The sequence below is a fragment of the Ictidomys tridecemlineatus genome, chromosome 4, assembly GCF_052094955.1.
Source record: "Ictidomys tridecemlineatus isolate mIctTri1 chromosome 4, mIctTri1.hap1, whole genome shotgun sequence".
NCBI classification, from domain to species: Eukaryota; Metazoa; Chordata; class Mammalia; order Rodentia; family Sciuridae; genus Ictidomys; species Ictidomys tridecemlineatus.
The window spans coordinates 30,634,260-30,686,076 of NC_135480.1; the positions used below are offsets into that span (position 1 = coordinate 30,634,260).

Sequence of the window (51,817 nt, forward strand, 5' to 3'; positions counted from 1 at the left end):
ATTAGCAGGTTGCAGTGCCTCGTGGAGGGCTGCCCGCTCCAGAGTGACTGATACTGTTCTCAAGATCTCGAGGAGGCCCAGGGAGCAGGAGGATGGAAGTGCTCATTCTTATTATAAAATCCCCTGAGAACAGCAGGCTGTTTAAAGGATCAGTGTGTGGGCCATTTTTCTTCTGAGGAACTTGCCTTACAGTCTCATGCTGCATATTTCCCAGTCATAATAGTTTGGAGAAAAATATTGCTAAATGGCTGCATAAACAATTTTAATTGGCCTGGGCTCCCAAAATGTGCTATTTTTGTTCTGCTGCCAAGCTTGCTTTTTTTACTAGCTAATTATGCCCAACATTTAACTTTCGGCAAAAAAACAGGAAATAGGGCATTCATTACTCGAGTGACAACTTTTCAACAAGCCCACATTTCAACATCCATTGTGTAATTTCCTCTCCCTAGCTTACAGTTAGTTGTTCCATCAGGCCTTTGGAAACAAACAGCTCCTTCAGTGGGGGCTGGTAGGAGCTTTGTTCAGTTCCAAATGCCTGCCTATCTCCACCCCAGGCAGAGGGACTGACTCCCCTGGGCCACCAGTGTTCACAGGGTGGGTCTCCTACCTTGTTTATTTCTTTGCAGAAATTCCCCAACTAGGATTTCTGCTGACCTCACTTTGCTGCCAGATTGGGCTTCACCATCAGGAGCTGGGCTGTGCCTCTTGTTTAGGCAGCACCCCAAGGCTCCTGCGAATTTAGGTAACTTGCAGAGGGACACCCGTTTGTCCCCTGAGGATCAGAAAAGACAGTCACCCCCAATGTGTTAGGCATTTACTCTTAGAAAGTGTTGTAAAGCCATGTCTATTGTATGATTCACTTTTAATTTATTATATTTCAAAATGTATTGCAAAGTATATCCCATATGCATGAAAAGCACATGGGTCATTAAATATACAGCTCAATGAGTTATGAAGCAAACACTGGGTGATTCCCGTCTAGGTCAAGAATAGATTATCAGCAGCTTCCCAGAAGGCCCCCTCATGCCTACCCAATCACTCCTTCACCCAGCTCCACCAAAATAAGTTCTGTGCTGAGTTCTAATACTATGGTTTCATTTTAGGTATTTAAACTTTATATAAATGGAACTACATAATAATGTGAGTATATATATATATATATTTAATGTGGGTCTTCTTTTGTTCTACTTTGTCTTGTTGCTTGCTTGAAGTTGCACCTCACCCACTGTCATTACTACAGAGAGTTCTCCACATGAATGTAACTCAGGTTAGCAATATTATTATAAAGGGCAACATGGGTGGTTTCCAACTTGTGGCCATTATGAATGATGCTACTCTGAGTCTTCCTCTGTGTGTGTCTGTTAGTGCCATCACACACACATTTATGCTGAGTATCAACCAGGCGCAGGCTGCTGGGTTATACGTCGCTGGTGTATGTGTTTGGTTTATAACTCAAACCAAAATATTCTCAAAGTGGTATACATAAGTGGCCATTGCTCTACTTCCTCACCAACACTTTCTACGGTTCATCTTTTTAATTTCAGCAGGTGCTGAGTGTTATCTCAGTGTGGTTTTTATTGGCTTGTCCTGGATAGTTAATGAGAATGAGCACTTATTCGTGAGTGGATTTAGAATAAGATGAAGACCGAAGTTGAAAAGTAGTTGAAATCAGGAAAATGATACTTCGATGGGAGAGGAGATAGCCTAAGCTTTTATTCCTGACATTCTGGTATTGATCAACAAGGAGTTATTGAACCCTCGTGGCACACTTACAATTGTGCTGGGTAGTGTGGAAGAATCAAAAAAGCTCACCACCATATACACAATTAGTATCTTGCTTATTTAAGCTATAAATCATCCACATCCATCCACATCATTAAGTACCCTACAATCTTACCCCCCCCTTTTTTTTGATGGTTCTAGGGATCCAACCCAGGGCCTCAGGAAAGCTAGGCAAGTGGGGCTGGGGATGTGGCTCAAGCGGTAGTGCGCTCGCCTGGCATGCGTGCAGCCCGGGTTCGATCCTCAGCACCACATGCAAACAAAGATGTTGTGTCCGCCAAGAATTAAAAAATAAATATTAAAAATCTCTCTCTCTCTCTCTCTCTCTCTCTCTCTCTCTCTCTCTCTCTCCTTAAAAAAATATTTTTTTTTAAAAAAAGAAAGCTAGGAAAGTGTTTAACTATCCAGTGTAACTGTTGACTGTAGATGAAACCCCTAGCTAAGCCACAGATCCATGAGAAAAATGTTAATTGTTACATGTCACCAATGCTTTGTGGTTGTCTTACAGTATGATTGTGGCTAGATGATGCATACTGTGGTGGCTATGTTAATGGATGCCATACTAACCATTAGGTCATGAAATGTTGGGTGGACTTGGGCATAAGTTGGCCTCAGCACAGCAAAATGTCAAGCTGCCACTTAGGAAAGTTTCTGTTTTCTGAAGCATGTAAGATCTATGCTCCCAGAGTATATGGGGACACAATTTCATTTAAACAGCAGCCTTGTACCACTGGACCACTCAGGAATAGTGTGATGCCATCACCTTTACTGAATGAAGTTTAAAGGGATTGGGAGAAATAAAGTTTCATTTTGGTCACTCTGTGTCATGTTATTCATGTACTGATTATACTGGTTGGGTTGGATTTCCATCCTTTACAACCCAAAGAGTCTGGGTTCCATGGGTAGGAGCATGGAATCCCACCATTGACCCATTAAAGAACATGGTCTTTCTACAACTGGCATGAGACTGAGAAGACACATTAGGGACAGGCTGGTTCTTCTCTATGTCATCCTCCTCATTGCCTGGAGAGGACCTTCTCCCAGAGCTGGCCCATGCGTAGACCAAAGGAGGCAATGTCTCTCTGCAACAAGCCTGCTTTTCATCTTTAGATTCCTACTGGCATTTCTGCTACCCCCTGCTGTATACATCCACTAAACATGCTTCGTGTGCTTGACCCTTTTCTTATTCTTTTATGCCTTTCTATTTCACTTATATATCGCCATGTAACTAATTACTCCCAACTTAGAAGCATAAAAGAGCCACCTTTTTTTCTTCTGTTTGTGTACTCTACAGGCCAGGTATTTGGAGAGGACACGGCAGGATGGCTTATCATTTCTCTTGAATGTCTGGGGCTTCAACTGGGAAGATTTGAATGGCAGGGACTGGCATCATCTGGGAGCTTCTTCATTCTCATGTGCCTGGTACCTGGACTGGGTTAGGCTCAATCAGGACTGTTGACAGGATGTTCACAGTCCAGTGGCCTGAGGATAGTTAGACTTTTTTTTTTTTCTTGGTGGCTCAGTGCTTCAAGAATGGATGATCTAGCATTCTTCACAGAATTGGAAAACATACTTCTTAAATTCATTTGGAAGAATAAGAGACCTAGAATAACCAGAGCAATATTAAGCAAGAAAAGAAAAGCTGGAGGCATCACAACACCTAATCTGAAATTATAGTATAGAGCTATAATAATAAAAACAGCATGGTTTCGGCATCAAAATAGACATGAAGACCAATGGAACAGAATAGAAGACACAGAGACAAATCCACGTACTTATAGCTATCTGATATTTGAGAAGGGTACCAAAAATGTATTGTGGTGAAAAGGCAGCCTTTTAAACAAATGCTGCTGGGAGACTGGATAGCTATATGTAGAAAAGTAGAACCAGACCCCCATCTCTCACTCTGCACAAAACTCAAATTGGAATGGATCAAAGACTTAGGAATTAGACCAGAAACTTGACAACTGCTAGAAGAAAACATAGGGTTAACATTCCACTACATAGGTGCTAAGATGGACTGCCTAACAAGACCCACAAAGCTCAAGAAATAAAATCAAGAATCAATTAGTGGGATGCCATCAAATTAAAATGCTTCTGCCCAGCAAAGGAAATGATTAAGAGCATGAAGAGAGAGCCTGAACGGGAGAAAATATAGACCAGCTACTCCTTTGATAGGTGATTAAAATCCAGAATATACAAATAACTAAAAAAAAAAAAAAAGTAACACCAAAACCCAAATAACCCAACCATTAAATAGGCAAAAGAACTAAACAGAAACTTCTCAAAAGAAAAAAAAAAAGATAATGGCCAATAAAGATATGAAAAAATGTTCAACATCTCTACCAATTAAGGAGATACAAATCAAAACTATACTAAGATTTCATCTCGCTCGAGTCAGAATGACAACGATCAAGAATACAAACAATAATAAATGCTGGTGAGGTTGTGGGGGGAAAGGTACACTTGTACATTGTTGGTGGGAATGCAGACCAGTGCAACCACTCTAGAAAGCAGTATGGAGATTCCTCAGAAAACTAGGGATGGAACCACCATATGACCCAGCTATCCACTCCTTGATATTTTCCCCAAAGATCTAATATCAGCATACTACAGTGATACTGCCATTTCAGTGTTCATAGGAGCACAATTCACAATAGCCAAGTTAAGGAATTAATTAATTAAACTCAATAGATGAATGGATTTAAAAATTGTGGTATATTATATATACAATGATGTTGTACCCCATCATAAAAAAGAATGGAATTTTGGCATTTGCAGGTAAATGGATGAAAAATGGAGAATATCATACTAAAAGAAATAAGCCAAATACAGAAACTCAAAGGTTGAATGTTTTCTTTCAGATGTGGAAGCTAGAGTAAAATACAGGAAAGGGGGAGGGAAGGATAGGATAACATAAAGATAAAGGGAAGATCAGTAGTGTGGAAGGAGATTGAGAGACAAGAGTGGAGGGATGGGTTAGGGGAGGCAATGCAGAATGAATTCTTTAAAAAATAAAGTTATGAGTCTGGTGAGGTGGTGCACACCATAATCCCAGCGACTTGGGAGGCGGAGGCAGGAGGATCACAAGTTCAAAGCCAGCCTCAGCAATGTAGAGAGGCCCTAAGCAACTTAGCGAGATCCTGTCTCAAAAAAAAAAAAAATCTTGTTACGTGCATTATAAATATACAACAGGGAACTTAGAGCTGGGGTTGTGGCTCAGTGGTAGAGCACTTGCCTCACACGTGGGGGGCACTAGGTTCAATTCTCAGCACCATATATAAATAAATAAATAAAATAAAGGTCCATCAACAACTAAAAATTTAAAAAATATATAACAGGGAACTTCACCTTTATACATAGGTAGAAAGAACCAACCAAATATAAATTAATAAGCGAGCAAAAGGAGGTCTAGTAGAATAGATGAGGAGATGGGAGGGAAATGGGGGGGGAGGAGGAGTGGGAAAAAGGAGGGGTCATAAACTAAAATTGAATTTCAAGCATGTATGAGTTTTTCAGGATGAATCCAACTACTATGTAAAAAAATAAAACTTAATTAAAAAAAAGAATGGATGATCTAGAAATACAAGGTGAGTTCTGTAATCTTTCATGACTCTTTTTTGGAGTATACATTCACCTCCCCCATACTCTAAGAGAAGCACAGGTTGCCCAGATGCCCAGATTCAAAGGGAGGGGATATATCATTCCTCTCTCTCTCTCTCTCTCTCTCTCTCTCTCTCTCTCTCTCTCTCCTCTCTCTCTCTTTCCCTCCTCTCTCCCTCCCTCCCTCCCTCCCTTCCTTCCTTTCTTCTTTTTTTCCTGATACTGGGGATGGAACGCAGGGGTTCTTTACCAGTGAACTACATCCCCATCCCTTTGTGTTTTTATTTTGAGACAAGGTTTTGCTAAGTTGCCCAGGCTTGCCGGATCCTCCTGTTTCAGTCTCCCAAGTCGCTGGGATTACAGGTGTGCACTACGGAGCCCAGCCTTAGACCTCATTTCTTGATGGGACAATTATTAAAGAATTTGCAGCTGCTTTAAAACTGCCATGCATTACATTTATCTTGCAGTTTTCCTAATTGCTAAGACTATTTCCTTTGTGTAAGAATCTTTCCAATGGAAAAACAATAAATAATTCAAGATAACTTAGGGGCAAAAATAAATAAATAAAAGACAGACAATTATAAGGACACAATATTATCTGACAAAGCACTCCAAAAATGTCACTGTAGTCCTATTTTCTGCTCAGTGCTGGTGGGTGCTAAGGAGTTGGTAAGGCAAATTCACCCTTGCTGTTGTATTAGCACACCTGGGCAGTGATACCAGAGATCTGAAGCTTCCAGGGAGGGGCTGGGACACTATGGTAAGCCTGTCACTGAGCGTAAGCCACAAGTATAGGCTGGTTGTGTCTCCCCAGGATGAAGGCTAGAAGATGGGGATCTAGGGAAGGCAGCTTGCAGCTGTACCCTCCATAGCTGAACATGTGGGAATTTATGCTAGGTCTTAGATATGTCTTCCTCTCTCTGACCTTCAGGTTGATCCTTGCTGTCCCTAGCCTGGCAGACTCAGACTTCAGTGACCCTCTCAAGTGTGCCCCGCACTGTGGCAGTGAACAAGACATTCAAGATCCTGATGACATCTCCCCCGCCCCCCCCCCCCAACCTGGGACCCAGCAGCCCGGATTCTGCCAGCTACATTCTGAGTGACTTTGGACATGTATGCAGTTCTCTCTGGGACTCAGTTTCTCCATCAGTCAAATCAGGGCTTCAACCTTGAAGGACCCTTCAGAACACACAGAAGACAGATGATTCTGGCACACCAGGCTCTCCTAAAATTTCAATCCTCAACCTCAAGTTTATTTTCTGTCTTTTGCCTTACCGCTGGCTGGCTTACTCGCGCTGTAATTTATTTAACTGAGCCATGCTGAGCAGTTTGGAACTGAGTTTGCATGAATCACTGTCCATAAAATCAAGTTAAGTGGATTTCATTCCACTCAGCGCACCTGTGTATATATGTGAGGCGAAGAAGCTGGATTTTCTTGGCTCTTCCAGACCACTGTTAGAATTGCTTCTGTACTGATATAGCATTCACCCTGTATTTATAGTCCATTGTTATAACAGCTTCCTTCAGAGAACTGAAAGTAAAGTGTTGGAAGCAATTTCTCCTACAGATCATTTTATATAGCTGTCCTGTTTCCCTATCTAGCTGCAAAAACTGACATTGATTTCCTCTATTTTATCAGAGTTGGCAAATATCAGATTCAACTCCATTCAGTCATTCCACAGATTTTTATTGCATGTTACGTGAAGTCAGACTGAGCTAGGGACAGGGGTGAAGGTTAATGGGGAGTGTCATAGTATTCAAAGACCCTAGAAATGGTGTGAGGTGTTAAGTAACAACGCAGGGGTTAAACAATGCGAGAGAAATGTTGCTAGGCAGAAAATGGAATATTCGGATGTGTTGAGTGAAGGGAGAAGTCAAGCAAGGTGTGCGATCTGGAGAGGATTATGGAGAGTTTGGGAAGGATGTTGAGCGCGAGAGGGTGATTTCTGTTTGGACCACTGCCATTGCCTCCCCCCTTCCCATCCCCTTCTGACAATCTGCACAAAAATCATTTCAGTTCACCATTTTTGTAAAAGGATAGGATGGGGAGCGGGGGAAGTGAGTGGAGATGAGCATTTATGGGAAGAAATGCCCGAAGGGTCTGCTCTGGTGCTTGTGAAAATATATTTGGGAGCCAGTGTGAAGGATTATAAAGGGATTTATTTCATTTTGTAACATAGCCAAAAGCACAGACAGGCTATGACTAAAATGGTGGTTCAGGGGACTGGCTATTTGTATCTTTGTGCTTATTTTCTATCTTGATAGAAAATGTGCAATCTTTACTCTGCCACGGAATAAATATTTCACAGTTTCCGGACTGACTTCGAGTGGTTTTGCAAATTCTATTCCATTTATCCATCTGGGTCTCTGAAAGACATACTGGGTGTGGAGAAAGGGTGTTTTGGGGCCTCTCCCCGCTAAGGACACGACATTTATAGTCCCATCATTCTTTTGAGAAAATCAATTACTTTCAAGAACTAAGTTTTGAGTGTACCTGTGTTAAGGTTTGGATGTGAGGTGTCCCCCCAAGAGCTCACATGTAAGACAATACAAGAAAGTTCAGAGGAGAAATGATCGGGTTGTAAGAGTCTTAACCCAATTAGTGAATAATCCTCTGATTGGGATTAACTGAGTGGTAATTGAAGTGGTAGGGTGTGGTGGAGGAGGCCCTGGGAATTGGGGCGTGGTTTTAGGTATTTGTTTGTATCTGGCACTTGGAGTCTCTCTCTCTCTCTCTCTCTCTCTCTCTCTCTCTCTCTCTCTCTCTCTCTCTCTCTCTCTGCTTTCTGATCACCATGTGAGCTGTTCCTCTGCTACACTCTTCCACCATGATGCTCAGACTCACATGGAGCCCCAGTGAATGGTGCTGGACTTCTATGCACTGAGACCTCTGAAACTGTGAGTCCCCAATAAACTTTTGGTCCTCTAATATTGTCTGGTCAGGTCTTTCATTGCAGCAGCGGAAAAAAACTAATTAAAACAAACTATTCAGGATAAAAAAATGTGGCATATATACACAATGGAATTTTACTCAGCAATAAAAGAGAATAAAATCGTGGCATTTGCAGGTAAACAGATGGCATTGGAGAGGATAATGCTAAGTGAAGTTAGCCAATCCCCCCCCCCCAAACAAATGCCCAATGTTTTCTCTAATATAAGGAAGATGACTCATAGTGGAGTAGGGAGGGGGAGCATGGGAGGAATAGATTAATTCTAGATAGGGAAGAGGGGTGGGAGGGGAAGGAAGGGGGCAGGGGATTAGCAAGAATGGTGGAATGTGAGGGACATCATTATCCAAAGTACATGTATGAAGACACGAATTGGGTGTCAACATACTTTTTATACAGAGATATGAAGAATTGTGGTATATCTGTGTAATAAGAATTGTAATGCTTCCACTATTATTTTTTTTTTTTAAAAAATCAATAAAAAAGAAACCTACTCATATCCACAATTCAAGAAAAATTTGATTTGCTTCATGGATTCTGTTGGTTGTGTTATTTTGGGATGGAGATGTCCATGTATCTCCAGGAACCATGAGGGAAGTTTGAATGCCCCAGTGGCACTTCAGGCTGGATAGACTCTACCAAGAAACCCTGGAAGTTCCACTTCTGTCCTGGAAGAAGAATGTAATTCTAATGGGCAGTGCTGTCCAATGGAAGTATAACGGAAGTGCAGAAATTTCTAGTAGCCACATAAAAAGTAAAAAGGGGGGATTTATTTAAATAATATATTTATTTGACTCACTACTTCTGAAATATTTTTATTTCAACCTATAATCAATATAAATCATGATTAGTGAGCCACTTTTACATGCTTTTTTTTTTTCATACTGGGTCTTCAAAGTCTGGCATCTGCTTTACACCCTAGCAAATTTCTGTTTAGACTAGCCATATATGAAGTGCTCAATAGCCACACGGGACTGATGACCACTGTATTAGATGACAAGGTCTAGAGTTCTCTATCAGTCCTGCCTCTTGAACTTGGAGCCTTGGAAGGTATCTTGTTTTCACCTTCATTGGCTATGAAGAACCCAATCTTTAGATCTGGCTACAGAGAGCTCTCTATTTAGCCCTCCAACTATATAATTGTCTCCATTACTCTCAGAGATGGTATCTGGTAAATTTACAGGGCTTCAGGTGTATATATATATATATATATATACCACATTTACACCTGTCCATGTCTCATGTGCTGGTCCTTTCTGTACTTCCTTTACCCTTTCAAAACTTACTTTTCCAGGACTCCCTTCCCCTCAGGGCCTTACCCTTAGGGTTTAAGTAATAATGATGATGATGATGATAATAATAAATAATAGCTATTAGACAAAATATACTTCTTAATAAAACATAGCCATTATGCAGCTATTTCTCATCCCCCTTCCTCCCCCTGTCCCTGCTAATCACTCATCTGCCTTGTGTCTTTATGGATTTGCCTTATCTGGAGATGTCATCTAAATTAGATTATCCAGCATGTGACCTTTTTGTCTCTGGCTTCTTCACTTCACTTAATGTTTTTGATGTTCATCCATGTGGTAGCCTCTATCAGTCCTTCATTCCTTTTTATTGCTGAATAATATTCTTCTACACAGATATACCAGATTTCATTTTTCTGTTTGTCTTTCCATGAACATTTGGGTTGTTTCCACCCTTTGATTACTGTGAACAGCGATGCTATGAATATAATATACATTTTTTTTCAATGCCTATTTTACTTCTTTCGGGCAAATATCTAGGAGTAGCTTTGTTGGCCATATGGTAGTTCTATTTTTAATTTTGTGAGGAATGGCCAGTGTGGCCAAACCATTTTATATTTTCACCAGCCATGTGGTATGGTTCCAATCAATTTCTCTATATTCTTGCCAACTCCTTATCCCCTCCTCCTTTTTAAAATTTTGTTATAGCCACACTAGTGGATGTGAAGAGGCATCTCATTATGGGTTCATAGAAAATTAATATATCTTACTTTTTAGAGCTGTTTTAGGCTCACAGAAAAATTAAGCAGAAAACACAAAGAGTTCCCACACACCCCTCTCCTGACACATGCACCCTCACTTTTTTTCCACTACGGACATGTTGCATCACAGAGGTGCATCTGTTACATCAGGGGACCATCAAAACATTATCACCCCAAATCCCCAGTTTACATTAGGTCCGTGCTCAGTGTTGTACATTCCACAGGTTTTGACAAATGGGTAATGACATGTCGATACCATTATGGTATCCTAGTCTGAATGAGTAATTTCACGGCCCTAAAAATCCTATGCCTTGCCTCCTTGTGGTTTTGATTTGCATTTCTCTAATGACTAATGGCACTCAGCATCAGTCTCGTGGTTTTTAGACAGGGCCTTGAGAACCCCCTGAGGGCCCACCCTGGTGAGGAAGAGGGGAGTGCTGAGCAGGTGGCAATGATATTCGAGACCCCCCCGCCTTTGGTCTGATGGTCCTGCTGTTCCATCCACTCTCATCTGTTGCTATCCACTGCTCATGAAATATTCCATTAGAGCGAAGGGTCCTGAGGCTAACATAAGTTTGTCAGTCATTTGTCTGGTCTTCTGTCATCTGCATCTCCACTTGGCTAGTGTCTTGAGACTGAGTAATTTCCCAACTCATCAGTGGAATCCAAGTTTGACTCCTTTCCCATTCTGTTTCAGTTATCTCTCCCTGTTAGTAATGACATCATCACCTGTCATGGGAATAATGACAATTACCACGTCTTAAACACTTATGCTGTGGCAGGGGCCATGGTAAGCACTGTCAGCTACTCCTCAATGCGTCTATGAGGTTCATGTCATTAGGAGGCAAGTTCACATGCACAATAGAAATCTTTGGCCTGGGCAGCAAAAGCCCTCTCCAATCTTATACCTGCCCCTCTTCCACTCGCTAACTCTACTCCAGCCTCAGATGGTCCTCCTGTTCTGTGTGGAGGCCGGGGTATTCCCACTTCGAGGCCTGCTCAGTGCTCCGCTCTCCTGTCCCCCTTCATGATGAACTCTTACACTGTCTAGTTTCCAATAACAGATCACTGGGTTTTCATGAAACTAAGTCAGTTGCTCAAGGTCACACCTTCCCCTGTTCATATGCTCATTCATTTAAAAAAAAAGTTTTTAAACCTCTATTTTGGGCAAGGCACTGGAATAAGTATTATGTGAGATAAAAAGAAAAAAACTCCTCAAGGGTTGCAGATTAGTGGGAGAGGGAGACGAAAACACAAGTTTCTATCATATACTTGACCCTTGAATAACATAGGAATTAAGGGTGCCAACAGCAACCTTATAATCCACTTATAACTTTTGACTCCCCCAAAAGTAACTATGAGTAACCTGTTGTTAATTGGAAACCTTATTGATAACATTAATAGTTGATTAATGCATATTTTGGATATGTATTATATACAGTAAAAAATTATGTGAGAATGAGGAGACATTAATTTTTACTGCCATATGTAATTTTTTGGAGAGATGAACTGTTCATGGGGTGATGATCATTGTCCCAGGATGGTATCAGTGGATACTGGCAACACTTGAACTCACTACAACACCAACAGGAGATGTCTACAAAACTATTACAGTACAGCATGTGCAATAGTTATCTTTATGCTGTAATGATTTAATACCGAATCTTTACATTTCTCTTGACTGCAAATGGTGCCATGTACAGCCTGTACGTGTGCATAAATTTTGCTAAATTTTAACTTTTTACAATAGATTTGTATATTTTTTATAACAGTAAATGATAAAATAGATTATTATCTACATATATTTCATGCATTCTTGACATACTTATTTTTTTCTAAGTTTTTTTTTAATACTTTAGGCTACATGATTTGTCTGCAAGGTTTTGTTTTTTTTTGGGGGGGGGGTTGGTTCCAGGGATTGAACTCAGGGGCACTTGGCCTCTGAGCCACATCCCCAGCCCTACTTTGTATTTGATTTAGAGACAGAATCTCACTGAATTGCTTAGTGACTCACTGTTGCTGAAGCTGGCTTTGAACTTTCGATCCTTCTGCCTCAGCCTCCTGAGCCACTGGGATTACAGGTGTGTGACACTGCGCCAGGCTGTCTGCAAATTAGAAATTGTTTTTTTTTTCAAAAAAAGTTCAAGTATAAGAGGATCTTCCCAGTTCCAACCCATGTTGTTTGAGAGCCAACTGCACAAGTCAGATTTTGAGGTGTCATACATAGTAATCATGGCACTTTCAAAGATTTTTGTTGAATTTTGCTCAATGGCATACAAATGAGAATCCCAATAAACAGAGGCTTAACAATGAAGACATCTATTGCTTTGTCCCACACAGAGGAGGTCTGGAGGTAAACAGACCCCTGACTCTGGGATCATCAGAGACACAGGTTCTTTCTATCCTTCTGCTAAACCACCTTATTATGTGGCTTCCATTTAAATGGCTCAACATGGCCCCTGCCCACGATCACCAGCCATCCCACAGGTATTCTAAGCAGGAGGAATGAAAAGGGGAGGAGGACAAAAATAGAGTATTTCCCGGCTGAGGGAGTCCCTCTCCGAAGCCTTCTCAGGGACATCTACCCTTCTACTTATATCTCCCCGGCTGACACCTGTTCACTTGGCCTCAGTTTACTGCGAGGGGAAATCAAATCTTTTTTAGTTATCTTTTGTCACACCAAGTAAAATTGGGGTTTTTGTTCCAAGAAATAAGGGGAAAATGTATATTTGGAGACACCTAGCCATCCACCATAGGTAGTTATTTGAAGCCCTTCTAGTAGTAAAAATTTGGAAATAATGTAAATACCTAAAAACATGACTGGTTTAATAACCGATCCAGGCATGCTTAAATATTGCATTTTAGAAAAATGTTTAATGATATAGTAAAATGTTAATGATATGATATAAAGATAAAATAAATAACTACTGTTTTAAGAAGACAATTAGAATATTATGTACGTACCAGAGGAAAGTTACCTGATGATATAAAAGAATTATGGTACTGTGCTAACCTTTACAGAAGAGTCCTTATCATTTAGAGTTATATTTAGAGATGAAATGATAGGTATGGAATTTGCTATATGGTAGAGGAGAAAAAGCATGAGGCAGAATAATACTGATAAAATAAGAGTGGCCATGTGAGATCATTGTTGAAGCTCTGAATGGATAAATGGAGATTCATGATCTTCTTTCTTTTCTTTTATGCATGTCTAGAAATTCCCATAATAAAAAGTTTTAAAACTTTTATGGATTAAATCTGACTCACTTAAACATACTTCTCATATTTTAAGCGCACTACTTATTCTTTTTTTTTTTTTTTTTAATTTATTTTTTTTCTTTTGTTTTGAGAGAGAGAGAGAGAGAGAGAGAGAGAGAGAGAGAGAATTTCAATATTTATTTTTAGTTTTCGGCGGACACAACATCTTTGTTTGTATGTGGTGCTGAGGATCGAACCCGGGCCGCACGTATGCCAGGCGAGCGCGCTACCACTTGAGCCACATCCCCAGCCCCGCACTACTTATTCTTAATCTTGCAAGGTGGAGTGGAATTCAATAAGATGAAAGGGTATTAAAAACACTGAGATGAATAAGGGTGCCCAGAAATGCTAGTTGCTCCCACGAGGATTCGGCTAAACTAGATTAGGGTTAGCAGTCAGGTTTTCTGATTCTAATTTTGGGGTCTCTCACTGCCCATCTTGCCTTCCCCATCACCTCTCCCAGGGGTAGCAGGGTAAGCTGGGACAGCAGGGTGCAAGGTACAGGCAGTGTCAAGGTGGGTTCCATTATCAGTCCCCCCAGGCTCTCCTCGTAGGGACTGACCTTCTTGGTCCACGCAAGGGGCTGACCAGAGCACCGTTGCATACATGCTGCTCATTCAATGCAGCAGATTGGCTCAAAGTCAAGGTGCTCCACTAACTGGCTGTAAGGCCTTAGGCAAATGACTCCTCGCCCAGGGCCTCCGTGTCCTTTTTATCCAAGGAAGGGATTGAACACATTTGGTTCCAAAGTTTTCAACACTAATTTTCTTGAGGACCCTGATTTCTTTTTGGTTCTGGGACTCTATATTTTTAATATATTTTCAGAAGATAAGTGTTAATAGTAATAGTAACAACAGTTAGCATTTATTGAATGCCAACTATGCTCCTTTTTTTTTTTTTTTCTTTTGAGACAGGGTCTCCCTAAGTTGCTCAGGGCCTTGCTATATTGCTGAGGTTGGCCTCAAACTTGTGATTCTCCTGCCTTGGCCTCCTGAGCTGCTGGGATTACAGGTGTGCCCGACTCAACTATGACCTTTTAAGCTTTAATCCAGTTCATTCTTACAATAACCTTTATGAAGCAGGCCTATTAACATCTCCTTTTTAAAAATGAACAAGTAGGCTCATTGCGGGTGAATCACTTGATCACAGAGGTGGCATGTAGCAGAGCTGGGTTTCAAACCAGGCCATGTGGCTCCAGAACCCAACAGGTGGAAGAAAGTAGCAGACTGCATGGCATTTCCTTAGGAGATTTTAAAGCTCTGGGTCAGGAAAGAAGAACCCAGTACTTCTCCCAAGGACCGAGGAGCTATTCTAGGTATTCACTGTGGAGATCACAAGGGTATGGTTTCCATGCTCCATTTAGGTTAAGGAGACACCAAACTGGAAGTCAGTTGGTGCTATGGTTTGAATGTCCCCCAAACTCATGTTGACATTTAGTCTCCATTGTGGGGTATTAGGAGGGTGGAAATTTAACCTGGCTATGGTCTTTGGAGGTGGGACCTTTGAGAAGTAATGAAACTTAAACGAGGCCATAAGAGTGGGGCTCTGATTCAGTGGGACTGTGGCTTTTTAAGAAGGGGATGAGGGACCTGAACTAACATGCTCAGTCCCTCTTGCATATGTGATGCCATGAGCCATCTTGGGACTCTGCAGGGTCCTCACCAGCAAGAAGGGCCTTACCAGTTAGAATCACCTGTTCTTGAACTTCCCAAATTTCAGAACCTTGAGTCAAATAAATTTCTTTCTGTCTTTCTTTATTTCTTTTTTTTTTTTAAATTATGAGTTACCTAGTCGGTGGAATTAAGTTATAGCAACAGAAAGTGGACAGGACTAGCATGTCCCAGTCTGGTTTTATGGGTTTTTTTACAGCTTTGATCATTTTGATTAGTCCGTGCCTATTGAAAACCAGTTTTGAGAATTTTAAATTTCACCCTAGATAGAGAAAACAATGGCTGGTCTGCAAGAATTTAGGAGTTGGGCAATCTCTTCAGAGGAGGCTGAAGAGAGTCTCAGAAAATGATAGACATTTTTTTCTGGCATGGGTAGATAGATAACCAGGCTGGGTGTTTGATGGCTTTTAAAAGTCTACACAGGCCCCAGGATCTCACAAATCCTCATAGATTGGGCACTCACATTTGGAAAAAGTTACTCACAAACACCAGAAATATTCTATAATAGAAACATGTCTTTGCTGGCCCGACTTTACCATTTTCTTCTTCTATAACTCCACACCTTGATATTCTTTCCTCTCCACTTACTTTTTTTTTTTTTTTTTTATTCTTAGTGGAACTGTTCTGCATGGGCAGATGGTCACTTGGAAGATGAATTCTGAATCAAAAGATAAGAAACATGGGGCTGGGGCTGTAGCTCAGTGGTAGAGCACTTGCTTTCCCATGTGAGACACTGGGTTCCATCCTCAGCCCCACATACAAATAAATAAAATAAAGATATGTCATCTATCAACAACTACAAAAATTCAATTTTTTAAAAGATAAGAAATTTTTTTTAAAAATTTTTTAAAAGATAAGAAACAAAAAAAGAGCATCTGTGCATCCCTCAATAGTGCTTATGAGAGAATGACCCTCATTTCTAATATTTCTGAGACCCAGCTATTTATAAGCCTTTTTCTTCAATCACATCCTCTGGTATGGCATTACTTTTATTTTCTGAAGTATCTGGAGTCTGTCTCTTTTGCTTGTAACAAAAAATTAAAAAAAAAAAAAAACCTCACACAGGGTTCAATACTGAATGTCAAGTGCTTTTTTTCCTTAGAAGCTTTTAATCCTAAAAGACAGGGCTTTCTTTCCTGGCCCCCCCCCCCCCCCCCCCCCCCCCCCCCCCCCCGCCCAAGGACCTAAGTCCTTTTTCTTCCGTGTTTCCTTCCAGGGCTTCCTGGGCCAGGGCGGAAAAGGGCTCTTGTCAATGTGCTAAGCTTTACCTTGAGGGATGAGTGAAGACACCCTTTAAATTACCTATAAAACCCTTTGATTCACTCAGCAGAGGTTGCCATGGGCAATTTGCTAAGCTTATTGATTATTTTCTGTTTAAATTAAAGTTTGATGTCCTGGAACAGACTGTGAAGTGCATGGAGTTAATGGAAAAGGTTGAGATCCAGGGGAGAGACACTCACTGGGGAAATGGAGGGTATTCAAGGGGAAAACAGGGAGTCTATGAAGAGGAGATTGTCGGCGCCAAGTTGTAGTAAATATGATGGCGATAAAAAAGATAGAGAATGGAATTCTTTTATGGTGAAGGGCAGCTTCCCGACATTTAAAGCCTCAAGGGAGATGGGTCTGGGTGGGGGGGCAACATACTCATTCCACAAATATTTGTTGAGTGCCCATTATATATCAAACACTGTGCTTGGCACTAGGGAAATACAGCCCAGAAGGCACTATCTTTGAGCTCTAAATCTGTGGTTCCCAAAGTGTGGTCCCTGGGGCAGTTGAATCCCCACTGCCTGATGTATTAGTCTGTTTTCTGTTACCATAACAAAATGCTGAAGGCAGGCTACTTTATAAAGAAAGGGGAGTTATTCAGCTCACAGTTCTGCAGGTTCAAGGACATAGCACAGGCATCAGTATAGCTAGGGTAAAGGCCTCATGGTAGATGGGATCACAACGGTGGTAGCACATGCAAGAGAGAGAGATTACATCACCAGACAGGAAGCCCAGAGAGCGATTCAGGAGTCAGACCCACTCAGAATTTTACAACAACTTGCTCTTGAGAGAACTAGCTCAGGGGTTCCATGAGGTCTATCATAATTCCTTATGAGAGCAGCTTCCCCTGTGAACTGCCACTGGACACTACCCCTTAAAGGTCCCCTCACCTCTACATGACAACCCTGAGGACCAAGTATCCAACACATGAACCTCTGGGGGACAGACCATATCCAGAGTGTGTCACTTGGGAACATGTCAAGCAGGTAAATGCTTGGGCTCCACTGCAGACTTCTGAAATCAGAAATTCTGGAAGTGGGTCTCAGTCCCTTCCAGGTGAATCTGGAGCATGCTACAAGTTGAGAACCACTGTCAGGCATGGTGGTGCATGCCTGTAATCCCAGCAACTCAGGAGGCTGAGGCAGGAGGATCTCAAGTTTGAGGCCAGCCATGGCAACTGAGAGAGAACCTGTCTCAAAAAATAAAAAGGGCTGGGGATGTAGCTGTCATAGAGCACCCAGGGTTCAATCTCCAGGGACCAAAATAATACCAAAAAAAGCACCACCAGCCTGGCATGTGGGCACTCACCTGTAATCCCAGTGACTCAGGAGGCTGAGGCAGGAGGATCAAAAGTTTGATACCAGCCTCAGCAACTTAGTGGACCCTAAACAATTTACTGAGACCCTGTCTGAAAACAAAATAAGAAGGGCCAGGGATGTGACTCAGTTGTTGAGCACCCCTTGGTTTAATCCCCAGCGTGCCCTCTCCCCTCCCAAATAAAAAACCCACCACCACTACCACCAGCAACAACAACAAAACTACACTACTAACAATAAAAACAAACAAACAAACAAACAAACAAAACAAAACAAAACAAAAAACCAATTGTAGAACCACTGCTTTATGGTGGGGCAGTTGAATCCCCATTGCCTGATGTATTAGTCTGCTTTCTGTTACCATAATAAAATGCTGAAGGCAGGCTACTTTATAAAGAAAGGGGAATTATTCAGCTCACAGTTCTGCAGGTCCAAGGACATCAGTATAGCAGAGAGATGGGGAAGGGACTGCAGGGAAGATGAGCCCTTTCACAACAGTCCCCAATGACCCACTTCCTCTAGCCATGCCCCACTTGCCTTTGGTTACCACCGACAGTCCATTCAAACTAACATGGGCTGATCAGGTTCCAATTCTCACAATCCAATCGTTTCACCTCTGAATATTCCCACGTTAACACAAGAGCTTTTGGGGTACGCCTCATATCCAAACCATAAGAGGAGGGTAGAATCCAAATGCTCAACTCTCCCAAACACCAAACCTTCACAAGCTCCATAATTCACTCCGTTCTGAGATTCAAAGATGATCTTCAGATAGAGACAGAGCCGTGGTCTTCCCAGATGATTGTATTGCGAGGTTTTGGGTTCTAGATGCTTGGGGAAGATGATGACATCAAAGAAGGTGGCAAGTCTGGAATGAGCTGGGAAGAAAGCATTTGGTGTGCTGGCTGGGAGAAGAAGCCAAGCCCCAGCTCCACCTGCACGGTTACCATCATCTTAGGGACTGATTAGGTATGGGAAAATCTTGTTGATTCAGTCAAAAATAGACTTCAGGTCATGATAGCTAGGATTCAAGTCCTTTAACTCTTCTATTTACAGTACATTCATTTTCTGTTTATTTTGTAACAAAATCAGTATTAGTTTCCTATGGCCGCTATAACAAATTACCACAAATCTAGTGACTCGAGACAATATGAATTCATTCGCTTACATTTCTGGAGATCAGAAGTCAAAAATCAAGGTGTGATAAGGCCTGTGTTCCTTCTGGAGGCTTCAGGAGGAAATGGGTTTTCTTATTCTTTCCAGCTGCTAAAAGCTACTTGCATTCCTGGGCTTGTGGCCTCTTCCTCCATCTTCAAAGCCAGTAGCTTAGCACTTCTATCTGTCTTCTACTTCAGTTCTGACATCTCTCTTTGACTCCAATTCTCCTGTCTTCCCTTGGTAAGTACTTTGTAATTACACTGGGACCACCTATATAACTCAGAGGCAATTTTTCCATCCCTAGATGCTAATTTAATCACATTGGCAAGTCATTTTGCCATGTAAGGTAACACATCCAAGGTCCTAGGGATTAGGATTTGAACAGTGGACTATCTAGCACACTCTATAGCTGGCGGGAAGTCATTTTTTTTCCCTCTGATAACCTCCATCTCTCCCCGCAAATGCAGATTATAATTCTTCTTGGTCCTAATCTTACAGGAAAATGTGCATTATTTTAATCACAGATGTAAATATTTTTATTCCTAGCATCTTCATCTGATAAATAGGACACTTCAGTTGCTACCCTGTGCAATGCTGTGTTCACATTGCATCAGAAAGGGCTGCAGAGGAAAAACCCCACAGGATGAGAGGGAGTTGTAGTAGTTATGTAAGTTAGTTAGATTTTTTAGAGCCTTAAATATGTGTCAGCAAAGACAGAGAGGAGGCCAATTCTCTGAAGGAACCAACCATGTGATGACTCAGATCATCATGTAATGCTTAGAAGAGAAGCAATAAGTGCAGGTCCCAAGATGCTCTGGTGATCAGGAACTTCAGGGTCTGGCCACTGAGTTCAGGAAGAGTCAAGATGGCCTTGCTCCCACCTCATAGTAGGTGACAGGGCTAGGGACGTCTGTGCCCACCGAGGCTCTTGCTGCTACTGCTCCCCTGGAATTGCATTTGTTGGTGATCAGGGGAACAGAAAGCAGCAGCCGAGTCCAACAGAAGAGAGACATTAAAGTTGATTAAGTGAGTGGGCCAATTAGTGTCTGGCTTCATGCAGTGTGGAGTTAATTAGCCTCCACAAAACAACAACAGCTGCCTTAATGGTGGGGCCGGGGGCCCAGTGGAGAGGAGCCATGGGAAGCGAAGTGATAGGGCTAGTGCTTAATAACTTGGCTGCCATGGGCCCTGCCCCACTAAAAATGTAGAACAAAGCCTATGGCAAGCTTCCATGCCTGCTTCCAGACCCTGCATGGGGTGAGCAGCCAGACCCTTGCAGACTCCCGCCCCCAGGGAGAGGCCAAACTCACACCTCAGGCTTGAGTTTCTTTTTTGAGACCGGTTAGCACCACTTAGATGGCTTTCTAATGAAAATCACTACCCTGCGCGCTCTGCCTCCATCCTCAACTCCATCCATCACACAGCTTCCCAATGGTGTTATTTTTTCCTTATTAAAAAAATGAATGCATATTTATTGGGGGAACTTTTGGGAAGTATAGAAAATCTAGAGAATAAACCGCCCTCTATCCTGCAGAAGATTATTTCATTCATGGACCATTTATTGTTCACCTACCAAGTGCTAGCACTGTGCAAGGTGTTCAGGCAAAGTCTGCATCTGTTCAGCTCTTTTCTCCCTATAAATCATATCTATGCTGTTTTACAAATTGGATTCACTGTGCATGATCTTTAATAACCCACTGTTTTCAGCAATATGCCACCCACATTTTCCCTATCTCATTAAAATATTTTTTAACTACTCAGCCTCTATGGTTCCACTAATTACGCTACATTGTAGGTGTCCACTTATTTATGCCTCCTGCCTCCTAACAGTTCTTGAGGGTAGAGACAAGATGTCTTTTACCACTATATATCCCCAATAGATCAGAGTCTAGATCACAGCAAAGCACATGGTAGGCACTCTTTAAAAATTTAATGAATGCATAAGCAGATGAGTGAAGAAATTTAATCAATCCTTTCTTGTAGACCACTGAGATTGTTTTCCACTTCTTTACTCTTATAAAAAAAATGTTTGTAATAGGCAGGCACTGTGATACATGCCTTTAATCACAGCTACTTGAGAGACTGAGGTGGGAGGATGAGAAGTTCAAGGCCAGCTTGAGCAACTTCATGAAACCCGGTTGCAAAATAAAAATACTTTTGAAAAAAGGGCTGGGGACATAACTCAGAGGTAGAGTCTTTGCCTAGCATGCATGAGGCACTGAGTTCAATCTCAATGCAGGAAGCGAAAAAAAAAAAGTTGTATCAGTTGAAATTGGATTCAACTACAAGTGACAGAGAATGTCCCAAAGCAGTAGCTTAACCAAGGTAGAAGATTCTCTTTTGCAAAAGTTCAGGGCTGCTACGGCACTTTGCTATCCATTGGCATGGATGTCATTTCCAAAGTTAGCTCATTTTTCAAAATGGCTGCTAAAGCTCCAATCACATTCTAACCAACAGCCAGGGAAAGAAGGGAGAAGGACATGGGTCCTTTCTTTAAGGACTCTTCCTACAAGTTCCATATACCATTTCTGCTTGCATTCTCATTAGTCAGAATTTTGTCAGATGACCAGACCTAACTGCAAGGAAGTCTGGGAAATGTGGTCTTAATTATGCATCTAATATTCAAAACTACTGTTCATGAGGAAGGAGGAGAAGAAAATTGGGAAAGCACTAGCCAGGATGGCTCTTTGACTCCTGGGTTGACTTGAGCCTCTCTAGTTAGCTCCTCCCCAGTGTGACCCTTAGTTTCTTCCAACGGGGGTCTGGATAGCTGTTAGGTCAGCCTGGCTTCCTGGACTCAGGTCTGGGACCAGCGCACCAGGAGAGTTTCAGGGCCTCCATCTCCCGGCTGTAAACTTCATCTTGCCAGTTGATGCAGTCATCGCCAAAGACTGACTCAATAAAAATGCCCCATTTCCCGGAGGATGTTTTTCCAATTAGTGCAAAGAGGAAGTTCCAGCTGTGAGGACAGGAATCGGGGTTTCTGAAATGCAATGATTATTAGTAACAATCAATCAAACAGCCTCCTAGGACAATGGAGCAAAAGCCAGCTCTCGAGGATGCTATGTGGGACAGGGATGACAGGCTGCCAGGAACAAGAGGCAGTGTGGCTCAACTGCAGTGTGGCCGAGCCCCTGAGACAGCAAGGGACTTTGTAACAAGGTTTTACCGCCTGCAGTAAAAATCCTGCCAAAACGCATTCAGGACCATGCGGGGAGACGCGTATTCATTATTGCGCCCCTAGCAGCTATCGCAGGAAACCATCTGGGCTCAGTTGGCCTATAAATTTGCAACTTGCAGTTGGGTGGGCTATGGGGAATCGGCCAAGCAGGAAGTCAAGGTGTGAAGTGGATCTGGCAGGTTCCACACGCAGGGCTAGCTCAAAAAGTTGCCATTCCTGGCAGTTATTTTTTTTTCTTTTTAATTTTTTATTGTGAAATATATCACACATACAAAAAATGCATAAAACAGAGCTGTACACTTTCACAAATTATGATAAAGTGAATTCGCATGTAACAATCGCTCAGGTCAAGAAATAGGACATTGCTGGCTCTTATGAAGTCCCCATGTTCCCCTCTAAACACAGCCCTCTCTTCCTGCAAAGACAATGATTTTGATTTTAACGAGGATAACCTCTCTCTCTCTCTCTCTCTCTCTCTCTCTCTCTCTTTTGTTTCATCAATGAAGTATGTGTCCCCAAATGCTAAAGAGTTTTAGTGTGTCTACTTTTGAAATTGACATTGTACAGAATCTTTAAGTCCACAATGCTTTTGTGCCTTGACTTCTGGATTCTGTGCTCAATATTCTCTCTTAAATATTTATCCACATTGCCTAAGGCTCTGGTTTATTCATTTTACTACTCAATATTATTCTATTTATCTACTTTACTGCTTTTGGACATTTGAGGTGTTTTCTGTATAGGTTTATTACAAATAATGCTGTTAGGAACATTGGTGGACATCTACCCTTGTGTACATATTGGTGAGTTTCTCTCCAACTGTGATTCTCAGACTTCAGTATATATAAAAACAGCCAGTCAGCCTGCAAAAATGCACATTCCTGGTCCTTTGCCTTGAGATTCTGACTCAGCAAATCTAGGGTGGGACCCAGAAGTTTTCATTTCCAAAAAATTATTCAGTGATTATTATTGTTACTGACCCCTGGACCAGTAACCAATATTATCTCTTAAATATTTATCCATATTACGTAGACTCTAGTTTATTCATTTTTATTACTGAATATTATTCTATTTATCTATTTTACTGCTTTTGGGCATTTTGCTGTTCCCAGACACTGGGGTGTTTTCTCTCCTGTGGCCACACTACAGGACAGGGGTGGGCAAACAGCTGCCCACAGGCCAACCCTGGCTCACTACTTGCCTTAGATCTTCCATGGGCTCAGAAAGGTTTTGACTTTTTGGCTTTTGGTACTGGGGATTGAACCCAGGGGCCTTCAATGACTGAGCCATATCCCCAGCCCTTTTTATATTTTATTAGAGACAGAGTCTCACTAAGTTGCCTAGGGCCTTACTAAGTTGTTGAGGCTGGCTTTGAACTCCTCATCCTCCTGCCTCAAACTCCCAAACCTCTGGGATTACAGGCATGAGCCACCGCAATGGGCTCAAGTATTTATTGATCAGTGGTTAAGTGGCCCTCCAAGGGCACTTAACCACTGAGCCACATTCCTGGATTTTTTTAAATTTAATTTTTTTTTTTTTTAAATTTTAGGCCAGGTTTTGCTAAATTGCTTAGGGCCTCACAAAGTTGCTGAGGCTGGCTTTCAACTTGCCATCCTCCTGCCTCAGCCTCCCGAGTCACTGGGATTACAGGAATGCACCACAGCTCCTGGCTCTGTATTATCTTTTATTAGCTTTGTTATTCTACCTTTCACATTAGGGCATAAGTCACCTGGTGTTGACTTTTGTGCATGGTGTGAGGTAGGGATCCAATTCTATTTTGTGGATACTAATTTTTCCAACACCATTTATTAAAGACCACCCCTTCCCCACTGTTCTATAGGGCTATTTTTGCCATAGAGCAAATATAGGTATATGTTTAGGTCTATATATCTGGGCGCTCTGCTTTATGCTGTCAGCTTCTCTGTCTATCCTTGTGCTAATATGACATACACTTAATTATGATTCATATGTGTTTAAATTTGATAAAGCAAGTCTTTTCATCTTGTTCTTCTCTTCTTCAACAGCGTTTTAGGGGTTTTTATTTGTTTTTGTTTTTTGGGTCCTGGAATTTTTTCCCCCTTAGTTTCTTCACAAAGAACATGAAAATCCATTCCTGATTGGTGGCAGGGTCCGTTCATACAACCCCTTTGAAAAGCAATTTGGAAACACTTCCCAAAGACCATATATTTTAATTCAGTAATCCTATTTCTGGGAACCCGTCTGAGTGAATATCTGAAGTCAATATTCAAATGGGGAAAATATTGGACTCAACCGACTCTCAGGCTCTGGGTCTGATCTGTGCTCAATGATGGAGGTACAATGATAAGGAAACCCACTCCCGACTTTCAGAAGCTTCCAATCTCCTAGAGAAGGTAGCATCCAAATAGATCATTCCAATCCAGTGTGGTACATGTTCAGCTAGAGGTATGTATGGATATCAATGCACAGAAGTGCTCATGCAGGCATTGCTTATAAGAGGGGAACTTAGGTGAAACAGTTGAAATGTCAGGCAATGGGGGGTGGAGAAGTCAGTTATGGAATAACCACAGGATGGAATATTATACAGCTATTAAGATAAAAATGGAAGCAACCTGAATAAGTGATTTTAATCTAATGCTAAGTGAAAAAGAGCAGGATGCAATGGTACACAGAAAAAAAAATAATTTTATCTGTGGAAAAATAGATTCACTGAAAAAAAATACTGAAAGAAATATAGCATAATGACTATAGTTGTTTGAAAACAGGTGATTTTTTTCTTTTTTGTATTTTTCCAAATATTCAGTTATGTGGTTATATAAGTTTATAGTAAAAATATGAGCAACAAAGCCACTTCCTTCACCAACTGACTCCTTTTTTTTTTCCAAAGTACCTGCCATGTGCCAGTATGATAAATGCTTTACATGTGTGACCTCCTTTAATTCTAAGAGCCCTTACATTTTAGGTTATTATCACTTCATGAGTAAGAGGAGGAGGAAGCTCAGAGAGGAATAGGAACTTGCTCAAAGTCACACAGCAGGAGGGAGAGAAACCTGGCAGTCATCACCGCTGGGGTCTCCATCACTTCCCCAGCCAGCTTCTGCTTGCTACAGAATTGCAGACTCTTTCAAAGGGCAGCGGGTTCAAGGGCAGTTATAGTGTGGGTCTGCCTAGAGGAAAGTAGGTGATTAGCCTCTGGACCTCTCCAGTCCAGTGACTCTGATACTCAGCTCTGTCTTCCACAAAATAGCTGGGGTGATCTTAGCCCCGATCTTGCTGAGCCCCAGTATATTCTGCTGTCCAATGCAATAAATAGACTCCGCCTCACCGGTTGTTACATTGATTAATGAGATAATATATATCCCCTGTCCTACAAAAAGAGACACTTGTGAATTTATTTCCTTCTACCCAAGGACACAGGAAACTTGAAAAAGTCCCAGCCTTTTCCTGTCACTTGGCCTCTGGTTATTGTCCTGGGTGTAATGGAGTGGAAAACTCTCTACACGGCTCCCTCTGACAGTGAATTTCTAATCTCAGAAAACTTAATGGTTTTTGTCAACCTGATTGTCCAGTGAGAGCGGATTAGGAGAATGACTTCCCTTGTCACTGGGAAGTTGACTTGCTTCACAGCCTTCTCCCCGGTGCCGGTGGGAGGCATGATCGATACGACACAGACCGAAATACTCACCTGTGGTTCCGGGGCTGAGGACAAAGGTTGGGAGTTCCATTTAAACGCCTTCAGCCATTTCCAAGTAGACCCAGGCGTGAGGTGCATTAAGCGGTTCAGGCTGGTGACCCGGAGCTCCGTGCTCCGAGGGGCAAACCTGAAATCGACTTGCTCCTGACCAGCGAAGCAGAGGCCCCCCGGCTCAGGCTGGATTTGTCTTCTGCGCTCCAGTTTCTGCAGAAGGAAGGCCCATTAGTTACTGTCTGCGCGGCCAGGGAAGAATGGCCTTGCCGGAGTCTGCATCAGGACTTCCCAGAAACAATGCACGGTGGCCAAAATGGACAGAGACGACGAACGGACGCTCAGTTCCAAAATCCCCCTGTGCATCGCCCACCCAAGGTCTGGAGGCCGCAGGTCGCCTGGAGCATCCCTTGCACCGGGGTGGTCCTCTGCTGTTTGCAGATGGAACCAAGAGAGACCTCAGCAGGGAGCATCCCCCAGAATTCAGTGGCATTGCCACTTCTGGCGGGTCCACGGGGAGCTCTCCAGGCCTGGACAGCCAAACCAGGTCCTGCTTTATCAGAGGCACTTAAAGATCCTTGTCACTTCCATGGGAAATTCATTCCCATCTTTCAGGCTAGGTCAGGTGGCCAAGCACTTTCTTTCGAGGTCCTCATGCTAATTGAGAATCACACACACAGCTGTATGTGTCGGAATGCAGACTCCATGGAGGCTTTGTTCAAGGCTGAGCCACAACCCTAAAGACATTTGGGGCACATAGTAGATTCTCAGTAAATGTTTGTTGATTACATTAATTAATTACTGAACATAATCACTTGTTTATGACCTGTCTCCCCTATTTAGTAGAACCCTCATGGGAGAGGGAATCGGATCTTATTCATCCTTACCATTCAGACCATGGTGCATAGTAGATACTCAACTGAGTAGATACTCAAGATACTCAATACTCATAGTAGATACTCAATTAACACAGAAGGAATAATAAACTGCTTGAGTTTTTTTTTTTTTGGTGTGTGTGTGTGTGTGTGTGCTGAATGAATCTAAAATTAATGATACTGATTCTAATTATTTAAGTAATAAAACCACAATGCAATTATTTTAGACAAAGAGAATGCAGTAAAAGACACATCTTTCATTAATAGCATCATTATTTATAGTGGTATATACATTTATACAACTGCTTTATTATTTTGATGTTTTTCTTTTCAGTTTTTCATTTGGGTATTTTACACCCAATTTTAATTGGGTTATTTTGGGCATGCGTGCTACATACATGCACGTGCATGCACGCGCGCGCGCGCACACACACACACACACACAGAAACACACATCAACAACTGTCCGGGTATCAGGGACTTTATAAATTTAAGAGCAGGAAGGGAGGTCTGGATGAATAATGTCTTCTCATTGTTATAATTAATCGTTGGCCGTACAACAGGATTAATAGCATCATGGGAACTGCTGGTGAGAGGCATTGCTCTCTAAAGGTTCACCCCATGGGGTCAAGGCAAATCTGGCTATGGAAAAAAACAATGTGCAGGTTAGAAATAATCCACAGGAAAAATGCTTTATTTTTGTGCTCACAAATCAGAGAAACTTGCCATGGTCGCTGCTAAACATAAACCAGTTATATACACTGCTGTGGGCTTGGTGGCTCAGGGTTCATTTCTCATTCTTTTTTATTTGGATCATTATGTTGAAATCACCCTGTTTCTCTCTGTAAGCCCCTAGTGATACAGTGCCAACAAGTGACTTGTGATTATAGAAGTGAGGAAGCCACTGTGTAATTTAAAAAACAAATCAAATCAAAACCCTGTTCTGCTATACTCAAAATACATTTCTAAATGTTTAGAGGGAAATGGGTCTACTCTGTGAGAGGCAGCCTATAACAACAGAGGGCCTCTGAGCTTACAATATGGAGAAGTCATGCAAATTTCCTGTTGATAAATGCGGTAGGCAGGAGGTTGAGTGGACAAACTCCTGGTCTGTGGGTGGGGACTGCTTTCTGGGTTGGCTACAGATGCTGTGTTAAATAGAAGAAAGGAGGGATAGCTTGATCTTGATTTTTTTTTTTTTTTGTCTTTTTTCTTTTCCTAGTTCTGACTTAGAATAGAAAAGAGGAGTCAGGACTGGGCAGAGGCAGTGATCTGATATTAATACAGCTCCCTTGTCTGGGCAGTGGTCTAGTGGCAGACAGAGGACCTGGGTCAGCACTAGCTCAATGCCCACCTCAGTGTGTGAACCAGTCGCCCTCGAAGGTGTTGGCAATCGTGACGAAGACTGAATAAGATCCCAGCTATGAAAACAACTCAAAAAGCAAGTGTTTTTTAAAATATCTTTATTTTTATTTTTATGTGGTGTTGAGGATCGAACCCAGGGTCTTATACATGCAAGGCAAGCACTCTACCACTGGGCTACAACCTCAGCCCCTCAAAGAGCAAGTGTTTTAAAATAAGAAGTTAAGATGCCAATGTCGCAAGGGAAACTATGCTATTGAAAGGCCTGAAGAAAGATTTTATTTTTCTTTCTTTTTTTAAAAAAATTGGGAAATTAAACACACTTCTTTAAAAAATGTCTTTAAATTTATTTTTTTCCATCATTATGTACAACTATAATGCACCAATAAAAACAGAAAGACATTTATTTTTTTATTGGTGCATATGCAGAATGATGGGCTTCATTGTGGCACATAGAAATGTATATATATTGGGCTGGGGATGTGGCTCAAGCGTTAGTGGGCTCGCCTGGCATGCGTGTGGCCCGGGTTCGATCCTCAGCACCACATACAAACAAAGATGTTGTGTCCGCCAATAACTAAAAAATAAATATTAAAATTCTCTCTCTCTCTCTTTAAAAAAATGAGTTTAAAAAAGAACAGTGAGGAGCTAAGTAACTCAGTGAGACCCTGTCTCTAAATACAATACAAAATAGGGCTAGGGGTGTGCTTAGTGGTTGAGTGACCCTGAGTGCAATCCTTGGAACCAAAAAAAAAAAAAAAAAATTGAAAAAAAGAAATGTATATATAAAAAAAATCAGAATTTCATTAATTTTACTCTCCCTTACCTCAGCCACCCTTCCCCCCCCCCCCATCTCATTCCCATCCTCTACCCTGATGTTCTCCCTTCTAATTTCATGGCTTCTACTTTTCACCATTTTTTTTCTTCTAGTTTCCACATATGAGAAAAGGCAGAATACTTTTCTGAGTATGAGTTATTACACTCAAAATTATGTTCCTCGGTTCCATCCATTTTCCTGCAAAGGACATAATTTCATTCTTCTTTATGGCTGAATAAAACTCCCTTGTGTGTCTATACCATATTTTCTTTATCCATTCATCTAGTGATGGACACCTAGGCTGGTTCTATAACTTGGCTATTGTGAATCCAGCTGCGATAAACATGGGTATGCATGTATCTCTACAGTATTCGGGCTTAATTCTTGTGGATAAATACAGAGGAGTGGTACAGCGGGGTCATGTGATTGTCAATATTCTAGCCCGAGCAGCCTTACAGGAGACTCTAATAAGTTAAGTGCCCACGGCTTTTTTATGCTGGAGGCATAGATAAGAGATAAAGGACAGGCAAAGGAATGCCCCAGTGCAGAGGTACTTGGTAATAGATGAGTTTAATGGGAAAGAGCATCTGTACCTGTTTCTACAACTTTTAACTTTTTCTATAATATTTATGTATCTATAAAACTAAGATGATGTTGGTGTGGTGTTGCATACCTGTAATCCCAGTGACTTGAGAGGCTGAGGCAGGAGGATACCAAGTTCAAGGCCAGCCTCTGCAATTTAGCAAGACCCAGTCTCGAAATTTAAACAAACAAACCAAAAATTAAAAAGGTCTGGGGATGTAATTTAATGGCATAGTGCCCCCCCACACACACACAAAGGAAAAAAAAAACTAAGATGATGAAAGAAGATAACCGGTTATGGAAAATTCAAAGAAAGGTAGATTTCTAGTTGTTATTTACAACTGAAACTGCTCGATCTGATAAACAATATATTCCCTTTAACAAGCTCCATTTCTTTTTATCTTTTTGGATTTACTTATCCATTCAACCAATCTGTATTGAGTATCCACCTGAATGCACAAAAAGGAAATAATTGGCTTCTGTGGGGTGGGACTTATCACCCCGAATCTAGCTAGCATTCTTCAAGAAAAAACGAAGAAGGAAATCGCAAGCTCAAAGTGCCAGTCAGATTCAGAAAAGAAACACCATCTGGCATAGAAAAGCCTCCTAGTTAATCACCAAATCCATGTTTTTCTCTTCTTCCTGGGCATACAAGGTGCTGTCCATTCAGCTATGGCCACTATCTGAATTCTCAGTCCAAATCTGAATTCACCACCCGAATCCAATGGAATGAGATTGGAAGTCACACGCATCATCTTGAAGTTTGGCCCCCACAATGCTCCTCGGGGTTCCTTTCCCCACTCAACTGACTGGAAAGGAGGGGACCCCCCACACTGAAGTTGGCAGAGCCTCTATCATCTTGGATCTGAGCCACGGTGCAGAAGAAGCCCACCCTGCCAACTGTGGCAACTCGGTAAGTACCATCATGGGGACAAGAGGGACGCTTCAATTATGCTGAGTCATTATACATGTTGAGTTTGTTGTTTCACTAGTTATACTAATTTAACTATATATAACAACTAGTCTTCAATTTTATGCGGGTAGGAAGGAAGAGATGAGGAACGTTCACCTACTTAACAGCTGTGACTACTTCTATTTGTCATAGATGAACAAGCTCAAAGGAGCTGGAGTGCTCATTATGCCTGGCCCCGGATCCTTGCCTTCTCCCAGTAGGATCATATGGACACTTTCTCCATCGGGATTCTTCCAGGCCAAGAGAGAGAGGAAGATGAAAGATACTTCTTGAAAGTAAAGTGTAATTGTTCACCATGTCCTCCAAACTGGTGGTAGTCCCGTGAACTCCTTCGATAGGAGAATGAAATATTAGAGCAGAATATAAGGATAAAAGACGTCAGGAAGACCACGTTTTTCTGTATCCCTGGTCACTGCTCTGCAAACACAGCCTTGCCAGAGTACCCACCGAGACCCTGGACCCATGGTATCATGGCCTCATGGTACCCCAGGAACTTGCTCTCGATTAATGAGTCAATGAGGTCTGGAAATTGACTCTCTTCAGCTGCTTCAGCCTTCATTGGGATGTTTTTGGTTCAAAGAGTCACAGAAAACTCAAACCAAGCTCATAAAGCTAATAGGGAATTTATCAATATACGACACTGGCTCCAGGGACCTTATCTTCCTCTGCCTCTCCTCTTTTTATATATATATATATATATATTATATATATATATATATATATATATATATATATATATATATTATATATATATGACAGGCGGAATGCATTACAATTCTTATTACATATATAGAGCACAATTTTTCATATCTCTGGTTCTACACATAGTATATTCACACCAATTCATGTCTTCATACCTGTACTTTGGATAGCAATGATCATCACATTTCACCATCATTGATAAACACATGCCCCCTCCTTTCCCCTCCAACCCTGCCTCTCCTCTTGACTCTGTTTTTCATCCTCCAATCTTGGCACCACATGGTGACAAGATGTCTGCAGCCACATCAGCAACCTGAGGTGACTATTCTTCTCTGAACTGATTCCAGGGACCAGGGAGACACAAGGCTGTGATTGGCCAGACATGGTTACATGGCCATCTCTGTGGGGATGTGGGAACTCCATCCAGAGAACAGGGACTGAGGGTAGGGGAAGGGTTGGCTCCCCAGGGACTCAGGACCCAAAAGGGAAGGATGGAGGCAAATCACACCAAGTACCAGAAGTAAGCAGGTGCTGAGTTCAGGTGATAGCGTTGTGCTGTACCTTTTTGGTGCAGAAAACACCTGAGCTAGGTGGAAGCAAGCAGAACTGTGGGCTTCCCAGAGGCCCAGGGAGGCAGCCATGAACTATTTCTCTCTAATGCCACCTACATGGGTAAGACCCATCCATCTAAGGGAAATTCAGAATCTTTCAGTAGTAGCTTTTCCATCAAAAGCATCTTTTAAAAACTTTCAGGTCTCAGGAAAAAGGAAAAAAAAATCGTTTCTTATTTAGAAAGTAATAAAAATGTTTCTAAAAATAATGATAACAGCTGATATTATCTTGGGCATGGTGGTACACACCTGTAATCCTAGCTACTTGGGAGGTTGAGGCAGGAGGACTGCAAGTTTGAGGCCAGTCTGAGCAATTCAGTGAGCCCTGTCTCAAAAGAAAAAATAAAAAAGGGTTGGGTGTGTAGCTCGGTGGTAGAATTCACCTGGGTTAATCTTTTTTTTTTTTTTTTTGTACCAGGGATTGAACCCAGTGGTGCTTAACCAGTCAGCCAATCCCCTGCTCTTTTTAATATTTTATTTATACACAGGGTCTTGTTGAGTTACTTAGTGTCTCGCTGAATTGCTGAGGTTGGCTTTGGACTTGTAATCCTCCTGCCTCAGCTTCTGGAGCTGCTGGGATTACAGGCGTGCACTACCACCGCTCCTGGCCTGGTTCAATCTTAACCTCCCCATTATAGTGCTCCTAAAACTTTAGGAGCAGAAGTTTATGTCATATAAAGGATTTTAACAGCCAAGACATCCCGGATGGAAAATCCCAAATCAAAGCAGAGGCAACTCCTGGAGTTGGCATCTGGTTTCAGGCTGGTCTTAACCTAAAGATTTAGTTTTAACCAATGTCACAAACTGGGACAGAGTCAGTCCAGGAACATAGGGGCTCAGAATCAGGATGCCAAGGTTAGAATAACTAATGTAGGAGGCCTGAAACTGGGCAGGGCAGGACCAGAGAGAAAGGTGATCTCTGGGTCAACCTGGCTCTTTAAATGTGGGCCTTTCCCTTTTTAAGTGCAGGTGTTGGTTCCCGATTCTGACCTTTTGAGCTTACTCTAGAATCTGGACCTCGCAGCCTTTAACAGAGAAGTCGCTTGCCGTTGGGAGGGGCCTCTGACGTGGTCAGCTGGAGCTCAGAAACCACATCAAAATATTTTCTGGGCTGAGTACCCCCAGCGGGGCCATGCAATGCCTGAGAGATTTAAGGCCTTTGAGGAGGTGAGAGAAAATGGGAAATAAGAAAATGAGAATTTGAAGAGGAAGGAGGACAAGGGCAGAAAAAGAGACAGACCAGGCAACGGTGGGGGGAGGTCAGAGGCCTGCCCTTTGACAGCCACTGCTGTGGCCCCTCAGCGCTGCCCCCAGAACCCTGTGCGGCAGGGGTACAGGTGGACAGGCTGTGCTCAATAACTGGGGCTTTGCTTTCCCCCAGTTTCCCCCACTCATTTTAATGAGTTTTGAGTGCAAAATATTTCTCCCCAGGCAGGAAGAGCTTTGTAACAAGACATCTAGCGTTAGTTACGACATTCGAGCTAAAAGCTCCTTGTGGGAAGGAAAAAGACTTTTTTTTTAATGTCATCGTAAAAAAGACAAACTCTCCTAGCCCTACTGTGGAACTGGTGCCTCTGTGGACAGAGATGAGCATGTGATCTGAAACCCAGGCAAAGGAGAAATCTGGGGAAACGTGTCCCCAGCCAAAGAGGCAAAGGGGCTTTTCTGCAGTGCAGTTATAAGAAGTGAAGGGCCACCAGCTGGAGGTGAAGTGTGCAGAAGCCTCCCAGGGACACGCCCTCTCTCCAGCCTTGACCTACCCCTGGGAGTCTGTCCGTGTGCCCAAGGGACAGCCTAGCTGCACACCTTGTCCTGCCCAGAGTAAGCAAACAGGGCCATGGCACCATCCCTACTGTCCACTCCCTCAAGGGAGAGGCAACCAGCGTCTGCGTTCCAGAGTCACAAGGATCTCTGTCCAAGTCACTCTGCCATTTCCTAGCTCGGCCACAGCAGTTGACTGCCCATCCCTGGACCTCTGTTGGAGAAAACAGCACCCATCTAGTGGGACTCAGAAGGACACCAGGCACACTGTATCCAAGGCATTATAATGAAAAATATTAAATGATTAAAAACTAAATTATTAGAAGCAATTAATAGAATTGAAATACTGTTACCCAAGGGCCCTGCTCAATGACGGTATTGAGGTTTCCCCTTCAGAGATACAGTTTTCTTACACAGGTCCTAGAGATACAGAGATGAGCAAAACAGCTCCCTGCTCTCTCACACCTGAGCAAGAGAGGCAAGGTGGCGATACCCAGCTCAAATTGGTACTGAAAGTGGTATGACAGGTCAATGTGCATCTCTGGGGACTCTTGAAGCAAACGGTGTCCCCCTAGAGAATGTAGGGGGTTGTTGTTTGATTTAGACCTGGGAGGGTGAGCAGGATTTGATTGGATGGGCAGTCTTTAGTAGGGGAAGGATGCTTAAATAATTTGAAAGATTTTTAAATTATTTGCCAATACTTAAAGACTAGAAGAATTCGCTTTGAAATCCAGATTAGCTGTTATTTCTGAGCCTGTGAATCTGTATGGCAGCAAGAGGCTGAATGGAGGAAGCACTTGATCCTACCACAGAGAGGGTTAAAAGCAAGGAGTGAGGGATGGGGACCATTCCAGAAGTTGATAGTCCAGAGCAGGACCACAAGGTAATATCAGCTGCTTTTTAAAATGCCTGGTTCATAATTCATTATTGCTTTAGTATAAGGACTTGGAATTCCAATCTGTAGAAGTTTAAATAAAACATAGATCTTAGGAGTCAACATAATGGAGCCAATTCATTTTACAGACGAGCAACACGGGTCAGCCCTAAACCACACAAGCCAGCAGATAACAATAGTCTGGCAGAGATAGTAACCAGGCAGGAGTTCACTGTTCCCTGGCTCCTGGTCTGGGGGGGCTCCAGACCCCACATCACACCCTCCCCCTCCTCCCATGGGTTTGGATAAAAAATCCCCAGGAATGCTTTGTGGAAACTCGCATGTATCAAGGACAATGATTTCTTCCCCCAAAGCACTGATGTCCAACCGGACACAGAACAGGTAGTCGAAAAATGTGTTGAAAAAATGAATGAACTTGTTAGTGAATTAGTGATGACCTTAGAATTGGGTGCTGTTGCCCAAAACCACAGCAACTGAACCTGACCCTCAGGGGCACCATCTTCTGAAGCCACCAGTGTCATCATCTTTGTTCACAGTCCGACAGCCAGCCCCGATGCCCGGGCCTTGCTGTTCCCTGGACATTTCGGTGAAAAGCCTTTGATTCAATTTTCACTCCGTCTTATTATAGCTACTTGCTCTAGGACTCCACGGGGACCCCAGAGCTGTTCTCAGAAACATTTCTGCCCTCCCTCTGTTCTTACTTGTTGTCCTCAAATGAGACAAATGCCCCCTTCAACTTTGCTTTTCCTTAGGACAAGTTGTCCTCTGAAAAGTCCCTCCATCCTGCAGTAATTAGTTGCTGGGGTGTAGAGGGTGCCCCGTGGGCATCTAGCGTAGTTCAGACATGTCTAGACCCAGCTAAAGCTACCTTGTCTGTCAATAAAGATGGAAACACACTGGAAAGAAAAGGAGGCAAGCTCTTGCCTGCTGTCTGGAAGTGCAGCATGGGGTCCTTGCTTAACACCGCTGGGCTCTATTTAATAGGAGGACATCACGGGGCACAGTCACTATCCTGAAATCGGCTCAGCCACTTCGAGAGCCAACAGTGAATTCTTCTCTCCATGAATGTCCACAACCTGGGAGTCCAGTGGAAACTTTTTTTTTTTTTAGTATTTGAAAATTAGTTTTTGAACCCAGGAGTTCAAGACTAGCTTGGGCGGCATAGTGAGACCAGCATAGCAAATAAATAAAAATTAAAAAGAAGTTAGTCTCAGGACACTTGGGACAGAGGGACAGTACCTCACAGCTGACGACATATGAGAAATGATGCTAATTATATATATTGTATAGCTTACTAAATTCTCTTAGCAGAGAGTTGAACCATCTCCATTTATTACAAAGCAAGAGTCCTTCTCTGGGTGTCACCTCTTCCAGGGAAAATTGCTTTTTCTTGCAGCCACCCCAGATTGTACCGTGCCAGCTAGCCTTTGCTGAGATATGAACCCTGGGATACCACAACACAATTTTCCCACGGGAGTCTGCCATTCTGCATGCTGCATATTGCAGTTAACCTGGAAACACAGGAGAGGAAAATGCTCCGAACCCCAATTAATAGTTAGCCCACAGCAAATGCCACGGATCACCCGGCCCAAGTCTTAGCTTGAAACTTCTGCAGGATCTTTCTCCCAAGATAACCTCAAAAAGGTCTCTCAGCTTTCTGGTTGTTAAAACAACAACTACAGTAGCAGGAATTGAGACCTCAAGATCAGGGGGGTAAAAATGAGGAAGGAAATGGCATGTTGAAATGACTATTTTTCCCCATCTGGTCCTGTTCTTTCTAGTTAAAGCCCAAGATCTCAAGGAGTTATAGTGCAATAATTTGATCGATTAAATGCTGAAAGTTTTCTATTGATTTCAAGGCTGTTCAAAGCTCTACCTATTTTGAAGTCTGGGGTGCGATCGAATTCCTTAGAGGTTTCTGTTTCTGTCTATGCCAGGCTGGTTTGGCGCAGATAACCCCTCTGGAGGCCCTAGGTCCAGCAATAAAGAAAGTGTGTCATTACAGTTCTCGGCCTTCAGAGGATCTGATCTTCATGTTCTCCTTTTTGTCCCTTTTTGATGCCATTAAATTTGTGGCCACTCTTGTTTTTTCTCCCTTCCCCCACCCACCCCTGCACCTTTTTCTACTTCAGATCAAAGAACTTGTTCGTTTCCTCGCTTTACTTCCTTGGGGGCAAAACTAGGTTAGCTCTCCCCCCCTCCCCACCCCCCGGCCAGGAACTCAGGATACCCCTTAACCAGCCTGAGCTCCACCTTCGAGAGCCACCCACGATTTCAGACTCACTAGTAGTAGGAGGAGAAATGGTAGTGTTGGAGGGAATCTAGCAGTCAGACCCTCAAACCCTCCTGCTCAGCATCCTCAATTTCTATTTCTTTGCATTATCTTTCATCCATTGCCACTAGGCTTCCCAGCCCCACCCAAGGTTTGCGCAGGGTGAGCAGGGTGGTGGCTTTCCTGTCTTGCCTGAATGACTAACCTGTAAGCCCATCCAATGCGCGTTCATGACACGGACCCCGAGAAAGAGAAAGCGAGTGAGTGGATCTGCAAAGTCTGTTGTTACCCGGTTTCCCTTCAGCCCCAGAAATAGAAAGCCAGACTTCCGACTTGCAGAGCCCCCGTGCAAACCACCAGACCACACTGCCAGATAAGAGAATGTTGGATTGTGTCATACTTCCTTCACAGCTCTAGTTTCTGAAAATGGCCCTGAATGTTAGAGAGCCTCTCGCCATGACCTGAGGATGCAGAGGGGATGGAAGTGGGAGGACAAAGGGGTGAGCTCTGTCTCTTTTCTGATGTAAGTTTATTTTTAGCTACAGAAGTCAAGGAAAGGAAAGTTGGTGAAAGATCACTTCTGAGATAACGTTCTTATTTACTTATACAAGAAAAAGAAATATGTAGACACTGGGAAAGGAGATCCCCTGGCTAAGAAAGTGTCTTTGACCTTTCCAAGTTCTGTATGTTCATTGATTAAGTACCTACTGCATGCCCGGTGCCACATTTGAGCTGCAGATTTAAAGAGGAATAAGATACTTCCTTGGAGAAGGAGGAATCTGGACTAGAGATTCCAACTCTCGAGCTCAATGCCATCACCACCATGGAAATAATTTTGCTCAGCTCTCCCAACGCAGTCTCAGCAGTCGCCTCTCTTGTCAGCAGCTGCAGGAAGAGTGATGACCCAGGGGTTGACAGGCTCCTAATTGGAAAGTAGGAGGTGCCGTCAGAGATCGACTATAAAAGTTATCTTTGGACCTGGGTGAGCACCTAATGCTTGGAAGAGACTTGGGGGTGAGGCTGGGTAAGCTGTCACCCTAGGACAGGACCTGGCCCAGCACTCTGACTATGTAAGCTGGGGAGGAAGCTAAGGCCCATCATTTCGGAGAATGGCAAGGAGCGCGTGCAAACTGAGATTTCAGGACCCAGAGAGTTCGCAGTGCAGGGCAGGGGGATCTGGGGGGCACATAAGGAAAGGAATGTCTGCAGCAGCCACAGAGTCTAGGATCAAGGAGGCAGACCCCAGAGAACAGCTGATAAGAGTTTTGTGATGAAGACAAAATAAATAAATAAATAAATAAATAAATAGCAAGCCTGGAGTCTCCTTTTATTCAGCTAATAAAGAAGCAACTACTTATAAATGACTTCTTGCACTGCTTCCAGCCCTAAGGGTGTCAAAAGAAGTGTCAAGGTAAAAAAATTGACTATCTACTTAAGAGATGATCAAATCCATAAACTGAAATTATCACTGGGTAAGACAATGTGGCATGTATTACATAACATGGCCCTTGTGCAAACTCTCCCGCTGTTATCTTGTTTAAGCCACTCGACAACCTTGCAAAGTGGGTATCGTTGTCCCTATTTTACAAGTGAGGGTGCTGAGGTTTCCAGAGACTGTGTATCTCATCTAAGTTTGTCGCGATAGTAAGGGGCTGAACCAAAGATTCCAATCTAGGCCTGTGTGAGTGTCTGAACTTTCTGGTAAGAGCCTGTGGCTCCTCTCTACCGAAATAGAGTGGTACATTGAGCAAGAGGGAAAAGTAAACATTGGCTGGGGGTGCAGGGAAGATGTCCAGAGGAGGGACAGGGAGCAACATGGGAGCAGAGTCAAAGATGATTTCCTGAGAACTGCAGGATGCCCTGGAGCCCATTCAGAGCTGAGGATCATGAGTGTCCTTCACGCTCTGAGCCAGAGAAGGAAGAACTGAGTTAGATTGGGGCCATGCGGAGCTTGCCGTCTGGCACAGCAGCGGATCTCCCCAATGGCTTAGGGATTCCCGCACAGCGAGCTTCGGGCACAAGAAAGCCCAGTGCAAGGGCAGAGGCTCCACCCTATCCGATGGACAAGCTCACCCCCCACCCCAAAGGCCAGCCCTCCAAACTCTGGGTCTGCAACACCCTCAAAGAACAGCACCTGACCTCAAGAAGTGAGAACTAAATGCCCCTCCCCAGGGCTGTAGAGTGGACCTTCCTGTCCACAGGTGCCTGCAGGCGTCCTGGCAAAGAGAAGAGGTGGCTCTGGCACCAGGTGCTGGGGTGCCAGTGCCTCCCGAGAAGGAACAGGTGCAAAGCAGGGCAATTAGCCCAGAAGGTGTCCGTGGGGGCAGACAGCCTCCATCTGAAGGCAGACCCACCGGGCTTGCATCCTCTGCTGGGGAGCAGGCTTCATGCATTCTCTAGCTCATGGGGGATTGCAAGGGAGAGCGTTTCTTCTTCAAGGAGCCAGAAGAAGTAGTAATTAAAATTCCCTTTAAAAATAAAAAGATTCTGAAGAGGGCACAAGCCTTTAAGCCTCCCTCATGGTGTTCTGGATGCTCCGGCTTCTCTCTAGAGGGAGGAAGAGCACAGGCTGAGACCGGAGAGGCCCACCGAGTGCGGGGCGCTCGCTGTGCTAGCTGGTGGTTGCTAATGTCTTTAGGAACTGCTAATTTACCCATCTAATTTGTTCCTCCATACCAACCACAAAGGGAGACCACTCAATTATTCGGATCCAAAAGAGAAGCTGGTATTTACCATGATCTCCCTAGAAACAGTGTCTCTGGGTGTATGTGTGTGTGTGTGTGTGTGTGTGTGTGTGTGTGTGTGTGTGTACACACACTGTGAGGGAGGTTCAGCCAGGGGCTGAGGTTTGGCTCAGTGGTAGAGGGCTTGCCTAGCATGTGTGAGGCACTGGGTTTGAGTCTCAGCACTGCATATAAATAAATAAATAAATAAAGGTCCATTGACAACTAAAAAATATTTAAAAAAAAAAAAAAAGATGCAGCCACTCCAGAGAACCAGTGGAGGGGAACACACATTTGGGAGCTGTACCTTGTGCCAGGCACGGTGCTAGGTTTGACATATCTTGCTGACATAATTCCCATTTGAAAAAGATGCCATACTTCCGTATTTCAGGTTCTTGCTCTGATGTTTCTGCTTAGACAAACCTGTCCGCCTTAGGCATCACCTGGAAAGTTGAATTTTCAATGAAACCTTCTTGATTTTATCTGGTTAAATGAGTGAAGCTCTCTTTTGTGCTCCTGGAAAACCATTTTGGATTTCAGGGAGACGGCAGCTTCTGTTTCCTAATCTGTGACATAGTGTAGAGCTACCCACAGCCCTTGTGAGGAATAAATGAAAGAAATCATGCAAGGCCTGAACAGTGGCTGGCCCTTCATCCTTGCTAGTTATCGTGGTTGTCGTTGTGAAGAATGGGAATAATAATAACAATAATATCACTTATTGTAATGATTTGCCCCTAGGTTGTAAATTCCTTGCATTAGGGATGGTATCTACTTTATCCATCATCGTTTTAGACCCAGAGCCTGGGAGTGTTTGGCACAAGATGAGCGCTCATTTCCTAGCTGGCAAATGAAGGAATAAATGAAAGTTCAGCCAAGCATCACTTAGACAGGGATAGTTTCTGATAAATGCCATCATCAGGTGGTTCCGTCATTGTGTGGACATCATTGTGTGGACATCACTGTGTGGACAGCACTTACTCAAGCCTGTGGTGCAGCCTGCTACACACGTGGGCCATCAGTAGCCTGTCACTCCTGGGCTACAAACCTGTGCAGCACGTCACTGTACTGAATTCTGTAGGCGACTGTATTGCAATGGGAAGTATTTGTATATCTAAACACAGGAAACTTAGAGTAAAAATATGGCATCAAAGATTAAAAAAATGATGATGTCATATAGGGCACTTGCTGTGAGGGACACCTGCTGGGCGAGTCAGTGAGAGAGTAGTAAGTGAGCAGGAAGGCTCAGGCTGTGACTACACTGCTGTAGATGTTATTATTATTATTTTTTAAGTTGACACAATACCTCTTTATTCTACTCATTTATTTTTATGTGGTGCTGAGGATCGAACCCGGGGCCTCGAACTTGCTAGGCGAGCGCTCTACCAATGAGCCACAACCCCAGCCCCTGTAGATGTTATTAACGCTGTACGTACACTTAGGCTATGATTTTACTTAAACATTTCTTTCTTATATAACGTAACCGTAATTTACTGTAATATTTTTACATTATAAACTTGAAAAATTTTAAACTTTTGGACTCATTAGTAATAAAACAGCTTAAAATGTGAACACCTTGCAGGCTATAAGAATTTTTCACTTCTGTTATGATCTTAGGGGACCCCGGTTGTTTATGTGGTCCATTGTTGACTGAAACATCGGGAGGTGGCACATGATTATATTTGTCTGCACCTCACTTTGGTGAGCTCCTGAGCATGGTCCCGTTATCTGACCTACTTCTCTATCTCTCATGTCCCTACTTTGGCACAATACACCTGTTCTGTTGAATAAATGCAGACAGTTCAATGCTTTACCCTGCCAGTGCCTGGCCTGCAGAGTCTGGCTCTGAGCCCGGCTCCTGGCTGGCAGTGTTTAGCTGTTGCACCATGAATTCATGAGTGTGTCTTTGACACTTCACCATCTAGGCATAAGATGTCATGGTCCTCAAGGGTGGGGGCCAGTCTTATTTATTCTTAAATCCTTAGTGTCCAGTATAGCACCTGGCACACAGGAAGTGCTCAAATGGCTATCCCTGGACTCTGATGTTCAGCCAAAATCAGAGGAGCGGAGTCCCTTGTGAATTTGTCATCTGTCCTCTATCATCATCCAAATCCATCCAATTTTTCCCATTTATGTTGATTAACCACCTCTTGTCTCATTTACCAAAGTCTGAAATTCTTTGAGAGTACTCTGCCATAATGGATAAGAGTTCAGACTCAGTGGCCAGAATTTCTGAGCTTGAACTTGGCTTTGGCAACCACAAGCTGTCCTGCCTGGTTTTCCCCTTCCATCAAATCAGGATGACAACTCTTGCTTTAGTTATTCATTCAGCAAGCATTTTTTTTTTTGGTATGTAATAAGTGGCAGGAACCATTCCAGAAACAGGGGACACATAGATGTCAACAAGATACACATTGATCTTGCCTGAATAGAACTCAGAAGCTAGAGAGAGGTAGACAGATGGAATGAATAAGCAAGTAAACATATGGTATGTCAGAAGGCGATATGCACGAGGGAGAAAAGTAACACGGGCGGATACAGTGAGGGGTCAGGAAACAGGTACCAGAGTTGTGAGCATCTTATAGTTTGAAGGATGACCAGTGGGTCTATGTGGCTGAAACAGAGGGACAGAATGTAGGAGAAGGGGACACAGAATGGGTCGGGGTCAGACATGCAGGGCCTGTGGAACTTCAGCTTTTGCTCTGGCTGGAAGGAAAGTTTTGGAGTTTCATGCAGGAGTGTGAGATGATGTGACAGAGGTTATAAAGAAGCCTCCTGGGATTGGCATGGAGAATGGTCTCTTCAGCTGGCACACATGCAGAAGGCTGGTCATTTGTACCTCCCAGCATTAGTGTGAGGAACAAATAATATGACACATTAATGTGCTTGGAAAAGCCTGGCAGAGGGTAAGTGCTCAACCCAGGAGCTGTGGGATTGTGCTGGCTGCACCAGCCTTGTTTCCCGAGGGCAAGGCTTGGTTGGTCATGCAGGGTCCCCCCTGCCCTTGCCCACTCAGTCACCCCCTCTGCCCCACACCTCCTTCTCCAGCCTTTCACTTATGTTGAAGCTCCTGCATGGTAGCACCGCCTCCTGCTGCTCCCCACTCTGGTCCAACTCAGGTGCAATGCCACTTATATCCTTCCTGGTCCCAAAGTCTTCTCTGGACTAATGGCTCATTAAATTCACACCCCTGGAGGCAGCCTGCAAGGTCTCCCACAAGACCCTGCTACCTTCCCTTCCCACCTATTTCTACTCCTACCCCAGGCATATTGCATATCCATGGAGAAACAGAGCTAGACACAATATGTCACTCCCCGTAGAATGACAGCGGAAACTGCCTGCACTTATGATAGCAAATTGATGTGATGAGCCTTTGCCCCAGATTTCCTGGGCCACCTTGTGTACCCTAGCCAGGGTGGACCATACACCTGCCCATTACGGGGTCAGTTCTCCCATCAAGTTACTGTCGATGCCAGACTCCAAATGACGGGTTCCCGTATCTGACTGCCTGCTCCCAGTTCAAGTTCCTCTGCTCCTCCATTCCTCTACTTTCTTTTCTTTTTTTTTTTTTTTCCCTTTTGGTACCAGGAATTGAACCCAGTGATGCTTAACCACCGAGCCCTTTTTATATTTTATTTTGAGACAGGGCCTTGCTAAGTTGCTTAGGATCTTGCTAAATTGCTTGAGTCTGGCTTTGAAGTCGTGTTCCTCCTGCTTCAGCCTCCCAAGCCACTAGGATTACAGGCGTGCACCACGGTGCCTGGCTCTCTAACCTTTTAAAACATGAGCTCCATTCGCAAGGGATTAGTGCCAGACTAAGGGAAGAAAATTATTAAAACCCAGCTGGCTGTAGAGAGAAGAGCAAAATACTTGACAGTCTGCTTCTACCAGTCTGGAAAGCAGGGACTACTGTCTCCTAAAACACCCATCAGTTATGGATTTCAGGCTGGCTAACCCAGCGACCATCCCACAGGGGACAGAAGTATTAGCTTCTGGCCTGACACCCACCACCATGTGGATCTTGGAGAAGACAAAAGAGAGCCTGGTCGCCAACAGCAATATTCTAAAACAGCATGCCTGAGGCTATCTATTCCTACCACAGATGCCAAAATGTGGACAGCCACTCACAGCTGTGGGATGCAGATGTCCCTTGTCATTGTAAATGGGCAGACCTAAATGCCATTATGGAGCCTTAAAACCTAAAAATGTGATTTAGGAGTCTCTCGGTTAACACTACCTGGCTAAGCCTGATGCAGCTGATGGCCTGGGTCTGGGACAGTTTCCCTACTCCATGCCAGGACACCTGGGCAATATGGCACTCATGGTGTCATCCCTCTCAGTTTGGAATATACGACTCTTCGTTGGTATATATTCAGACCAGCAGTATTACATGATCCCGAGCAGCCATCAGGACAAACAAAAGGGGTGTGGCCTGCACTTCTAGATCCTTCCAGGTTGCCCAGCTATCTTTACCCCAGTTATGATGCCTGGCTGCCAGCCCATGCAGAGCTAAATGTGCTCCAAGCACCCTTCCTCCTTTGCACATCTTGTGACAGCCTTCCCCACGTCAGCCTATGCCTTCATGGCCTGCATCTGACTTGAGAGTTATGCTGGCTTAGGGAGTCATCCAGCCATTGCAGGTAATGACCACAGCCCAGCCCATCACACGCCGAGGAATACCACTCACCATGGTGCCCCCTGCCAGAGCACAAGCCTCCTTCCTAGGGGACCCCTGACTTAGCATATGTCACATATCTGAGAAAGGTAGCCACCAGACAAACCACCAAAGTGATAAATCTCTCCTCCCCCCACCGCTCCTTTTCCATTGTGGCTGAAACTTCCCCTCCTGGGCTTTCCAAAGCGAGCCTGCTGCTGAAGATTGTCACCAGGCTAATTTGCATGTGCACCTGGCTAAGGCCACTTTCCAGGAGCTGGATTTCACGCAACATTGGGCTTGCTGTCTTCCCCCATGGACAGGCCACTCTCTCTGTGTACCATAAACCCAGCAATACCAATGTCACTGGTCTAGGCCTTGCTGTCTCCTCTGCTGTGCCAGACTGAAAGGGCATGGACTGATGTCATCAAATCTGGTCCCCGCAAGAAGGGGGAGAAATGAAAAGAGAAAGAACATCAGACTCAGTCTCAGAATTATCCCTCACTACCCCTGTACTGTACCTCGAACTCCTAACCCCACACCCACAACCCTTACTTGGGCTGTTTTCTGCCAAACATACCTCTCTCCCTGCTGGTTTGGTTAAGAGGGCCAGTTTAGGAGCCACTGACTGTACATCCCTCCTTAGTCTGACAGCTCTGTGAACCGGAGCAAGTTTCTTAGCCTGTGTGTGGCTGGGTTTCCTCAACCACAGAACGAGGGTCACGATACTTACTTCATTGGGGGTGGTAGGGACCAAAGGAAACACTGTGCAGAGATCATAGTATGAGCCCGATACCAGGCGCTCCCAGGTGTGTACCCACTGAGGGGCAGGTCCACAGCTACCTCCTCCACTCCCCCTCCAAGGGCCCCTCACCCCACTCAGCATCTCACTGCGCAGGTGCATTTGTTCTCCGTGATGTGTGTGTTCATTTTGACTTCCTAAGGAAGACAGAAAGGTCCTCGAAGGAAAGGGCCACCTTTGCCCTGTTCTCCTTCTGACTCACTGTGTCATCATGAACTGAACTTTTTTTTTTTTTCTTTTTGGTACTGGGGATTGAATCTAGGGCCACAACCACCGAGCCTCATCCCCAGACCTTTTTATATTTTATTTAGAGACAGGGTCTCACTAAATTGCTTAGGGCCTTGCTAAGTTGCTGAGGCTGGCTTGGAACTCACAATCCTGCCTCAGTCTCCTGAGCTGCTGGGATTACAGATGTGTGCCACTGTGTCCGGCTTGAACTTAACTTTCTTAGGACTGAGTTTCTTTCTCTAGGATGGAAAATACCTTGCCTAAGTGCCAACACGTACCTCTGCACAGCCTCAGGAGACACATGGGTGTTCTACCTGATCCTCTTTCCCCCAGAGCCTGGGGCCACACTCATAATTCCTCACACGGTGCTTTGGCGGAGTCTACTAATTTATTCAATGACTGAATATTTTGTACTTACTAAGCACTACCCTGTGTTCGATGTCCAGGAGATAAAACTTTGGATGTCTTTTCTCTGTAATAATAGAGCTTATTCCTTAGTGGAGAAGAAGGATAACATGCAAATACATAAATAAGAAAATATAAAATATGGGGAAAAGAACACATTAGATAGACAGAAGTATAGCAATGAAGATAAAATAGTAGTGTTTGTACCTGGGGTCGAGGGAGGCTGCTTTAGACTGGAAAAGGCCTTCTGATGTCCCTGAAAGTTTCCATCTGGCAGACTTGGGCCTAAGGATATGTACTGTTCACATGCGAATGTAGGAAATTCAGGGGACATTGGCATAGTGAAGAGGGTGAAGTTAACTTTATTTATTTTTTTTTAAATTTTTTTTTTAAAGAGAGAGTGAGAGAGGAGAGAGAGAGAGAAATTTTTAATATTTATTTTTTAGTTCTCGGCGGACACAACATCTTTTGTTGGTATGTGGTGCTGAGGATCGAACCCGGGTCGCACGCATGCCAGGCGAGCGCGCTACCACTTGAGCCACATCCCCAGCCCAAGAGGGTGAAGTTATAGAGTCAGAAGACTGAGGCTTAAATTTGATCTCCTGTGTGCAGCTGGAGGTCCCTGGGCATGTTGTTAAACTTCTCCTTCAGTTTCTGTTATCTGTAAACTTGGAATTACTACTATCACCAATCTCAGGAGCTCTTTATCAGGATTATATAAGACAAAACATTAAAAATTGCCCAGCACATAATAAGTGCTCAATAAAAGGTAGCTATTATTTGCAACAACAGGCATATCTACTTAGAGCTGATATCTTTTGTCTGAACTACTCAAAAGGCAAATCCAACAAATGCCACTCACTAGGTGATGTGGTCTCTGTGTTGAATTTTACCTCAGGAAGTCCTCCTTCCTCTTGAAAATAAATTCTCAAAAAAAAAAAAAAAAAAAAAAAAAAAAAAGCAAGAATACCAGAATCTAATGAGTAGGTGCCCTGGGACTCTTGAGTTTAGGCAGACTGAAGATCTGAAAGGCTTTGGTCTAATTTCCTCTCCTATCAAACGGGAAGCTAGCTGCTCTCTCCAACTTTTGGAGGGATCAATGAGGCTCAAAGGGATGTCAGAGACTAATAGAACTGTCCCCAGGCCAGCGGAGATCCAACTGAAAGGCCACCTAGTAGCGATAAGGACAACTCCTGACAGGCCACCCTCAACACGTTTGGAGAAGGGGCCACTCCTTCACATTTATAAGCTGGGCTGGTACATGAAGAAGAACAAGAAGTGCGCGTGTGTGGCGGGGAAGCTGGGCAGGAAGCAGCCCCTTCAACCAGCAAGAAAACCGTTAGAATCCATTCCTTTGCCTGGTGCCAAAGCTCCACCTGCCCCACCCAGCGCTGTATCAAGGACACTGTCCCCTATCGGAAAGCCCTGAGGACATTTTCCCCTGGTTTATCAAGGACCTGTGGAAACATTCCCCCAACTGAAGATAAGGAGTCTTTTTTTTTTCTTTCTTTCTTTCTCTTTCTCTTTTCTCCTAGTTACCTAAACCAGAGGGTTCCTAGCATTTTCTGAAAAGATTTTTTTTTTCCTCAACTTGGATTTTGAAGTCACAGGTGGAGAGGCAGGCAGGTAAGATGGATTTAATTATTTAACTCATTCATTCATTTATTCTATATTTCTCGTGTGTCCCATACTGAGCTACAGTTTCAATTCTGAGCAGAAAGTGCTTGCAGTTGTTGGAGAAGCCAGGAAAAAATCTAGCAATTATGAAATGCAGAATTATAAAATGTGACTTGAACTTGGAGCGGGATCTGTAACCGTGGGTCTTGACCTAGTCTTGGGGGCACCGTGGGGAGGACTTCTCTAAGGAAATGATTCTTTATCGCAGGGAGAGCGTGGACAGCAATCTGCTAGACTTCATGCCCTCCAAGTGGGTGTTTTTAGGGCTAAAAAGATGCCTCTTAGGGTCTGGAAGACTTGCTGCCATTCCATGCCAGTCCCGTTTCCAATACCAAATCATGATTGCTCAACCCTTGCGAAGGTCAGGATGGAAATAACTCATTGGAATGATAGAAAAGCCAGCATAAACCTGCCAGAACCTCCTTCAAGATTCAGTTCACTTTGCAAAAGTTGCCAGATAAAAGGTATTTCCAGATGGAGGGCCATGCAGTAAATACAAATGGAATATTTTAAAATAGCTCATCCTTTGCAATATATGACCCAAGCTGCCTTCTGTAATAAGAGTTGAGACCTGGTAGCCTGAAAGCATGAGAGAAGAGGTTCAGCTGGCCCAGAGCAGCTCTGCCGCCTTTGGAAATGGGCTGAGGCCTGAAGGGGCATGAAAGTGACTTTAATAGCTGAGTGTGGTGGTGTACACATAATCCCAGAGACTTGGGAGGCTGAGACAGGAGGATCACAGGCTCCTGGCCAGCCTCGGCAAGCTTAGTGAGATCCTCAGCAATTTAGCCATGACCTTGCTTCAAAATAAAAAGTAAAAAGGGCTGGAGATATAGCTCAGTGGCAGAGCACCCCTGGGCCCTTGGGTTCAATCCCCAGTACCAAAAAATGAAGCCAGTGCCTGCTACACTTTCTTTTCATTCTTAGATTCTCAGAGAGGGCAGATGTATGTAAGAGTGTTGAGTTCCTTTAATGATGTGGCTTTATATAATAAGAAACGGCACACTTTTTACCTTTATTTGGAGCCCCGTGTTCTTCTGCAAAGAAAGTTCTGCAGGTACGAGGGACTGGTACTGTTCACAAAGGCCTAAGTGGGTAGGGATTACCACTGGGGACCTGAAAACTGTCTCAGAGCTCATGGGACGGCCTCACCATACTAGGGTTGTTCAGAGGTTGGAGAGCTTGTGAGGGCTGTGGGTTTCCTGACATGTGGAATTCTGCACCTAGGACAGAGATGCACCTGGGGCATGGTCTTTAATTCTTACCAGGTATTTTTGGTGCAAGTGGTAAAATATATGCAACATAAAATTTACTAGTTAACCATTCCCAAGTACAGCATTACTCACATTCACGTTGTCGTATAACCACCACCACCATTCATCTCCAGAACATTTTTTTTTTTTTATCTTCCCCAACGGAAATGCTTTACCCATTCAACCATGAGTCCCCTCTGCCCACAGGCCCTGGCAACCACCATTCTACTTTCTGTCTTTAAGAAATGATCTCCAGGAACTCTAGGGTCCTCAGAAAAGTGGAATCATAGAGTGTTTGTCCTGCCTGCCCTATTTGACTTGGCTCAGTGTTGTCAAGGTCCAATCCGGATAGGCAACATGTATTGGAACTTGCTCCTCTTTAGGGTGGATGATATCGCACTGTACCCAGATGCCACTCTTTGCTAATCCATTCATCTTTCCATGAACTCTCGGTTGCTTCACATTTTGGCTATCGTGGATAATAACTGCTAAGAACAGCAGTGTACAAATCATCTGTCCAAGTCCCTGTTTTCAGTTGTTTAGGACATACATGCAGAAGCTGAATTGCTGGATCACATGGTAAGTCTATTATTAAGTTTTTGAGAAACTGCTGTGCTGTTTTCCATTGGGGCTCTCCCGTTTTGCATCCCTGTCAGCAATAATGTACAAGTGTTCCCAACGCTCCAGATCCTCACCAACACCTGTTATTTTCTGATTGTTGGTTTGTTTGTGGGTTTTTTTTGTTTTTAGGTTTTTGTTTGGTTTGGTGTTAGGGATGAAAGCCAAGACCACATGCATGTGCTCTACCACTGAGCTACACCCCCAGCCCCTGTTTTTCATTTTGTTTTGTTTTGTTTCAAATAATAGCCATCCTGATGGGTGTGTTATCTCATTGTGGTTTTGATTTACATTTCTCTAATGGCTAGTGATGTTGAACATCTTTTCAACATCGCTATTGGCCATGTATTTTGTCTTCTTTAGAGAAATGTCTATTTAAGTTCTTGGTCCACTTTTTAACTGGGTTGTTTGTTTTTTTTTTTTGTTGTTGTTGCAGTTGTTGAGTTGTAAGAGTTCTTTCTATGTTCAGGATCTTCACCTCCCACCAGACAGATCATTTGTAGATGCATTTTCTCTTTATTTGTAGATGTATTATCTCTTTATTAACTCTCAGGAGTTGCCTTTTCAGTCTGCTGGGTGCTAAGAGGTCTTTTTTGATGTAGTCCAATTTGTCCATTTTTAATTTAGTTGTCTGTGCCTTTAAGGTCATATCCAAGAAATCAATGCCAAATCCAATGTCATGAAGCTTTCCCCCTATTTTTCTGCTGGGAGTGTTATAATTCTAACTACTAGGTCTATGACTAACAGTGATGAACCATCCTCAATCCGGATTCTGGGGACACCTTCCTCACCAATGCGGAGACCTTCAGGACTTTGTGAATGTCACTGTGAATATTTGAGAATTGATAACATGGGTGTGATATTGAAATTGATATTGAAATGGGTATGATATTCATCTCAATTCAAAAGGAAGGACTGAGTATCTTCAAATTTCTGTCAGCATCCTGGGAGGTAGCAAAAAAATAAAAATCATGACTTCTCCAAGAACGTAAGGCAAGAGTCCTCTTTTGAAGTGGCAAGAAGCTGTTCACACATGAAATCTAACCAGGCACCTACCTAGGTCCCAGAGCCAAGAGCTCTGGGCAGGGTTATAGGGCACTCTTAATGGAGGCCTGGGGAATTGGGTCTTAAACTGCTAGAACGACAGAATCACACAGACAGTTTCAACTCTAACCTTCTAGTCCATCTCCTCCCTCCAGAAAACTAAGGTCTCAAAAGGTTCAACAATGCATGAATGGTCACAGGCAATAGGGAACCCTTGCACATCCTTGAGCTGGGTGCTGGTAGGGGAGAGAGTGGCACTCCAGAGAGTTTAGCAGTAAGGCACAGGAGAGGGGCCTGAAGGGAAGCAGAGAAAACTGGCAAGAAGAGACCAACAGCTCTTTCCCTGGTTTGTGCTGAAGGGTCCCTAACCTCAGTGATGGTCATTTCTCAAAAGCACCACGGGGGAGATCCCAGCTCTGCTCCTTCTCACTGAGGTTTGCACTCAGGAAGGCAGGGAGACAGGTGGCAGAAGGCAGATGTCATCATAAAGGGCAGAGCCACCTTCTTCTGGCAGGCTCAGTGCCCTCAGTTATGAAGCAAAACTCAGCTTCCCCAGCAGTGGCCTGGTCCCCACGGTCTAGGGTTCACTGTCCCACACCAGAGTTCCTGACTCTGAAGAGTCAGTGACTAGGGCTAGCTCCTGGCACTTCCTCTTGATGTTGCCTCCCTGACCTGAGGCTGAGCTAGGCTTCTGTGAACTTAACCCCCCTGTCCCACAAGGGTGGCCCTAGCAGGAAAGGTAAGGCAAGAACCCCTGCAAGGACATTGACCTCACCCTGCTTGCGCTGAGCTCTCCCATGTGGCACCATTCATCATACATATATCTCCAGCCAAGAATAGCCTGCCCTGATTGACTCTGCTCCTGACAGAGGTTCTCTTTGCTTAATTAATTCTAATAATAGCTGCCACCATCGAGTGCTTACTCCATGTTGATCACTGTGCTAAGCATTTGGCATGCATGATCTCATTTTATTCTTACAACCCTGTGATAAAGAGATCATTATCCCTATTTTGCACATAATGAAACTGAGGCTCAGAGCTGTTACATAACTTGCCTAAAACCATGTCAAAGCGCCAGGAGTCAGACATAAACCTGTCTCCAAAGCCCCGTACTTTTGCATGTAGATTCACTGTCATTTACACATGAGTCTTTGTGGGAGGGGGGGACTGCAGAGGAGGGTCATGTGTCAGAATGCCATCTTTGCTGACAGTGCCTTAGCATTTCTAGCAGCCAAGAGCCTGATCTCTGTCAAAAAAACAAAACAAAACAAAACCAATCTTAACTGGGCCCAGTGGTACATACCTGTAATCCTAGCAGCTCAGGAGGCTGAGGAAGGAGGATCGCAGGGTTGAAGCCAGCCTTAGCAACTTAGCAAGGGCCTAAGAAACTCAGGAAGACCCTGTTTCTAGATAAAATATAAAAAGGGCTGGGGATGTGGCTCAGTGGTTAAGCATCCCTGGGTTCAATCCCCAGTAACTGCTCCCCCGCCCCACAAAATCAATCTTAGGCCCAAATTTGAATGATATCTGGGCTTATGTTCTTGAACATTTCAAAAGAGATGTTCAAGAAGGAAAAGGTGCCTTCAGATTCCTTCTCTACTTTTACCTTAGCATTGTGCCTGCATGCTTTGTTCAGGGGGGAGGGCTGCCATTTGTATTTCATTGACTCAAAGATTATTTATTGAGGGCCAGTCATGGGCTAGACACATTTTGGG

The 51,817-nt window shown here is 43.5% G+C and overlaps 1 long non-coding RNA gene across 1 annotated transcript; it reads left to right on the forward strand.

Annotated features, from left to right (window-relative positions):
* Window positions 1-8,131: 8,131 nt before the first annotated feature.
* Window positions 8,132-31,149, forward strand: LOC144376764 (uncharacterized). The gene is made up of 3 exons (XR_013437203.1): window positions 8,132-8,283; window positions 30,146-30,403; window positions 30,596-31,149. It is a non-coding gene; the product is annotated as an uncharacterized LOC144376764 (long non-coding RNA).
* The last annotated feature ends 20,668 nt before the right edge of the window (window positions 31,150-51,817 follow it).